A 72089-nucleotide genomic window follows, 5' to 3' on the forward strand; every position below is an offset into this window, starting at 1 on the left:
AACTATTGGGACTACATTAAAAAAGAAAGAAAAAGAAAAAGGAGAAGAAAAAGTAAAGAAGCTTCTATATAACAAGGGAAATAGTCAACAAAACTAAAAGGCAACTTTGGAATGGGAGAAAATATTTGCAAATGACATACCTGATAAAGGGTTAGTATCAAAGGGTTATCAAAGGGTTAGTATCAAAGGGTTAGTATCAAAGACTTATCAAAGGGTTATAAAGGGTTAGTATCAAAAATGTATAAAGAACTTATAAAACTCAAGATCCAAAAAACATAATGTAATTTAAATACGGGAAGAAGACATAAACAGATATTTCTCCAAAAAGATATCCAGATGGCCAAAAGACACATGAAGAGATGTTCATCATCACTTACCGTCAGGGAAATGCAAATCAAAAGTACAATGAGATATCACCTTACCCCTGTCACAATGGCTAAAATCAACAGCATAAGAAACAACAGCTGTTGTTGAGGATGTGGAGAAAAAGGAACCCCCTTGTACAGTTTGTGGGAATGCAAACTGGTGTAGCCACTGTGGAAAACAATATGGAGTTTCTTCAAAAAGTTAAAAATAGAACTTCCCTATGATCCAGCAATTGTACTACTGGGTATTTATTCCAAGAATACAAGAACATTAATTCAAGGGGATACATGCACCCCTATGTTTAGAGCAGCATTATTTACAACAGTCAGGATATGGAAGCCCTCCCTCACCCATCAATAGATGAATGGATAAAAAAACAGGTGGTATATAAATACAATAGAATATTACTCAGCCATAAAAAAGAATGAAATCTCAGGGTGCCTGGGTGACTCAGTCAGTTAAACATCTACCTTTGGCTTAGGTCATGATACCAGGGTCATGGGATCAAGTCCCAAGTATGGCTCCCTGCTCAGTAGGAAGCCTGCTTCTTCCTCCGCCATTCCCCCTAGTTGTGCTCTCTCTCTGACAAATAAATAAATAAAACCTTTTAAAAAAAGAGAATGAAAAATTAACAAAACAGGAAACAACAAATGTTGGTGAGGATGTAGAGAAAGAGGAACACTCTTACACTGTCGGAAGTGTCTATGAACTAGTGACTACCATGACCTTGCGGCAAAGAAATAGTTTTGATAGATTAGTCTTTACCTTCTTCTAATTCATATTAGTAAAATTATGTCCAGTTACACATACTTAGTGCTATCAACCTCATGTTTTGCTTCTTTTGTGACAATGGGTTTTGAGTTTTATCTTTTCTTCTATTTCCTTACCTAGTAATAGACTTTTTCATTTAATTTAGTTTTCATTTTATCTTTCTGTGTTTAAGTCACTCAGAATCAACTCAGTTATTGTGAGATTTATTTATTTATTTATTTATGTCAAGTTGGAGACGTGAAGAAGACTCAGCAAAGGGAATTTGTTACTTAAGCAACTGGGTTAGTTCCTTGTGCACCCTTTTCTTCTAATAATTTCCTACAAATCAACCTAAAGAAATTGATTCCAACTGCACCCTCCTTTTCAAAAAAAAGCAGAACAAAACAAAACAAAAAACCAACCCATTAGAAAAATTTTGCTAGTGAAACTCTATTTAGTCCACATATTTGTAACTTTTCACTTTTTTTTCAGATCTATCTTACATGTATTAATGGAGTATTTATCCTTAAACATAAATGTGAGTCTTCACACGTTCATGAACCTTTGAAGCCTCTTCACTGCTCAGGGGCCAAAGACCACGTCTTTTGATGTTCATTGATATAACTCATCCAATCTTTGTCTCTAGTCTCAACCCCAGAATAGGTCTCAAATTAAGAATTATTAGAAAAGGAAAAATTATCACATATTCCCTAATGATGTTTATGCTATTTTAACTTTGCTGCTTCTCTAATAATTGAATCCCTACCGATGTTTTAAACTTTGCATGTTTCTACCACTTCTTAGAATCATTTTCTTACTAGAAGGTCATAATTTCTTATTCTGTGTGGGTATCAGCATTTTATTTATAATGCTTTCCTGAACTAAGGTATGTTTGCCTTGTTTCTGGTGTTATGCATATGAATATATTTGTCTCCACTTCTAGATGACAATCACTCTAAAAAGGTAGGAATTATGTTTTTATAATTTCTGAATAACCCCTCTCCCCATCCCTAGCTCTTAATCTGCTTTCTTGCATACCACAAATGTTCAATAAGTAGAGTTGGATTTTAAATGACAAAAGTTTAAATAATTTTATAATATTCTGAGAGTAATTAGATTCTAAATTCTTATCAGTCATAGTCATTGAGTCATATATTGCAATTGAGTCAACCAAAGCTGCTTTTGACTAGGTGAGGAGAAGATAGCTAAGAACTTCTGGTAAATTAAGAAGATACTGAGCCTGGTAATGGGTATTAAGGAGGGCACGGATGGCATGGAGCACTGGATGTTATACACAAACAATGAATCATGGGACAACACATCAAAAACTAATTGTTGTACTGTATGGTCACTAACATGACACAATTAAAAAAAAATGAAAAGAAAATAGCCATGACTGGGGCAAGGAAGACACTGTGTATGCATGTGTATTGTCTTCACCAGAGGAAATGGCTACAACCATAGAAATGTTAGTACATCAGAACCAACCACCCCTCAGCTGGCATCAGTCATTTCTTTTAATGGATGGCAGAATATTAACCACATCCCTCTTTCCTTATTGAACATACCTATTATATGAAGTAGCTTACAGTAACAGTAAAGTCACATATGTGTTGTACCTGGGTATGATTCTTATTCCACAAATTTCATTGTGCAGAAAATATCAAATTTATTGTTTACTTTAAATCCAATCTAGGGGCACCTGGGTGGCCCAGTGGGTTAAGCCTCTGCCTTCGGCTCAGGTTGTGGTCTCAGGGTCCTGGGATTGAGCCACACATCAGGCTCTCTGCTCAGCAGAGAGCCTGCTTTCCCTTCTCTCTCTGCCTGCCTCTCTGCCTACTTGTGACCTCTCTCTCTCTCTCAATCTGTGTCAAATAAATAAATAAATAAATAAATAAAACCTTTAAAAAAATAAAAATAAATCCAGTCTACTTGACTCCAAGCTTTAAGCTTCCATAATTCCAGGGGAAGGGAAACTTGGAGTCAAGTTGATTTCCCAATCCATCACCCATGCAGGCAGTCCCTAATCCTCCTCTTCAACTGTCTTTATTCTTTTTCACTTCTTTCTCCAAACACTGGGCAAAAGGGCACTTTTCCCTCCTTCTACTCTTTTTAGAATGCTTAATATATTTCTCTCTGAAATTTGGCCAGAGATGATAGATTTGTGGCTTGCTGGCCAGGTTAGTTTATTACTAGTATTTCAAAGTGATGAGAAACTTTAAATTAATTGCCCAGGTAAAAATGGATACTCCTAGAAAACTGACAGACAGATCTGGCAAACCAGGGTATGCAGTTCCTCCTGATAACACTAGCTGGAGTGGAGCACTACTACTCCCTTCAGATGAGCCCTGCAGATCCGGACAACTAGCATCTCTCAGGACATGAACCTGATGGTCCTTGACACTTAACTATATTGGCACTGTTGTTTCCTTGTATAAGAGAAATATTTCCCTACAGCTATGTCACTGTTGACCAAGAAGGCTTTAACATTCCCCTCAGATTGATTAAATTTCATACAGGCTTCTTCCTGGCTATAGGTCTCTGACCTCCTTTTTTTTTTCTTCTTCTTCTTTTTTGAGCCTATTTAGAAAATTACAATTGTGAATTCTTTCTCTGTTCCTTTGAGATGTTTGAGATGTAAATCTTCTTCTCTTAAATTCTTGCCCATTTTTATAATCCCAAAGTCTTTCTTAAGCATCTGGGGGCCATCCCTTTGAAATGTAATCATCAAAGGAATTAGCACTCTTATATCCCAATCTCTGTGGGATGGCAGGAGCCTCAATTCAATAGCTGACAACACACAAATGGCTGAACCACATAGACCAGCCTTTTTTTTTTTTTTTTTTTTTGGCATTAGCTTGTCCCTGCATTTAAAAATCGTGCATCCTTATGTTTCAGCAAAGTTGACTTTAATTTCTTTTTCCTGTGGCAAGGATCTTGACCCCTATAGTTACAACCTTAAAGTTTTCCTTGCCTTTTGACTCTGGAGCAATTTTTCATTAGCACTATCAAAAGAAGAGAAGAAAAATGAACCAAAATTCTAAGTATGTTTTTAGAAAATGGAAGAAATATATTCCTTAGTGAAAGTAAAAACTATTTCTGCATAGATAAATATTGAACCAAATTGAGCCTATGTGGAAAAAATTAAACCAGTCTGCTTTGTTCATTTAGGTACCTGCCTGGCTCTGTTGGTGTCTGAATGTGTGACCCTTGGTTTGGACTTTCACAAAAAGCAGAAAGAGAGGTTATTTTCAAGCACCTTCTGCTTTAGGCCCTGCAAAGCCCCTGAGGCAAAGAAATACAAGGGCCTAGTCAGAACTGATAGAAAAATGTAGAGCACAAAATACAGTGAACTCTCATTCTTTCTGATTTTTCCTTAGCAGAGAAACTAAAACATTAATGAATTTTCTAGTAAATTATCCTGCCACACAGTATTAGTGAAGCACAGTGTTTTCTGCACATCCTCCTTGTATTGTGTCTGTTTGTGAATAATTTACCAAGAGGGATTCATTAGTAGTTTTCTTTCTGTTTTGTAGTTTTTAATAAAGATAGGGCACTTTGATTTTTATTTTGATCTGTTGGATTTAAATTACAATATGGGTGTTTTAGCATGTGAAAATCAATTTGAAATACATTTAAATGTAGTGAGATTCTTGGATGAAAGGGACTAGATAAATACTGATTCTTTCCAAGACCAATAGGCACTTGAGTATCTTCTGTGATTTTTAAAATGCCTCCTGTCCTCCTTATTAATCTCTCTGGAATTCTGTATGCTCTTTTCCACTAATCTGTTTTGTAGTGTCATCTTAATTTACATTTGCTATTGCTAAAGGTGTTCTCTAGGAAGGAGTGATAAATCACACGTATATTCTTTAATTTATCATCCTCATTATTCAACACGAGTTTACTCACTCGATTTCCGACAGATGGAATTTGTTCTAATGCTTCTAATTCAAAACTGGCCAAATAGGCCACAGCGTAATAACTGCATCGTTTCTGTGAAACCCACATCAGGCATATGTCTGATCCTTGTTTCACCAAAGGGAAGTCTTTTATGGTATGTGTCATCCTTATTTATAGAAGAGCTTCTTGGGAGGTCATGACATAACGGATAATCTCTTCTTCATCACTGAGGGATATTTTGAAACCTAAGCCATCCTTCCACACACTGATTCTTAAAGATGCATGCTTAAAAGGCAGTGCATCATGATTCTGAGAGACCTGCAAAGATCAGGCAGCCCATCTTGTCTAACTTCAACCTTTCATTATTAATAGGTGCTTGAGCATTCTGACTCTTTCATTAGGCATATAAGCTGGGATTCAGGTAAATATATAATGTGCTGCACGGAAGAACTCGGCTTTAAGTTGAGATCCCTTTGCTTTGTATTGTACAGAATTTAACGCCAAGAAGTAAATTCAACTCAACAGAGCCACATTGTCTGAAAAGACTGTATTTCCTCTAATCAAGTGAAGATAAATGCATGTGCTGATGTAAATGTTGATATATGTTTTTTTTTCTTTAATGTTTAATCTTGAGCAGCAAACTATATATAATTTTGTATTGTTGCATAAGATGTATTATGGAGAATTCATTATATTTCAGTTTTCTTTATCATTTATGTTAAACTCTAATTAGAGACAACAAATAAAATTGTTTTCAGCACTTTTAGCCTTTAGGTACAGTGGATAATAAAAAATGTTCTTTTTCTAAATTCCTTTAATTTAATCATCCAACACTATATATGGGTATGACTATTTAAATATGAAAAGCATTTAAAAAATTGTACTACTTAAAGTCTAAAACTATTTCAAGAAGGACTATTCATAGATAGTCCATCTACAAATACTACAAAATAGTACATTAAAAATATTTTAAAAGGGCATGAGTGTAAGTATCTGATAAACTTATCTATTTTGATGCTCTTTGGAACAGACTTATTTGTGTCAAAATTCAAATGGTAACAAGGGAGAATTCTTAGTCTTCCAGAATTCAAGGCTTCCCAAATAACAGCTACAAGAAATAGGAGATGTAAAGATTGAGAAGATAGGAAGAGAGGATTTTTGCTGATAACTTTAAATTCAGTGTTCTCCAACTATCAGAAGAGCATGTTACCAAATCCCAAGTTCAGCTACCTGTCACTCAAAAAGCCAATATCCAAGAGACGACTGTTGATCAGAAAGGAAGATGAGCTTTATTCAGAAGGCGAGATACTCTTTGTCCAAAAGCCAGCTCTGAGGTTCTGCCTAGCCAAGAGGGTTTTAAAGGAACCGTTGTGCGGGGGGCGGGGGCGGTCGTCGATCAGTGAGGAGGTGCAGTGACCTGAAACATTTCCAGATTCTGTGTAGATTTAATGGTGCCTATTTACAGCCTTCAGTCCTTGAAAGGATTGTGCAAGAGATCTAATTCCTCTTCTGTGATGTGTGAGGGCTTTCTATTCTCCTAAAAAGGAATGTAAGGTTTATAGATATACAAGGAAGGTAAGGAAATCAATCACATGAACTTAAGAGCACCTATTAAAGATCACAATGAATGTTATGAAGATCAAGGGGGCCTTAACTCCCCACTGTCAATTTTACCATTCTGTATCTATTAAGGATGAAGGTCCATCTTCTGTAGCTTCTTTGTGATGATATAGGGCATAGTCAGTACGTTGGGATGGAATATGTTAATGTGGATGTGAAGCATTCTTTATGCACAGCCAATGGGGGTTGCTTGCAGTTTTTTTACACATTGTAATGAGTTTAATTCCTATGTATACACATAGCATCACTAGTGTAAGGGTGTCCTAATTTTAGAATGCCTTGTAATGTGGACCTGAGTCCTGAGGGTATCTGGAAGAAGAGGTTTGTGAACCAAGCCTATCCTCCCTGGAATAGGGGGTGTGTGTGGCCATTGAGGGTTTGCTGCAGCCATGTGCCTTGCTGTCTGATTTTATCAACATTGGTTTCCACCTCTGATGAGGCACTGATGATAGATGTGCAGCAAGGCAAATTAACAACAACACAAACACCCCCTTGCTTGCTAGGATATAGTCTCAGGCCATATGGTTATCCAGGATGACTTTAACACGGGAATCTAATTATTTTTCTAAGGTAGCCAAGTATTTGGCAGTTTCATTAGCCCCAATGGTTAGAGTTTGAGACAAACTGAGAAGCGCATATTGGTGGGCAGCACGGCCCACCATGGAAAAGAAACATTCATTCCCATCAAGGACATTGTCTAGAAAGTCACAGGTCAGTCTGGGAAATAATTTTAGGGAGGCCAGTCCAATGTTTGGTTGTGTTAGTAGGTTGGAGGGAGAAGGAGATTGCCAGGATGACCAGAAGACCCTGTTTTGGGGTAAAAGATTTTATTATAAGTCTGTGGCCCAGACTAATTTGCAAATAAAGACAAACCCAGTTTAACCACAAAGACAAAAGGTAGAGTCCTCCTCGGATCTTCATGAGGATCAGTTCACCAACAGGGCAGCTCATTCCGTCTAATCTCTCTGCCCATCTGAACCTGGCGATGGACATTGTCCATAGCTGGAAGGAAAGAGACTGCCATTTACACATAGGGAGTTGCTCCCTTTTGAGAGGTGGTTTCATGTGATATCTAATCGGGGAATACATGTCTGTTTTCCCTCCTTTGAAGAAAACCTCCTTTAGTAAAGTAATTAGAGGAACTGTGATACATCAGGTTGCCTCATGATCATTTTGAGAGAATCTAGCTATTCTAACCAAATGCATTGTTGTCTGGCCTTTACTGATTAGAAACTGATTGCCTTTAGGGATTTCTGAGGTGTTAAAAACGGGGTGGACCATGCACCTATTGGATGACCAATCAGGCAATTAGCAAGCCCATGAAGTTGTAGTCAAATTCTGAATTACCTGTACTAGCACATTGTCTTTCCAACCTAGGGAGAAGACATGGTTAATATAGACCACAAAATGAACATAGCTGTCATGGATTTCATTTCCTAAAGAGGTGTTTTAAATCCTGAATAAGATAGCTTTCCCAGTGTGTATGTGGGGGGGTGGGTTTGGGAATTCAGTGACTTCTTTGTCATCAGTAAATGGAGCCCTCTTCACTCTGGTGTAGTGTATCCATACTTTATGCCTACAAGTTTTAAAGAGGTATGAGGGGTTAGTAAGGCATCATAAGGCCCCACCCATTTCTTAGCCACCTCTTGATTAGGTCTTTGATTTTTCTAGGGCTTTAATAGTACTCTATCTCCAGGCTTAAATGTTGTTGTGATTCATCTGAAGAATACGTAGATGTGGAGAGGGCAAACTTGTGCAAAATAGTTAATATTTGATTCAAATGTTGTAAGAACTGTTTAATCCTATTTTCATTTTCTAAGTCTAAAAGTGCCAAGGCCTGAAAGCATCTTGCAAGGCCTGCAAGGGTCTTGCATATATAATCTGAAAAGGGCTTAATTTTAGCCCACTTTTGTAGGCAACCCAAATGCAGAACAGGGAGATAGATACAACCTTATCCCATTTCAGATTAGTTTCTTGACAGATTTTGACCAAAGTCTTTTTCATTGTATGACTCATGTTTTCCCATTTTCCTGTTAATTGAGGTCTCCATGAAGCATGTAATTTCCATTTGATCTGTAAAGCAGCACTTACTTTCTGTACCACATCCCATAGAAAGGCAGATCCATTATCACTCTGAATAGTGTTGGCTAAACCAAACCTAGGAATAACTTCCTTTGGCAAGAATCTTAACATAGCTGAAGCTTTTTCTGTTTGGGTGGGGAAAACTTGAACCCCTCCAAAAAAGATACCTACAAATACTAGTAAATACTTAAAACTCCCAGTAGTCCCAGGCATTTGGGTAAAGTTTATCTGCCATTCCTCAATAAGGGATTCCAATTTATATTGTATCCTTTGGCCTGGTGGGTATCTTTCATTGTTTGGATTATTATTTGCACATATAGGGCATCTCTGGCTGACTGTATGGCCATTTTCTGTAGATAGGGCCCCATCAAATGAGGCCTAATAAAATCCAGTAAAGCATTCCTCCAGGAGTGTTATCCTTCATGCAGATGCTTTAAGACTAGATACACTATTCAGGTAATAGGTAATACTACCTATTCAGGTAATAGCATCATCCCATGAGAACTCATCTTTAATGAAGTTGTGGGATCTGCTGGAGTAAAGCCCCATTTTCTAATGCTCACTCTTCATCTCATTTCCTACACTAGAGTTTAAGGCAGAGAGATCCACTTGAGGAGTCAGGGCTGTTAGGAAATGTGAATGTTTGGCAACTTTTCTGGCTATTTCATTTGCCAACTGGTTACCTCTTACTGTTTGAGAATTCCCCTCCGGTGCCCTGGGCGATGCATAATTGCTACTTCAGCAGGCAGATAGCTTCTAATAATTGCAGGATTTCTTGCAAATTTTTAATATTATTGTTGTGAGAGGTCAGTAATCCCCTTTCCAAATTGCCCCATGTGCATGAGTTATCAAAAAGCATATTTGAATCTGCATACATATTCACCTTTTCCCCTTGTGAGAACTCAGAGGCCTGTGTGAGAACAATCATTTCTGCCTTTTGCGAGGAGGAGCCTGGAGGAAGAGCATGTGTTTTTATCGCCTGAAACAATGTGACCACCACATATCTGGATCACTGCTTGCCATTGTCCATGAAGATACTACCATCCATAAATAATCCATACTCTGGTGCAGGTCGTGGTTGGTTGAGGAGGTCTGGCTGGCTAGAATATACTGCATCAATTATCTTCACATATTCATGCCGCTTGAAGTGTTGTTTAAGTTATCAGGCAGCACAGTTGTCAGATTCAATGCTGCTGTTGTCTGTAAAGTCACAGTTCATTCTTCCTGCCATTAGCCAATATCCCCCTCTCTGTTCTAAAAGGGTTAATACTTGATGAGGCACATACACCATCATGTCTTGCCCAAGTGTTAACTTTTCTGCTTTTAATAGTATGTCACAGGCAATTGCAACAGCCATCAAATAGGGGAGCTATCCTTTGTCTATGGGTTCTAATTTCTGAGAGAAATAGGCCACCAGTTGTGGAGTATCCTCAAACATTTGTATTAGGATGACCTTGCTTTTCATATGTATAGCTTAAAGGGCTTTCTAGGGTTTGGTAATCCTAGAACTAGGGCTGTTGCTAATTTGTCCCGCATGGTCTCAAATGCCAATTAATATTCCATAGTCTAATTCAAAGGCTGTGAATCCAATTCTCTTAAGGCTTCATATAAAGGGTTGAATATCAAACTATAATTTGGAATCCACATCTAACAGAAACCAACCTTTCTCTAAATCTTAGGGTCGTAATTGTTTTCTGAGGGTTTTTAGAGATGTAACTGCTTATTTTCTATCAATGAGGATGCATTGTCCCTAACATGGCCAAAAGCCAAGATAAACAATCTCTTATTGACAAATTTGGCCCATATGAGGTGATATTTTATACCCACGGTCTGCTAAATGACTTAAAACCACAATAGTATTATCTAGACAAAGTTCATAAGTGGGGCTAACAATGAAAAAATCATCTACATATCATAACGAAACCCCATCAGTTAATTCTACCATTCTCAAATCCTTTGCCAAGAGTTCACCCAAACTCATGGGGGATTTTTAAATCCTTGTGGTAACATCACCCAATAGTTTTGGGAGGTGATTCTGGTTTCTGGGTCCTACCATTCAAAGACAAACAACAATTGGGTCTTCGATACTATGGGAATGCAGAAAAAGGACATCCTTTAGATCTAACACAGTGAACCATTCATAATCACCAGTTAGCAGCAGGTATATGTCTTATACAATCTCATTAATGGCCCACAAATCTTGTATAAAATGGTACTCATGAGTATGTTTTTGTTTTTGTTTTGTTTTGTTATTGGCGGAATTGTAGTATCATAGCCAGCAAATGGTCAAATAAGGTCCTTATTTGACCATAGCATGGTCAAATAAGGCCATCTTTCAAGAACTTCTACAAGACTGGCTTTAAACCTTCTAGGGCTTTCTTTAAAGGATACTGCCTTTTGCTAGGGATGACAACCTCTTCTTTCAGTTCTATTCATGTAGGTGTCACATATTTTGCCCTCCATGGCACTCCACTGCCCAAACCACTTTACTCACTTGCTTATTGATTTCAGGAGGGCATGGCTCTGCTTCTGGTATCTTAACCTGAGTAAGAACAGCTTATAACTGAAGCATCTTACCCGGACAGACCTGCCTTTGTAGGTGCAGCTTCTTTGAAGAGAAAGTTATCTGAGTATTTAGTTTACAAAGCAGGTCTTGTCCAAGCAGTGGGTTAGGGCATTCTGGCATAGAAGGAAAACTATGACTCAAAGAAAAATCACCATTCCAGTGGCTGTAGGAAAGGTCATTGTTTTGCTTGACCTGAGACCCCCAACTACAGAGACTGTCTTCTGGGCATTTTGTGTCAATTTAGTATTCAAGTCACTACGTGTGGCCCTTGTCTCCACTAAGAAGTTCATCAACTGATTCCCCTGGCATTTGTAGCTGGAGCTCCTGGGGGGGAAATGGTCATTGGATCAGCAAGATGGTAAGGAGCTTCTTCACTTACCATCTTCCTCTCTTTCTGTCATTTCTTTATGCCTTGTCTCTTCTCCCTGTTTTTGTTTTCCTTTCATATTCGGGCAGTTCCCTTTATAATTCCCTCCTTTTTTGCAGTGGTGGTACTGGTTCTTACCAATAGCTCCTTTCTTATTTCCTAGATCTCAGTTACTTTTCTTTTTCCCATCCCTGCCTTGCACAGTTTCCACAAAGACTATGGCCTGTTAAGCCCTTTCTCCTTCACGTGCAATAAATACTTCATAGGCTATGTTAATGAGCTATGATGGTTTCATTCCTACCACCCCTCTCTCCTTTTGGAGCTTTCTCCTTATATCAGGTACACTCTGCCCTATGAATGTCATGTTTACCATGTGGACATTTTCTGGAGCCTCTGGGTCTGTATCTGCACATTTCCAATAAGCTCAGTAAATCCTTTCTAATCAGGCTGGATTTTTAGTTGCATCTTATCTCAATTCTTGAATCTTATTCAAATTGCAGTGCTTGGGTACCCTTTACTTAAACCTGGCATTGGGCTTTCACATTTGCTTTAGCCAATACTAGCCATCTTTCATCTTTGGTTAACATGATATTCAATAAAGACTGTATATCCACCCAGGCAGACCCCGTGGGTTGTAAAAATTGTTCAAAAGAGTTCCACCATCATTTGGGAGTCTCTCAGGGAGGTTGGCATTTTTCTAATTCATTAAGTCTGAAGTTTAAAAAGGAATATATATCCAATAATATCTGGGACACTGACCTTGAGCATCAATGCCCTCTACTGGGTTTTGCCTTAATGATATTGCCTAGCCCTCACAGTGGGTGCTACCTGTCCAGACTGGGTGTCCTGTCAGGTCTTAGGGAGAGACCTAATCTTATGTTCTAGGATTCCTTCATTCTATTCCATAGGAAACCCCAATAGGAGGGTGAAGTAGAGCTAAGAGCTCTGGCAGAGGGGATGATAAACATATATTTCTCCTTCTTTCATTTGCATCATCAGGAAAAATTTGGGGGTTTTCTCCTTGTCTCTGCACCATTAACTTACATTGTGTTCCTGGACAGGATCTTCATTATGTAAAGATATGAAGGCCTGAACATAGGGTATCTCATCATCCTTTCCTGCCCTTTGACAAAACAACTCTAATTGTAAAATGGTGTTCAAAGATCCATTTAGGGGCCACCTCTCATCTGATTCTAAATAGTACATCAGTCAGGGAGTATTACAATAGAATATCACCTTTTCCTTAATCATGGATTCCTGACTATATTCTTTCCATTAATTCAGAATCCAACCCAGTATGCTGGTCAACAGGATAAAGATAGAACCTCCCATTACACCAAAGATGAAAAACATAGACACACACACACACACACACACACACACACACACAAAAGACAGATCTGCCCCAAGTCCCAAAGGAATTGACCGTTATTCAAGTTCTTAGTTTCTTCCAAATGTTGAGCCTCTTCCAAAATGGAAAACACAGACGACAAAAACAAAACTACCTACACTTCACAAAAGAGAAACTATGCTGGTATGCACTTGCAACAAACTTAACCAGGCTGGAAGCTTCTCTGCTCGCCCCAAATGCTCTTTTCCTTTCCATTTAACTCAAAAAGCAAGTGTTGGTCATCAACAGGGAATTTCCTCAAGAAAAAAGGAGCCTGGGCAGCTGCAGGGGCAGATTCCTCAGATACCCTCCCAATCCAACTAGCCCTGAGCAGCTAACCTCCTGTGGTCATCCAAGTTACTAACCGAGGAAATGAACAAGTAAGCCCAGGAGTCCTGTCCCAGACAACTGCTTTGCCTTCCCAGGGGAACTGGATGCCACAGGGGCATGGGCTCCTGGCTGACTTGTCAAATAATCTGTTACCAAATCCCAAATTTGGCTGCCCATTGCTCAAAAAGCCAATACTCAAGAGATGACTGTTGATTGGAAAGGAATATGAACTTTATTCAAGAGGTTGGCCACCTGCAGAGAATGCAGACTCTAGTCCAAAAGCCAGCTCTGTGGTTTCTGTCTAGCCAAAAGGGCTTTAAAGGAATGGGGGTGGTTGATCAGTGAGGGGGCGCAGTGGCCTGAAACATCTCCTGATTCCATGTAGATTCAGTGGTGCCTATTTACAGCTCTACATGCTTGAAAGGGATGTGCAACAGGTCTGATTCCTGTTCTGTGATGGGCCAGGGCTTTCTGTTCTCCTCCTAGAAAGGAATGTGAGATTTTCAAAAACACAGGGAGAGTTAGGAAATCAATCACATGAACTTAAGAACACTTATTAAAAATCACCATGGTAGGGGCGCCTGGGTGGCTCAGCGGGTTAAAGCCTCTGCCTTCGGCTCAGGTCATGATCCCAGGGTCCTGGGATCGAGCCCCGCATCGGGCTCTCTGCTCAGCAGGGAGCCTGCTTCCTCCTCTCTCTCTGCCTGCCTCTCTGCCTACTTGTGATTTCTGTCTGTCAAATAAATAAAAGAAAATAAAATCTTTAAAAAAAAAAAAAAAAAAAAGCCTTAAAAAAAAAAAAAAATCACCATGGTAGTTATGAAGATCAAAGCACCCTCAGGCAATGCAAAACATTTATTAAAAACCTGATGCTCATTTTTTGCCATATGGTCTTATAATTAAATATATCAGATATAATTTAGTAATGTAATTTTATATTATTTAAGATAAACAAATGAATTTTGATATACAAAGACATTTGATAAGTATGTATTATTCAAACTATATTTTCCCCTTTTGTTTTCCTCTTCTTTCTCAATTTTCCCCCCAAAAAGAGGGACTAAATTATGTGGAAGGACTACAATTGACAACAACAAATATACTACCAAACTTTTTTTAAAAAAGATTTTTATTTATTTATTTGACAGAGATCACAAGTAGGCAGAGAAGTGGGCAGAGAGTGGGAGCGGGAAGCAGGCTCCCTGCCGAGCAGAGAGCCTGATGCAGAACTCGATTCCAGGACCCTGAGATCATGACCTGAGCCCAAGGCAGAGGCTTAACCCACTGACCCACCCAGGCACCCCACACTATCATACTTTTATTTTCACATTGATTTCAAATAATCACAGATGGCAAGTTATCAAAAAGCAAATCTAAGCAAATAAAACCTTCGACCCACTAAGGCCAAAATAACACATGAGTAAAAGATAACCGGAAATACATATGTTTTACAAGATTCAATGGTTTTTGCATGTTGAAATGAACAAATAAAATTATGTGGGCAAGCAGAAGTACAGCCAAATAGAAAACATGAGACTGAAGGAAAATGACTAGTTATATTAAAGCTCTCATGATCTTTTTTAAAAATATCCCATGCTGAAAAAAATTATGATTTTGCATAGTCATAAGAATAAAGCTACATCTTTGTTTACAATTAATGTAAGTATCCTCTACCTCCTCTTCCTGCTTCACACATTTACCTATATTCAAAGTGTTCTGAAAGCTTGGGAGTTCTTAATTCTTTTTTTGCATTGATTTTTAGTTTGAGTTTAATCAAAGTGATAATCCTTCCTTAAGAGGAAGTATGAAATCTTCTGAGGTAAAGAAATGCTCATTCTCACATCTCTTGAATATTTATGCAAACTAGCTTTTTTAATGCAGTAGTCAAAGCACCAGATACATTGAGAAGAAATATTTGGATATAAGATGTTAAACCATGAACAATTTTGTTTAACATTTTGGTCTTAAGACTAATCTATTCATAGTGTAATTTTTTTTCAAATACTCTCAGATATACAAAAATCTAATGAGAATTACTTGAATGTATGGTATTTTTAAATAAGTATGTTTCAAAATATTTGGTTATGTTAACTGTAATAATGAAATCTCCTGAATTAAACTTAACAGGTAGGTTTCAAACTCTCTGCGCACAGAGATGATAATTTGTCACAATTTCCTATTGGTAAGAGTGAGTCAATTATAATTAGTCATCTGTTAATTAAGTTAAATCAGTACATAGTCACCCTCAGCAACAATCACATGTTAGTAATTAGTAAAATCTTTTCAAAATTGTATTTCTCATCCCTACTCAATTCTTCCTGCTAAACAGTTTGAGAATTTTTGGTGTTCCTTTCACTTTTATTCCTGTTTAAAAAGTACAAAGATTTAATTTATATAACTGTTTTCACTATGTATTAAGATATACTAAACTTACGTCTTGGGAAAATAAATGAGTTTTTAGATATTTTGAAGCAATTATGCCAGCGCAAGTTATAAGAAACAAATTATAGTTGGCACAACAAAGAAATAATTGTTTAAAAATATCATCAGAGACCATGTTCTGCCTCCATGATAAGACCTAGATAATTGGGTTCAATTTATTGTCCTCACCCTTGGTATTTAAATCCATAAGATGCTCATTCTTGAAAAGCCAAAGTTCAAATGATTTAAAAAGGTTCACATCTGAAGGAATTTCAAGATTATTAAACTGATATTTCCGATGTCTGTGTGCATTCAATGTCAAAACCACCGCCAACCTTCTAAGTGAAAAGCAAAACACACCTTCAGGATTTTATGTTACCCATTATGTCACCAGTGGCCTGTGAAACAATACATTTTACCTCCAAAGATGTCTTCAAATCTTATCGCTTAAAACTCTAGTATACATTGTTAATTTTTGGCTTGTTTTTATTAACTTTAGTAAGCTCTGGTATAAACAACTACTCTGCTCTCTTGTTAGGAACTGTTTTTACACCTGACTTGGAGAAAGTCATTTGTCCCAGGTACTTTGACATTCTGATTCCTGGGGCAAACTTTAATAGACATTTCAAGCAAGGCTTGATTATAAAACAATCTACAACCCATTAGTTGTAGCTATATTAAACCTGTAGCAATCAATCCCAACGCCTGGGTCAACCAAATGAAGTAGAAGGAGTGAATTGCCTGAAACTGTGGGTTATTGGAAATCTCACTGATAGGAAACATCAAGAAAATGAATGCCCATCTTCTTAACATTTACTAGGAGGAGAATCTCTCATCCTAATTTATTTTCCCCTGGCTTTATAAAGGTGAATCAGCTGATATTCTCTGATATGTATTAAACTGCTTCAGAAAAGTGACTGAAAAATGTTAGCTGGTGTGTGGTTTTTAAAAGGTTACTTAAATTATTTGATGTGGTTTGTAGCAATCTTAATTAAAAACATGTTTTGATCCTATTCTATTTTGTATCTTTTGCCAAAAATTTTTAATTCATTAAGCCCAGTTCTTACTATCTTCTATTTTCTATTCTTGTAATGGAATCGATTTTGTTTGCTGCTGTTTATCCCAGCAAGTATGAAACCAGTCCCTATAGTGAGTCTGCCACTGGAGTCAGAGGCATAGATCAGGGCAGGATGAGCTGTTCACAGCTGTAATCACTCTGGCCTGCCTCCCCAGAGCTGAAGACAGAGGGTTCCTTCCCACAAATCCCCATACTACCCACTCTGGTTGACATATATAACATATTTGTCAAGATTCTCATTACGGAAAAGATAAAACCCATTTTTGTCTTATTTTTACATTTTACATTAGAGAATTTGATAGGTATATGTGTAATTTTCAACAATATCCAACCAAATATACATATATAATTAGTAAACTGGCTCATTTTTCAATAGATATGAACATTTTTTAGTCCTTTTATGATGTTTGACACTTTAGATGACTAATCACAAGAAGGATCGTTCTGCATTTCCATGTGTCACTTGACAGCTCTCACAATCTCAAGGCAGTTACTATGAATCTCCTTCATAGGAGCAGTTGCCATGGCATTCAGTGAGAACACTCTTTAGTAATTATGATAAAGATAATAATAATAATGATTCCATCAGCATTCCAGTTGGAGAACAGATGGCATATCAAAAAGGGATGTTTGGGGCACTTGGGTGGCTCAGTCGGTTAAGAGTACAACTTTTGATTTCGGCTCAGGTCATGATCTTGGGATTGTGAGATTGAGCCCCATGTCAGTCTCTGCACTGGGCATAGGGCTTGAGATTCTAATCCTCTCCTTCTGAACCTCCCTCCCCCGAAAATGGGGCGGGGGGGCAGCATTATTGTAAATAAAAGTATTGTTTACAAAGATGTGAAATGGTTTGAAGGAAGTCAACAAGTAATGATGCACTCTGGAGAAAACCTTAGCAGGAAAATCACTATTACACTAAATTAAATGAGTTAGGGGTAGAAGGGTTTATCAAAACCCAGCAGAAGTAGAAATAGTGGGGTGGGACACCAGGGTCCTCCTTCAGTAGGGAAAGATGGTCCCCACTAACCTTACAGGAAGGGACCTGGGGGAAGAAATACCTACATCAATTTCTTCTCTCACTTTCCTTTCTCCTGTGGATAACTTTTATTGTCTGAATCCAAAATATACCAGAAGGGAGGCTAATTCAATAGAATTAATAAAGTGCAAGGTAGAGAAATAAGGTTGGATCTAGAGGGAACAAGAAGAGAATATTCAGTATATATTTAAGAAGCTTTATTTCATTTAAATATTACAACCCTTCATCCTTTCACTAGCTGAAACTTTGCACCTCAGCTTTCTGAGAACATGTGGCTAATCAGTGTAAAGCTGGGGTTAAGGCTCCTGATCATCTAATTCCAACTTCTGTTGCTTTTATTCTGCTATGCCCTTTATAAGCAATCATGTGCCTTACAAAATCCCAAATACCTCCTCTACAAACAGGTACATTTATAGCCTGAGACCTCAGCAATGACGATTTCACATTAAGAACACACTGGAACTTTCAACCATTATCCATAGCACTCCTTTTACACAGCCCATCCTTTTAATTTAAAAAAAAAAAAAAAATCAATTTACAAAAAAAAAAAAAAAAAAAATCTCAGCTCCCCTCACCCCAAATGCTACATTGTACATTTCAAGATTTGAGTTTGTTTTGCTTGCCCTGCTTCATTGTTAAAAAAAAGAAAAAAGAAAAAGAAAAAGAAAATTCTGTAGTATTATTCACATTTATTCTGTTTTCTTAGCTGTTGGATCTTCATTTTCAGTCACTGCCTATTCCTACATCTTCTGGGCATTTAACAAGGTACAGTTCAGCCCATTAGACTGAGGACTGTGTCTTCAACTTTGAGACCAAAGAAAGAAAATCCTTTTAACTGCTTGCATTTCTGTATTAGGACAGGGGCAAAGGAAAATAAATTAAAATAAGAATAAAGGACAAGCCATGACACTAGCATGATTAAATGAGAGAATTAGCATTCCAGTATCAACTACTTATTTGTTTCACAGAAAGAATACTGAACCAAAGTCAAGAAAACTATTCTCAAACTGAATATGCTACTAATTACTACTTTTCTTCTCCTTTATGTTTCTCATTGCCTTTGATCAGGTCTGTCCAAAGTGATTCAACATTTATGGAATAAACAAATTTGAGTTATGCTGCAGGCTTCTTTTTTTCTTTTTTTTTTTTTTTTTCTGTAATGGGTTTCTTTTCTGCAGGCTTCTCAGAGGCTGGTTTCTTCTTAGCTGCAGCCTTTTTTCTCACCAGAGGATTCTTCTGGTTCCTATGGCCAACAGCCTTCTTTCTTCCCTGCCACAGGAATTACTATTTCCTATATGAACTGGCCAATCACTTGACCTCAGAGGACTTTGATTTCCACTGGGGTCGAATTGTTAAAGGAGTATTATGGATCCTCAGGGTTTTACTAGTATAAAAGAAGATAAGAGATGTAAAAAATCAATAAAATTATAAGGAAGAGTTTTTAAGAATTATTGATTATATTCATTATTGCCCATTTTCCTTTTGGACTATTTATTTTTCTGTTTGCATGATACTTGTTTTACTTTCTTCAAAACCTTTTGGTTTCTGTGGAGTATTGTGTGTTAAAAAAAAGAGAGAGAGAGAGAAAGATATACAGAGAGAGATGAGAGAGAGAAATTTGGGGTAGGGTGAAGGAAAGAGGGAGGAAGAGGAGAGAGAGATATTTCTAGGTTCCAGCACATAACACAAATTTATGACCTAATTTATTTATTATTGAAAATGTATTATTGAATGAGCAGAGCACATACATGCTATTGCTGGAGGCAACCATAAGTCACATTCTGACAGGTTACATGTATTTAATGCAACTATTTATTTTTTATACATGAGAAATGAATAATTTCTTTAGTAATTGCCAAATTATACACTTCCTAAAATGCATGGAATCTTCTTAGACATTTACCAAAATGTCATGTGAATTTATGCATATTTCAAGGCAGATTCAGAGAAAATATGTAGAACAGCTTCCTAACTTCCTTTCCAAAGGGTGACATTAAAGGATAGCTTCCATTTTATTGTGTTATTTCTTGTATGTTTTAAAATTGTTTAAATAAAATATACTCAAATATAAAACAGAGGCTAGATATATAGTCATACAGCTATTATACAGTAATAAGGTAAAGATTTTTGTTTTCTTTTCCCACTATTTTGGGGGTGGAGTAGGATAAATCTATTCATTTGGTTTCACAATCACCTAAAGATATTTGATAAAGACAAGAGATCTTTGTAGCATTTTAACTGTGCCCTATGGGACTCATCAACTGACACTTAACCAGAAAAATTAGCATAACCCTTTTACCAAAAGTCAGTAATCTGAAACCAAAAGTGAAAAATTAATTTACTTTCTGTAATGCCAGTGCTTCTAGGGGTATAAAGTAATTTATACCTAAATTTGATGACCTGGTGTTTTTCAGTGTCATAATATGAATTAGGGGGATCGGGTAGTGTATAATACACCAAACCTTGAGAAAAAAAAAAAATTCTAGTAAAGTAACTCTATTTTATCTCTCATAATTTTAGTCCCTAATACAAACCCTCAACATCTACTACCTCAGGGAATAAATTACTATTTAGTCTTTGGCATTTAGGCAAGAGAGGAAACTATTCTTCAGGGTAATATATTAGCCATAAGATTGAAATATTCTAAGAAATGTATTTTTCCCAAATTTATGTTTCCAAAGAAGTATTAAAAGTTCTGGGCTATTTTTTTTTCCCCCAGAGTCATTTGGAATAGTTGGTTGAGCTTCGCTGAACCTCAGTCTCTCACTCATTTTAATGCCTATCCACAGTCTGAACATATCTCACACAATCACTCTGACAATGTATTTAAATGCATTTAAATACATAGCATGTCCTTCCTATCTCATGTTCCATCCTTGTCATAAAATCTTATAGTCCATTGTTAATTTTTTTTTATTTTTATAGGCTTTTAGGCATTAGAACTCCTTAACTATCTCTAAAACTTCTAGAAAGAATAATTAAAACAAATGCACAAGAGCTTACTTAGGTGGAATGTCAATGAGTCACAAAGAAATGATTGAATTTCTCTCCCTACTTTGTGTGTTTACCTGGTAACTGTGTAGAAAGGAAAATCTAAAAAATACCCATTGGTGTTCTGTAAATGTAAGATAGTTATATTTCAGGACTCATAGAGTGGTTCTATATCCGAGTCAGAGCAAATTTTTCTAGCAAGGTCATTTTACAGAGGCAAAAAGGACTCTGTCTTTATATAATCGGGCCAGAGCTGGCTTTCTTGATTATGTATTAATTTATTAATTTTGATAGCTGTAATTGAGCATCTAGTATATACACCTAGGTGCTGGGTAAGCAAAAAGAATCTAGCTTTGGACATATTATATATAAAAAAGAAATTACACTTCCATAAATATGAGAAAAACAAGGTGCATTTGACTGCTATGAGAGAGAAATTATAAATGCATTGTAGATAGTCATAGGTTGAAAACATTTCATCTAGACAGGCAAACAAGAAAAAGGAGTAGGATATAGGGGGAATAAAGGCAAAAGTTATAAAGTGAGGAAAGGCACAAAAAGTAAAAAGCATATATAAAGGAAAGGTGAAGGAAAATAGGGATATGAGTTTAAATTTTATGATTTAGCTGGACTATTAGTAGCTCTGAATATGATGTTAAGCAAGATATGGCTTGAATCTAGCCACCTGTGAAAAGCTATTTTCCTTCCTTCACAACTCTGAATGGCATGTTACTTTGTTTTGCATCACCAGAGGAGAAAATCAAGCACAATTTAATTTAACAAGTCTTTATTAGGAATTTACAATGGACAGCACTCTATTAAGGTTACAGAACACATAAGCAGAAGGAGTAAGACTAACATAGGACATAACGACCAGCAGGCTGAGTGAAAAAGAATCCACTGGGGATGCATACCCCAATTATGGCTGATGGAGTTTTCACCCTCATAGTCTAAATCATTGGTAGTTAACATCAGGGGGAAAAAAAGTATCAATGTATTATTTGAGTACTGTGCAAGGTTATATATTATTTGTATAGTAAACACAATTACTGTTACATTTTATTTCAGCTACTATGTTTGATGCTTTCCTAAAGCTAGGAATTAAAAGAAACTTAAGTATAACTAAAGAGAAGTAACTTCACCAGGTTGGCTCAGTCAGCATTAGCTGTTCAAGTGTAGGTACTCAGAAAGGTTATCCAGACCAGTGCTCCTTATTCTCGTGTATTTCAAACTTTGGTGTGTAATGGATTCATGCAAGGTGCTTGCTGAAAACACAGTTCCTCTGCTCCCCACCTTGGATGTCTTAGCAGAGGAATGCAGAGATTTTGGTGGAGGTGGTCTGCAGGCCATAATTTAAGAAATACAGCCTTAGGGTAAATACCCAGTAGTGTGATTGCTGGGTCATAGGGTAGTTCTATTTTCAAGTTTTTGAGGAGGTTCCATACTGTTTTCCAGAGTGGCTGCACCAGCTTGTATTCCCACCAACAGTGTAGAAGAATTTGCAACGATGTGGATGGAACTAGAAGGTATTATGCTGAGCGAAATAAGTCAATCAGAGAAAGACAATGATAATATGATCCCTCTGATATGAGGAATTTGATAGGAAGGGTGGGGGGGGTTGTGGAGGGTGGAGGTTAGGGAGGGAAAAAATAAAACAAGATGGGCTGGGGGGGAGACGAACCATAAGAGGCTCTTAATCTCACAAAACAATCTGAGAGTTGCTGGGGGTAGTGGAGGTAGGGAGAGGGTGGCTGGGTTATGGACATTGTGGAGGGTATGTGCTATGGTGTGCTGTGAAATGTGTAAGCCTGATGAATCATAGACCTGTACCCCTGAAGCAAATAATACATTATATGTTAATTTAAAAAAAAAAGGAAACACAGCCTTATAAATTCTGTGTGTGTAGACAATATCCCACCACTGTGCAAGCAATAAACTACCTATCTAGCAACAAAATAGTAAAATTTTTTATTTATGTGCTGGAAAGTAAAAATGATGACATTAGTGACTTCTGTCTAGAACTCCTCTTCAACTTTTATGTATTATTTCTAACATAGCAGATCGGTTTCATCTCCTCTGCTGGTAATGATGGATAAGGAGTTCCTGGAGTTCTGGCTTGTGAATGACTCTGGGGCTAATCAGGTTTTTCTGGAAGAAAAACATATTATAGTCAATTAGCCTTGTATGCAATGGATGGCACAAGTTACCAAGTGGGGTGAAATCCCTATGTCTTCACTTTTCTAAGAAGTGCTTTGTGTTCCTTTGTGTTTAGTCAACTTTTTTCTTATCTTCTGAGACTTGGTGATGATGTTTTTTTCTTCTTTTTTTCAGAGTCAATCTTCTCTTCCTCTTGACTTGTTCTTTACTCTTTGCCTAGAAACATGTTTTGTTTTGTTTTGTTTTGTTTTTAATTTATTTATTTATTTGGCAGAGAGAGATCACAAGTAGACAGAGAGAGAGAGGAGGAAGCAGGTTCCCTGCCGAGCAGAGAGCCGGATGCGGGGCTTGATCCCAGGACCTTGAGATCATGACCTGAGTCAAAGGCAGAGGTTTAACCCACTGAGCCACCCAGGTGTCCCAACATGTTTGTTCTTAATACAGTAACATAACCACCTCTCAGCCTGACTGGCTTCTTCCTGATGGGGGCACTGAATAAGTATGGAGAGTGTCCCCCACCTTGTCCAATACCTGTCTGCCAACCCCCTGCTCACAGCAGAGCTCTCTTCTCCCTGTCCCTTCTCTGCTTTTGAACATTCGTCCCCAGTCTTGGAGGCCCTTTCCCTTTATCTCTCTTCTCCCTGGAATAATTTTGTCTCAACGCCCAGATCAAGTAGTAGTTATCAACTCATTTCCTTTCAGCTGAGTGGTAAAATTATTTAAGTTCAAAACAACATAATGATGCACGTTTTTACATCTACTGTGCTGGTACAGTGGCAAATAAGCTGTATATAATTAGAAAACAAAGTCAAGTAAACAACTTTCTTTGTGATAATAGACTAAAATATGTAGATGCATTATGGCCACCTAGTTGAAAATAGTTCACGTCACAGATGAAATACAATTAGTTAAGCATCCAAAACTCAGCTTATAAACAATTCTAAATCTGCAACAGTATTTTGTGCAGACCATGATATACAATGACATATTACATGTGTCCATCTGTAGATATGTGCATTATAAACACATACACACACACACACATATTACAAAAGGGCATACTGGATGGGAATTCAATTTTAATAAATAGCAACAATTTCTTCAGTACTCTTGCTAAGTGTAATTATATCTTTCAAGAGGGAAAGAAAGAGACAATGAAAGAAAAAGAGGAAAAAAGAAGAAAGAACAATATCTTGAAAGTTTAGCTTAGGCCTAGACTTCCATGATTAGGTAATTGCTCCACTTAGACATTTAGCTTGGTATCTATAAAAATCTGTTTTCTCTTTATCCCTTTCTAGCACTTGCTAATAAATAACAAATATAAAGGGCTTACAAATATATGCACTGAAAACAATTATAGCACAGAGATACAAAGCAAGTCCTTTTTCCTCTGCCTACCCCTAACTTCAAGGATCCATTTAGTAAGGATTAACTAAACAAAACAAAACAAAACAAAACAAAACAAAACAAAAAAAAAAAGAAAGAAAGAAAGAGAGAAAGGAAAAAAAAGAAAAAAAAAAGGACTTTCCTATAAAATATGATCACCTTCCTTTTACCCAAGATTCACTTTGGAACTTCTGATTCATTATGACATTTTTTACAGAGTTCTTTCTTTTAATTGTGTGTGTTCACACTTGGGTTTTAGGTATCTCTGAACTTATCACTTAAAAGACCTTTGTAATAGTCTTTCAAAATTAATGAATCAAATGCTGTGAGCCCATGGATTTCTGAAGAACATTTTAAAAAGGCCAGGCTTTAAAAGTCAAGGATGATAAGAAAGAGGATCAACTAAGTGCTATAGCCAATAATCCAACTCACTCCTTAATGCTTCTGAATTTAAAATTAGAAGTGTTTCACTACACCTGAATTACTTGAATTACTTTGGTTCAGATAAGTAATTCCAATAGATCAACCTTAGAGATAATTTTCTAACTTTAAATTTAGACTCCCTGAAATGTCTGCTCTCCTCAAAATATCATTTTATAGGTTGAAAATGTTGTCCTAAGAAGATCTAAGGAGCTTTAAGATGAGAAAACAGATGAGACATGTTACATCGCATGCATAATACGTTTGACTCACTTCTCAAAGTTTTACATGTTGATATAGTTATACAGTTAAAATATAAATCACAGGACTCTTCCTTATACTTCTATCACTCTAAAGAGAAATGGTAGGAATAACAGTTATTGTATTATGATAGTGAAGAAAACTAATTAGCTTAGGTCAGAAGATAAAAGGCATAATGGTAAGCAGTTACTAAACATTAAAAGAAAGGAAGAGGTAGATTTCATGAAACAATAGATCAAAGGAATAAAACCCAGGCTGAAGTTAAGTTCATTGCTAACATAATTCCTCTTAATGCAGTAAAGCAAATGAAAAATCAATTAACTAGAAAGAATTTCACTTTATATCCAACATACTCACTGTTTCCACTCTCCAATGACTTATCAAATTTGCATTAGTAAAAGTCATAATTAATGTAGACATAGAGTACACAACCATAGTTTTCCTTAGGGATCATGCAATGTCAAAAACCGTTAGAGATGTTAGTTAATATTTCAAGACACCCCTGTAGTACCCACGGGTAAAATGCAAAAGGTGTAAAGCAATATACATAAACATATGGAAGCAAATCAGACAAAGATGGGTAAAATGGATATGTAGAACATTCTCCTACAATATTTGATGACCACTCTACTTAGAAGGCCAGGTGTATAATCTTTAAAGATTATATCTGAGAAATAAAATCCTATTGCCAAAATGGTAAAAAGCATGAAATTATTACATATTCTTATTTATACAGTTTAAAAAATAATAATTAATTTCAGACACTGTCTTAGGACACATACGTTAAAGAAGTTAATTCAAATGTTTTCAAAGGACATTTCAGGCGAGAGCAAAAACAGAACAGTGTGAAACAGAAGGGATACAAACATCCTTCCTCAAACTCTGAAAGGTAAAATGTGTTCAGGGGCGTACATCTGGGAAAATCCATAAAATCCAAGAACCTTTGGGGTGATGATAAAATCTGGTAATAGGTTTTCAGAAGACCTTGATTTACATAGATGTGGAGTAATTTCCAAGGAAGCCACTTCTGTAAATAACCATTCCATCCCTATAATTCACAAATCCTTAACTAAAATAATCTCAACTTTGAAAAATTTATGTTTAGGGTGCCTAGTTGGCTCAGTTGGTTAAGCATCTGCTTTAGGCTCACATCATGATCTCAGGGTCTGGGTTCAAGTCCCACATCGGGCTCCCTGTTCAACAGGGAGTCTGCTTCTCCCTCTCCCTCTGCAGCTTCCCCCTGCTTGTGCTCTCTCTCTCTCTCTCTCTCACTTGCTCTCTCTTTCTGTCAAATAAGTAAATAAATCTTTTTAAAAATTTATGTCTGCATCAGTGGGATTCAGGACAGTCAACACCTACTAATGCATGTGTTCAGAAATGAGAAACTTGAATATGAAGATATTTAAAATTATGTATTTATGTATTATTTAAATTCCAGCACAATTAACAAATAGCACTGTATTAATTCCACATATACAATATAGTGATTGAATAAATCTATAAATTATTCAGTGCTCATCAAGATAAGTGTACTTTTCTTTTTAATAGATATACTCTTTAATCCCCATCACCTGTTTCACCCATCCCACCCACTCACTTTCCCTCTGGTAGAACCATCAGTTTGTTCTCTATAGTTAAGAGTCTGTTTCTTCTTTTCTCTCTCTCTCTCTTTTATCCATCGCTCATTTTTTTAAATTCCATATATGAGTGAGATCATATGGCATTTGTCTTTTTCTAACATATTTCACTTAATATTATACTGTCTAGATCCATGTATACTGTTCTAAATAGGAAGATTTTATTCTGTTTTATGGCTGAATAATATTCTATTATATATATAAAATTACTTCTTTATCGATTCATCTATCAACAGACACTTGGACTATTTCCAGAGTTTGGCTATTATAAATAATGCTGCAATAAAAATAGTAGTGCACATATCCCTTTGAATTAGTGTTTCTGTATCTTTTAGGTAAATAAACTCCATAGTGCAATGATGGGATCATAGAGTAGTTCTATTTTTAATATTTAAAGGAAACTTCACATTGTTTTCCCCATGGCTGCACCAGTTTACATTCCCACCAACAGTGTAAGAGGGTTTTTTTTTCTCCACATCCTCTCCAACATTTGCTGTTTCTTGTGTTTTTGATTTTAGCCATTCTGACAGGTATGAGGTAATATCACAATGTGCTTTTAACTTGCATTTCCCTGATGATGAGTGATGTTGAGCATCTTTTCACAAGTGTGTTAACCATATGTATGTCTTCTTTGGAGAAATGTCTGTTCATGTCTTCAGACCATTTTTTCATTTGACTTTTTGTTTTTTGGTGTTAAGTTCTGTAAGTACTTTATATATTTTACACACTAATCCTTTATCAGATATGTCATTTGCAAATATCTTCTCCTACTCATAAGGGTGCCTTTTAGTTTTATTGTTTGTTTCCTTCACAGCTCAGAAACTTTTTATTTTGATGTAATCCCAATAGTTTATTTTTACATATATTTCCCTTGTCTCAGGAGACATATCTAGAGAAATGTTATGATGGTCCATGTCAGAGAGATTACTGCCTTTGCTCTCCTCTAGGATTTTCATGGTTTCAGGCCCCATTTGAGGTCTTTAATCCATTTTGAGTTTATTTTTGTGTATGGCCTAAGAAAGTGTCCAGTTTCATTCTTTTATGTGCGGCTATCTTATTTTCCCAACACCATTTATTGAAGAGACTGTCTTTTCCACATTGTATGTTCATTCCTCCTTTGTGAAATATTAATTAACCATATAATTGTGGGTTTATTTCTGGGTTTTCTGTTCCATTCCTTTGATCTATGTGTCTATTTTTGTGCCATAGTACCAACATAGTACCAACAGTACCATACTGTTTTGACCACTACAGCTTTGTAATATAACTTGCAGTATGGAATTGTGATGCTCCAACTTTGTTTTTCTTTTTCAAGACTCCTTTGCAAGTCCTACTGTGGTTCCATAAAAATTTTAGGATTGTTTGTTGTAGTTCTGTGAAAAATGTTGTTGGTATTTTGATGAGATTGTATTTAATCTGTAGATTGCTCTGTGTAGTATGGACATTTTAATAATATTTATACTGTCAATCAATGAACATGGAATGTCTTTCCATTTATTTGTGCAGTCTTCAATTTCTTTCATGAGTGTTTTATAGTTTTCAAGTACAAGTCTTTCAGAGTTTTGGTTAAACTTATTCCTAGTTATTTCACTAATTTTGGTACAAATTGCAAATGGGATTGTTCTCTGAATTTCACTTTTTTATAAAGATTTTTATTTTCAGAAGTCTTGTACCCAACTTGAAGCTCAAACTTACAACCTTGAGAGATCAAGAGTCACATGCTCTACCAATAAAACCATCCAGGTGCCCCTCTTAATTTCATGTTCTGATGCTTCATGATGAGTGTATAGGAATTCAACACATTTCTGTCCATTAATTTTGTATCCAGCAACTCTACTAAGTTAATTTATCAGTTTTAGTAGTTTCTTGGTGGAGTCTTAGGATTTTTTATATATAGTACCATATCACCTGCAAATATGGGAATTTTTCTTATTCTTTACCCAATTTGGATGCCTTGTATTTCTTTATGTTGTCTAACAGCTGTGGCCAGGACTTTCAGTACATTGTTGAATAAAAATATTGAGAGTAGACATCTTTGTCATTCCTTTTCCCCACTGACTATGATTTTTTGTAGGTTTTACATATAAAGGGTTGATATGCTGAGGTATGTTCTCTCTAGACCTACTTTCTCAAATGTTTCTTTTGCATCTATTGCAATGCCCATATGTATTTTATTCTTACTCTTGCTCATGTGATGTATCACATTAAATGATAGGGGAATACTGAACCACCCTTGATTCCACTTGATTGTGGTGAGTAATTTTTAAAATACAGGATTCAGTTTGCTAGTATTTTGTTAAGGATTGTGTATCTGTGTTTATTACAATACCGTCCTGTTCTCTTTTTTTTGTAGTGTCTTTATCTGGTTTTGGAATCAGAGTGATATTGGCCTCATAGGATGAATTTGGAGATTTTCCTTCCTCTTCTATTGTTTTTGGAATACTTTTGAGAAGACTAGATACTAACTTTTCTTTCAATATTTGAGAAAATTTGCCTGTGAAGTGGTATGTTCCTGAACTTTGGTTTGTTAGGAATTTTTTGATTACTGATTCACTTTCATTGCTGGTAATTAGTCTATTCAAATTTGCTACTTCTTTCTGATTCAGAAAGAGGTTACATATGTCTCAGATTATCCATTTCCTTGATATTGTCCAATTTGTTGGCATAATGTTTTCATAATATTCTCTCACTTTTGCTTGTATTTCTGTGGTGTTGGTTGTTATTTCTTCTATTTCATTTATAATTTTGCCTAATTTGGGTCCTTATTCCTTTTCCTCCTACCTCTCATGAGTCTGGCCAGAGGTTTATCAATTTCCTTGACTTTTTCAAAGAAACCACTCCAGGTTTCATTGATCTGTTCTATTGTTGTTTTTGTTTTTATTTTGTTTTTAGTTTGTTTTTTAGTTTTTAATTTTTTAGTTTTGTTTTTAGTTTGTTTCTAATATCATTTATTTCTTCTATAATCCTTATTATTTCCTTGCTTCTGCTGGTTTGGGTATTGTTTGCTCTTCTTTTTCTAGCTCCTTTAGGTGTAAGGTTAAGTTGTTTGTTTGATATTTTTGTTGCTTTTGGAGGCATGACCTGTTTTGCTATAAACTTCCCTCTCAGAACTGCTTTTACTGCTTCCCAAAGATTTTGTACCAGTGTGTTTTCTTTTTTTTTTTAAGATTTTATTTATTTATTTGACAGACACAGATCACAAGTAGGCAGAGAGGCAGGCAGAGAGAGAGGAAGGGAAGCAGGCTCCCCGCTGAGCAGCGAGTTCGATGTGGGGTTCGATCCCAGGACCCTGGGATCATGACCTGAGCCGAAGGCAGAGGCTTTAACCCACTGAGCCACCCAGGTGACCCTATACCAGTGTGTTTTCATTTTCATTTGTTTGCATGAAATATTTTATTTCTTCTTTGATTTCTTGCTTGACCCATTCATTGTTTAAGAGCATGTTATTTAGACTCTATGTATTTGTGTTCTTTCCAGATTTTTCCTTGTGGTAGATTTTTAGTTTCATAGCTTTGTGGTCAGAAAAGTTGCATGGTATGACTTTGACCCTTTGAATTTGTCAAGGCTTGTTTTGTGGCCTAATATGTGATATATTCTTGGAGAATGTTCCATGTGTACTTGAGAAGGATATGTATTCTGTTGTTTTATGATGGGATGTTCTGAATAGATCAGTGTTAGAGCCATGTGGTCCAGTGTGTCATTCAAAGCTACAAGTTCCTTTTTGATTTTTGATTTTCTGTTTGGATGATCTATCCACCAATGTTAAGTGGGATGTTAATGTCTCTACTGTTATTGTAATGCTATTGATTAGTAAATATATGTTTGTTATTAACTGTTTTATGTATTTGAATAAATACAAATGCATGAATGTATGCAATTGGTATATTTTCTTGCTGGATTGTCCCCTTTCTTACTGTATCTTATCCGTCTTTGCTCCTTTCAATCTTTGTGTTAAAATCTATTCTGTCCAATATAAATATTTCTTTGGCTCCCTTATGACATCCATATGCAGAACAATTGTTTCTTCAACCCCTCACTTTGAATCTATAGGTCTTTTGGTCTGAAATGAATCTCTTAAAGGGAACATACAGATAGCTCTTGTTTTTTTGTTTGTTTATTTTTATCCACTCTGTTTTCCTATGTCTTTTGATTGGAGCATTTAATTGATTTAAATTTCAAGTACTTATTTATACATATGTATTTATTGTCATTTTGTTACTTATTTTGTAGTTTTTTTCTCATTCTTTTTTCCATGGTGTTGACTTTCTTCAGTGATATACTTGGATTTCTTTCTCTTTATTCCGTACATATATATTACTGTTTTTGAACTTGCAGTTACAATTAAGCTTGTATATAACAACTTCTGCATATCGCTGTATTAAGTTGATGATCGCTTAAATTTGAACCCATTCATTTCCCTCTCCCCTACATTTTCAGTAAATGGTGTCATATTATACATCCTTTAATTTTATGAATCCCTTGATTAATTTTTATAGAAATACTTATTTTTACTGTGTTTGTGATTTACTTTTTATGCTATCACCAATGGTCTTCCCACTGAAAGAGTTCCTTTTAATATTTCTTAAAGGGCTGATTTAGTAGTCATGAACTCCTTTAACTTTTGTTTTGGGAAATTCTTTATCCCTTGTATTCTGAATGATAGCCTTGCTGGATAGAGTATTCGTGCGTGCAAATTTTTCCCATTCATCACTTTGAATATGTGACATTACTCCTTTCTAGTTTAGAAAGTTTCTGCTGAAAAATCTGCTATAGCCTTATGGGGCTTCCCTTGTATGTAACTATCACTTTTCTCCTGCTTCTTTGAAGTTTTTTCTTTATCATTTTTTGCCATTTTCATTCCTATGTGTCTTGGTGTGGACCTCCTTAGGTTGAATTTTTAGGGGATCTCTGTGCCTCCTGGATCTGGGTATCTGTTTCCTTCTCCAGATTAAGGAAATTTTCTGCTATTATTCTTCAAATATACTTTCTGCTCCCTTTTTTCTCTCCTCTTCCTTTGAGTCCCTATAATATGAATATTAGTCTTGATGGAGTCACTGAGTTCCCTAAGACTATTCTCAATATGCATATTTTTTCCTCTCATTTATTTACCTTGATTATTTTCTGTTACTTTTCCAGTTCATAAACTCATTTATCTGAATTCTCTGGTCTATTTATTCTATCTAATGTATTTTCAATTTCATTTATTGTGTTTTTCATTTCTGATTAGTTCATTTTTGTCTCTTTGTTAAGGGTCTTACTGATGTTCTTGAGTCTTAAGTCCAATGAATATCCTTATGATCATTACTCTAAATTAACCATCAAGTATATTGCTTATATCTGTTTCACTTAGGTCTTCTGCTGTGGTTTGGTACGATTCTTTCGTTTGGGAGATAATATTCTGGCTCCTCATTTTGTCTAACTCTGTCTGTTTCTGTGTGTTATGAAAGTCAGCTACATCTCTTGCTTTTGAAGGTAAGGGCCTTATGAAAAAAAGTCCTATAGTGCCCTACAATGAAGTGTCTCCTGTTCGGCAAGGCCTAGAATTCAGAGCATATCTCCTATGTGTGTTGCATGTACTCTGCTGTTGAACTGCCTCTTTTTCTTTCAGTCCAGGTGTCTGCCGAAACTCTCTTTGCTTATTGTAGGCTGTGTTTGGTCCCTGGATGAGTGGGGCACATTTTAATACGGGGGAGTGCTAGTCTGCTTGTGAAATGTGACCTCTAACCACTGTTTCCAGAACTGAGTCTAGCAAAATGCACATGTCAGGAGATGAAGTGTTGGTGAGGGTTTGTGCTGGTCTTCCAGGGAAGGAATTTAAGGTGCTAGGACTGAGCAAGTGTAGATGCCAGAGGTGGATCTTTGGTAGTGCCGGGCATGGTGTAAGTAAGCTAGATAGTGAGTGTCAGCCTTGTGCTGGTTTCTCCAGGTAGCCATGTGTTTATGTTGGTGGGTGAAAGGAGTGAGCAAGGGAAATGACACCTACTAGCTCTTTTGTTCCTGGAGCAGTCTCCTGGTGATTCTTGCCCCTCAGGGCCAGCTCTTCAATGAGTAAATAATCTCCCTCCCTTCTGCCCAGGCCTTTTTCAAATTGTTGCTTCCATTCTGTATCTCCACTGGCTGTTGGTCCTTCTCTCTCTTTAGGGGTGGGAACTTGACTTCCTAACATCCTCAAGCCTCTCCCAGAGCCTAGCCTGCTGATTTTTAAAATTCCAAGCTTTAAGTCATGCTTGTTTTAAAAACTCACAAAATTAATACCCTCTTGTTTTCAAAGCCAAATGTTATGGGAATTTGTCTACCCTGTGCAGGCTCCTCAGTATGATAGTCTCTCTCCCTTCCCTGCGCCACTGGGTCCCTCCCTACTCCAGATGGCTACGGTCCATTTCATTTCCAAACTGTGTCTCCACCTTCCTGCCTTCTTTGTTGTAGCCTCTTCTCTATGTTAAGTTGTAGAGTTTGTTTTGCCACTCTTTGGGTAATTTTTTGGGTTATTTACTCTAATGTGTCATCTAGTTATATCAGTGGGACCCAGTAAGCTTAGGGTCCTCCTCTTCTGCCATTTTCTCATCCTCCCCTGAAGAATTTTTTTTTTTTAAATTTCTCACCAGAAATATTTTTTCCACAATTAATCATTACTCTGATCTAAGACATGAGGCAAAACCAAGCATTACTTAGTAATCCAGGATTCAGAATTCACAGAGGTGGATATGGAACATGGGAGCAGAGGGAAACAAAATACATTAGGGAAATTTAAGAATAATGAAAAGAAAGCAAAGAAGAAAGTCAATGAAGTGATCTATTTCCACTATTGATGAAGATTATACAAATAATTGAAAACTTTATCAGCTAGTGAATATTTTATTCAATATATGTTTTAGAATTTATATAATGTATTTATAGACTACCTTTTGTAAGATTTCTAAAGCCAGGAAAAGAAGATATTAGGAAAACATTCTAAGCAAATACATATACAATAAGAATTCTTTGAGGAATTATAAGGAGGTTAGAAAGAAATATAAAATTAGATAAAATTTCAGAACGTTAGTCTGAAGGTAAAGGCCACACTGCCATGCTTAAATTAAGGATTTTAAGTTTTCTTTTATTGCAACTTTGTTATGGGTAACCATTTTTTTCACTGAAGCTATGTAGATTTTGGAAAAAATATTTTAAAAATAACATAATTCTCAAAATAATTTGATAACTATATATTTAAATTAAATAATTGAAAATACAATGCATTTTAAGATAAGTGGTACTTTATATAAATATAAATGTTTTTTTAATTTTAGCTAATTCATTCCACTGATTTTGTCTGTGGACAAAATCACCATTCAATAAAATGTGACTTTTTTTTTTTAAGATTTTATTTATTTATTTGACAGAGAGAGAGATCACAACTAGGCAGAGAGGCAGGCAGAGAGAGTGGGGGAAGCAGGCTCCCTGGTGAGCATAGAGCCCGATGTGGGGCTTGATCCCAGGGCCCTGAGATCATGACCTGAGCTGAAGGTAGAGGCTTAACCCACTGAGCCACCCAGGTGCCCCTAAAATGTGATCTTTGATTTAGAAAAATCCTATGAAAACAGATAACACCACTGAGCTTTGTTGGCATAGTATTTGCTTATGAGAAAAGAGCCCGACCCTTTTAAAGCTTGTAATAGTAGTAATCTTCTCTGCAGTGGTGGTCATTAAACTTATGAAAGTGCATACTATAAATATCACTAACTGGGAAAGACTGAATCTTGAAACTCTTAATGTTTAAATCAATAGTAGTAATATAAATGTTTTTATGATTGAAAAATTTAATTCAAACTATAACGCCTGTATGATTCATAGTGAAAAATAAGTGTATAGTTCAACATGAACTATACACTTCAACATGAAGTATCACATTGTGAACATTTTAAAAATATGTCTAGTGTTCAAATTAAAATTGTAATTATCATTTTCAGAGGCAGGCAGGAAGGAGAAGAGAATATTAGCCATTGCTTTCTTCACTTGTCATATAATAAGCATTATGCTTTTCGTAATTTCAATAGACCCAAGGAGAGTACAATAAAATATATTTTATTTAATTTTGAAGTGAAAATAAAACAGTCTCATTAAGAAAATCATTTTATAATGACTAGAGAACAACTGTGCCTACATAACTTTATTGGGAGCAAAGGCTATCCTTAATAGACACAAAGTAAGTACATTACTAAAATGATGGATTTTCTGTCATACATTTTTAATTAAAACCAATGTTGTCACTAAAAAAGATACTTCTTCAACTTATTCACTAACTATAAGTATCAAAAGTTCTTGGAATAAAGAATCATAGAAAAAAGGATATTCATGATTATATGAGCATTACTATAGAATTATATAGCTAAAAAAGATTTGAGAGATATTCTATTTTTATCACTTCTGCTGATGAAGAGATTCAAGGTTTGAGGATTTTTTTTGTTTAATTTGGTTTTTAGACAAAAACCTCTTGTTTTTTAAAAGTCATCTGCTATTTATTATACTGTCATTAAATCTTAGGGTAATTCCAAAGAAAATGCCCTGTTATTTACATGCGGAATTTATAAAAAGGAAGAGTCTTCAACCTGATCAAAATTTTCCTGTCAATGAGGAGAAAGATGAATCCAATTTACTTTTAGGCATTTATCACCTACCTCAGTATAAATATTTTCCCCCCTGATTCACTGAGGTATAATTGACAAATAAATTATAAGATATGTCAAATATACAAGTTGATAAATTGATGTACATATATATAGTTAAAGGATTTCCCCCAATGACTTAATTAACAGATCTATCACCTCATATGCTTATATTTCTTTATCTATTTATCAGAACATTTAACTTTTATTTGCAGCAATTTTTTGCTAGTAAATCCTCTAATACTTTTTTTATTTTTTATTTTAATTTCTTAAAGATTTTATTTTATTTATTTAACAGACAGAGAGAGAGAGAGAGCAGAAGTAGGCAGAGTGGCAGGCAGAGGGAGAGCGAAAAGAAGACTCCCTGCTGAGCAGGGAGCCCCATGCGAGGTTCAATCCCAGGACCCCGGGATCATGACCTGAGCTGAAGGCAGCTGCTTAACTGACTGAGCCACCCAGGTGCCCCTACTTTTTTATTTTTTAAGTTTTAATTCCAATGTGGTTAACATATAGTACTATATTAGTTTCAGGTATACAATATAGTGATTCAACACTAAAGATTTATCTATTTATTTTAGATAGCTTGCACAAAAGCAGGGAGGGGGCAGAGATAGAGAAATCCTCAAGCAGACTCCCCTCTGATCATGGAGCTTGACACAGGGCTCAACCCCAGGACCCCCATATCATGACCCAAGCTGAAATCAGGAGTCAATGTTCAATCCAACTAAGCTACCCAGGCACTTCTCACCACTTTCATATTACTCAGTGCTCATCAAGATAAGTGTACTTACCTTTCCTCCAGTACCCACCTGCTCCCTCTAGCCAAGAGTCTGGTTGTTTTGTTTGCTTGTTTTTTGGGATTTTGTTTTTGTTTTTTTATCCTTTATTTGTTTTGTTTCTTAAATTCCACACATGAGTGAGATCATATGGTATTTGTCTTTCTCTACCTCGTTTATTTTGCCTAGCATTATCCTCTCTAGATCCAACTATGTTGTTGCAAATGGCAAGATTTAATTCTTTTTTAAGTCTGAGTAACTCATTATATATACATATATGAATGAATATATATATACATATATATATACACACACATATATATATATACATATATATGTGTGTATATATATATATTCCCCACATCTTCTTTATCTACTCATCCATTTACGGATACTTGTGCTGCTTCCACGGTTTGGCTATTGTCAATAATGCTGCAATAAACAAATGGGTGCCTATATCCCTTTAAATTAGTGTTTTTGCATTTTTGGGGGTAAATATCCAGTAATGTGCTTATTGGATCATAAGATAGTTCTATTTTTAATTTTTTGAGGAAACTTCATACCGTCAACCACAGTAGCTCTAACACTTTCCATTCCTACCAACAATGCAAGAGGGTTGTTTTTTCTCCACAACCTCACCAACACTTGTTCCTTGAGTTTTGATTTAGCCTGGTGTGAGATGATAACTCATTGTGGTTTTGATTTACATTTCCCTAAGGATGAGTGCTGTTGACCATCTTTTCATGTGTGTGTTGGTCATCTGTATGTCTTCCTTGAGGAGATGTCTGCTCATGTCTTCTGCCCTTATTTTTTTAATTGGACTATTTGGGGGGTTTCAGTGTTGAGTTGTATATGTACTTTATATATGTTAAATACTAATTGCTATCAGATATATTACTTGAAAATATCTTCTCTGATTCAGTAGGTACTCTTTTAGTTTTGTTGGTTGTTTTCTTATCTGTGCAAAAACTTTATTTTCATGTAGTTGCAACAGTTTATTTTTCCTTTTCTTTTTCTTGCCTCAGGAGACATATCTAGAAAAATGTTGCTTGACTGACATCAGAGATTACTATGTGTGTTCTCTTTTAAGATTTTATGGTTTCAAGCCTCACACTGAAGTCTTTAATCCATTTTGAGTTTATTTTTGTATATGGCCTAAGAAAGTGATCCAGTTTCATTCTTTTGCATGTGGCTGTCTACTTTTCCCAACACCACTTGTTGAAGAGACCCTCTTTTCCATACTATATATATATTCATACTTCCTTTGTTGAATATTAATTGACTAGATACTTGTGAGTTTGCTTCTGGGCTTTCTATTCCGTTCCATTGATCCTGTGTCATTTTTATACCTATACGATACTGTTTTGATTACTATAGGTTTGTATTATGACTTGAAGTCTGTAATTGTTATGCCTCCAGTTTTTTTTTTTTTTTTTTCTTTTTCAAGATTCTTTTGGCTATGCAAGATCTTTTGGGGTTCCATAAAAGTTTTAGGATTGGTTGTTCTAGTTCTGTGAGGAATGTTGTTGGTATTTTGATAGATACTACATTCAATCTGTGGATTGCTTTGGGTAGTATGGACATTTTAATAACAATTATACTTCTAGTCAATGAGCATACAATGTCTTTCTATTCGTGTTGTCTTCAATTTCTTTCATCAGTGTTTTATAGTTTTCAGATTATAAGTCATTCACCACTTGGTTAAATTTATTCCTAGGCACTTTATCATTTTTGATGCAATTGTAAATGGAGTTTTTAAAGAATTTCATTTTCAGAGGCTTCATTTTTCATATACAGATATGCAACAGATATCTGTATATTGATTTTGTATCCTGTGAATGTATTAAGTTCATTTATTAGTTGTAGCAGCTTTTAGTGGAGTCTTTAGGGTTTTTCATATGGTATATCATGTCATCTGCAAAGAGTGAAAGTCTTACTTCTTCTTTACAGATATGGATGTATTTATTTCTTTTTGTAGTATGGTTACTATACCTAGGATTTCCAGTACTCTGTTGAAAGTATCGTTGGGGTGCCTGGATTGCTCAGCCAGTTAAACATCTGACTCTTGGTTTTGGTTCAGGTCATGATCTCAGGGTCCTGAGATTGAGTCCTGCATAAGGCTCTGCAGTCAGTGTGGAATCTGCTTGAGATTCATTCTCCCTTCCTCACCCTCTTCCTCTCCTCACCCTGCCATGTACAAGTTCTTACTCTCTTTGTCTAAATAGATAGATAGATAGATAGATAGATAAAATCTTAAAAAAAAAAAAAAGGTGTTGAGAGTGGACATCCTTGTCTTCTACCTGACCTTAGAGGAAAAGCTCTGTTTTCCCCATTGTGTATGATTTTTGCTGTGGGTTTTCCATATAAGGTTTTTATTATTTTAAGGTATGTTGCTTCTAAACCTACTTTGTTGAGGGATTCTATCATGAAAGGATCTCGTACTTAGTCAAATGTTTTTCTGCATCTATTAAAATGTTCATATAGTTTTTTTTTTAAACATTTATTTATTTGACAGATAGAGAGGATGAGAGAAAGCACACAAGTGTGGGGAGCAGCAGAGGGAGAGGGAGAAGCAGGCTCCCCACTGAGCAGGGAGCCCAATGCAGGGATCAATCCCAAGACCCTGGGATCGTGACCCGAGCTGAAGGCAGATGCTTAAACAACTGAGCCACCCAGGCACCCCTAAAATGTTCGTATAGTTTTTATCCTTTCTCTTGTTGATCTGATATATAGCATTGATTGATGGGTGAATACTGAAGCATCTTCCCTCTCAGGAATAAATCCCGTATGATCATGGTGAGTAATTTTTTTAATGTATTGTTAGATTCAGTTTGCTAGTATTTTGTTGAGGATTTTTACATCTATGCTAATCAGGGATATTGGTCTGTTCTGGTTTTTTGTAGTGTCTTTATCTGGTTTTGGAATCAGAGCGCTAATGGCCTCATAAATGAATTTGGAAGTTTTCCTTCCTCTTCTTTTTTTTTTTTTTTTTTTGGAATTGTTTTGAGAAGACTAGGTATTAACTCTTCTTTCAATGCTTGGGAAAAATTGCCTGTGAAGCCACCTGTTTCTGAACTTTTGTTTGTTAGGAGTTTTTTGATTACTGATTCACACTTCATTGCTGGTAATGGGCCTATTCAAATTTTCTTTCTTATTCAGATTTTTTTTTCTTCTTAAGTGTATTATTTGTTTCAGGGGTACAGGTCTGTGATTCATCAATCTTAAATAATACTCAGTGCTCACTGCAACACATACCCTCCCCAATGTCCATCACCCAGGTACCAAATCCCTCCACATCCCCCCACCCCCACTAACCCTCAGTTTGTTTCCTATGATTCTCTCCCTCTCTGGTTTCATCTCATTTCATTTTTTCCTCTCTTCCCCTATGATTCATTGCCTTGTTTCTTAAATTCAACATATCAGTGAGATCATATAATTGGATTTCTCTGATTATTTCACTTAGCATAATACCCTCTAGTTCTATCAACGTCATTGCAAACGGCAATATTTCATCTTTTTGATGGCTGCATAATATTCCATTATATATGCTTCTGTTCTGAGAGGTTACATATGTCTCAGAAATTATCCTCTTCCTTGAGGTTGTCCAATTTTTTAGAATATGTTTTCATAATCTCTTACATTTCATAATATTTCATTTATATTATAAATATTATTTCATAATATTCTCTTATATTTGCTTCTATTTCTGTTAGTTGTTACTCCTTCTATTTCATTTATGATTTTGCCTGTTTGGGACCTCATTTCTCCTCCTACTTCTGATGAGTCTGGCTAGAGGTTTATAAATTTTCTTGACTTTTTCAAAGAAATTGCTCCAGGTTTCATTGATCTGTTCTATTGTTTTTATTTTTGTTTTGTTTTTAGTTTCTAATATTATTTATTTCTTCTATTATCCTTATTATTTCCTTCCTTCTGCTGGTTTGGGGTTTTGTTTGCTCTTCTTTTTCTAGCTCCTTTAGGTTTAAGGTTAGGTTGTTTATTTGATATTTTTGTTGCTTTTGGAAGCATGACTGGTTTTGCTATAAACTTTCCTCTCAGAATTGCTTTTGCTACAACCCAAAGATTTTGTACCAGTGTGTTTTCATTTTCATTTGTTTCCATGAAATGTTTTATTTCTTCTTTGATTTCTTGCTTGACCCATTCATTGTTTAAGAGCATATTATTTAACCTCCATTTATTTGTGCTCTTTCCAGATTTTTCCTTGTGGTTGATTTTTAGTTTCATAGCCCTGTGGTCAGAAAAGTTGCATGGTATGACTTTAACCCTTTGAATTTGTCAAGGCTTATTTTGTGGCCTAATATGTGATCTATTCTTGGAGAATGCTCCATGTGTACTTGAAAAGAGTGTGTATTCTCTTGTTTTAGGATGGGATGTTCTGAATAGATCAGTGTTAGAGCCATGTGGTCCAGTGCGTCATTCAAAGCTAGAATTTCCTATTGATTTTGTTTAGATGATCTACCCATCAAAGTAAATGGGGTATTAATGTCCCCTACTATTACTGTGTTAACTCTTTTAAAAAAATTTTTTAAAGAATTTACTTATTATATATAGAGAGAGTGCAAGCAGGAGGAGTGGCAGGGAGAGGAAGAAGCTGGCACTCTGCTGAGCAGGAAGCCAGATGTGGGGCTCAATCCCCAAACCCTGGGACATAACCCAAGCCAAAGGCAGACACCCAACTGAGCCACACAGGCATCCCTATTAACTGTTTTATGTATTTGGATGCTCTTATGTTGGGTGTATGAATATTTGCAATCGGTATATTTTCTTGTTGGATTGTCCCCTTTCTTATTCTATCTGATCCTTCTTTGTCTCTTCTGATGGTTTTTGTGTTAACATCTACTTTGTCCTTTATAAAAATTGCTACCATGGCTTTCCTTTTACATCCATTTGCATTATAAAGATTTCCCCATCCCCTCACTTTTAATCTGTATGATGTGTCTTTAGGTCTGAAATGAGTCTCTTATAGGCTGTAAATTGATGGGTCTTTTTTTTTTTAAAAGATTTATTTATCTATTCATTTGACAGAGAGAGAGAGATCACAAATAAGCAGAGAGGCAGGCAGAGAGGCGGGGGAAGCAGGCTCCTTGCTGAGCAGAGAGCCCGATGCAGGGCTCCATCTCAGGACCATGAGATCATGACCTGAGCTGAAGGCAAAGTCTTAATCCACTGAGCTACCCAGGTGCCCCGATGCATCTTGATTTTTTATCCATTTCATCACCCTATGTCTTTGGATGGGACATTTAGTCCATTTAAATTCAAAGTAATTATTGATAGGTATTTATTTGTTACCATTCTGTTACTTGTTTTGTGATTGCTTTTGTGGCTCCTCTCTGATCCTTTCTTCTCTTGCTCTCTTCTCGCTCATGGTTTGATGGCTTTCTTTAGTGATATACTTAGGTTCCTTTCTCTTTATTGTTTTTGCCATTTTTTTTTTGCTACTATTAGATTTACATGTATCATCTTCTACATATAATTGTCTATATTAATTTGATTTAAGTTACATATAACTGTCTATATTACTTTGATTTAAGTTAAGTTTGAACTCATTTTAAAAGCACTACATTTCTACTTCCTCCACCTAACATTTTAGTTATATGTTGTCATACTTTACATCTTTTTATTTTGTGAATCCCTTGAATGATTTTTATAGATACACTTAATTTTATTGCTTTTGTCCATCCTACTATTTTTTTTTTTTAACTCCTATTTAGGATCTTTCCTTTCCACTCATAGAGTCTCCTTTAATAATTTCTTGTAGGGATGGCTTAGTGGTCATGAATTTCTTTACCTTTTATGTGGGAAACTCTTTATCAAACCTTTTATTCTGAATGATAGCCTTGCTGGATAGAGTATTACTGGCTGCAGGCTTTTTCCTTTCAGCAGGTTAAATATATCATGCCACTCACTTCTGGTTTGCAAAGTTCCTACTGAAATATAAGCTGATAGCCTCCTGGGATTTCCTTTTCATATAGCTGTTTTCTCTTGCTGCTTTTAAAATTTTCTCTTTATCACTATTCTTTGCCATTTTCATTACTATGTGTCTTGTGTGGACCTCCTTGCATTGATTTTGTTGTTGCCTCCTGGATCTGGATTTTTGTTTCCATCCCCAGATTGAGAAGCTTTCATCTATAATTTCTTCAAATAAATTTTCTTCTCCTTTTTCTCTCTCTTCATCTGGAATCCCTAAAATGCAAATGTGATTATAGTTGATGCTATCACTGATTTCCTTTAATCTATTCTCATGTTTTATTAGTCTTTTTTCTTTCTCCTATTTAGTGTGACTGCTTTCTATTACTCTCTCCTACTTGTCGCTGATTGGTTCTGCTACTACTTCTAGTCTACCCATTATTCCCTCTAGTGCATTTTTAATTTCAGTTACTGAATTCTTCATCTCTGACTGTTCTTTTTCATGTGTTCTATCTCTTTGTGTAGAGTCTCACTTAGATCCTCCACTCTTTTCTCAAGTCCAGTGAGTCTCTTTATAATCTTTTTTTAAAATTCTCTCTCAGGCATATTACTTATCTCTGTTTCCATTTAGATGTCTTGCTGTTATTTTCTCCTGTTCTTTCATTTGGGACATATTCCTGTCTTCTCATTTTATCCAAGTCTGTTTTTATGCATTAGGAAATTCAGCTGTATTCCCTGATATTGCAAGGAGTAGCTTTGTGAAGATGTCCTGAGGTGCCCTGTAATGTAATGTCTCTTGTTCACTGGGACCTGGCATTTCATGGGTGTCTGTTTTGTATCCTGCATTCGCTGTGTTGGGCTGAGCCACATTTGTCTTCAGTCCAGTCATCTGTAAATGACTCTCTTTGCCTGTTGTGGATAGGGTTAGGTTCACAGAGGAGTGCAGGGATGGGTGTACTTTAAGGAAGCTATGGAAAGTGAGTATGCTGTGTTCATTCCCACAAGTGTCTATTATCCATTCTGGAAAAGGGGCCTTCCAACTATTTTGTTCTTAAAAAAGTCTCCCAATGATCCTTGCCTCCCCAGAACAGGCTGAAATTAGTAAACACATCTCCTTTCCGTATGCTTCAGGCTTATTTTGAAGTGCTGCTTCTATACTGTATCTTAGCAGGCCTCTTTGTTGTGCTGTGCCTTTAAGGCTGGGACTCAGTTTCCTCTTGCCCTCCAGGCTCCTCCAGGGCCAAGCCCTCTGATTTTCAAAGTTCTAGGTTATAAGTCCCACTGATTATAGGAACTTGAGAAGCTAAGTCCCTCTGGATTGCACAGCCAGATGTTATGGGGATTCATCTCCCAGTGTGGGTCTCCTGTGCCTCATGAGGGATCTGCTTCTCTCCTTTCTCCATGCCTGCAGTGTTCTTCCCTCTTTAGGATGGTCCCCTCCTTAGGATAGTCTAACAGGTCTGATTTGGTTCTCATATGTCCACCCTTCCTATCATTTTCAATGTAGCCACTTTTCTACCTTTAGCTATTCTGTGACTTTTGTTCATTTTCTGCATTATTTACACTGATGTGGGTATTTTCTAGTTGTATCCATGGGATGATATGGGCTTATGTTGCTCCTACTCTACCAACTTTCTCAGAATCCAATAATTCTTATTTTAAAAATTATCACACAACCTCAACTATAAATTATCAGAATTTTTTTTTTGTCTATACTTAGTCTCAGCTGACAATTAGTGGTAGTACTTCATCTATAATTGAGGTAAAGTGGCTAAGGAAGCATATCAGTATTTTTAGAATGATTATTTCATTACTACTAGAGTTCTAGAGTAGCAGTAGTAACTGCTACTATTAGAATTACTAGATTTGATTGTAGCAAATAATTAGCTTGTCAGAAAGATAAAGTAGGAACTACATTTAAGGGTCCAGACCATCAAAGTTGAGAGTGTAGATCATGTGAATTTCCTTAGGAAACCCTGTGAGAGGGACACCTAGGTGGCTCAGTTGGTAGAGCGTCTGCTTTCAGCTCAGGTCATGATCAGAGGGTCCTGGGATTGGGTCCCACATTGGGCTCCCTGCTCAGTGGGGAGCCCACTCCTGCCTGCTGCTCCCCCTGCTTGTGTTCTTTCTCTCTCTCTCTCTGACAAATAAATAAAATATTAAAAAAAAAAGTCCTGTGAGAACATGGGTTAAAAAGTAATTAAATGAAAATTAGTTTATCTCAGTTCATTCAAAATGAGCAGAAAGTCACCATAATATGGTAAGTTATGTGAACATTTAGTGTTGTTACAAAAATATATATATATTGTCCAGTTACTTCTATAGAAGTATTGGCACTGCTCAACATCATCAGGGTGGTGGTCATCACACTGGCCATCAATAGATGGACACTTCACTAGACATCATCACACTGGCCATCTTCAAACTGCACACTTTCCCCTCCTGGGCCAACTCTAACAACAGGGCCTATTGCATGGTTATCCAGGCAAACACCACAACATCTAGCCCCTACACCAGGATATGGTCTGGACAAGACCAGAAAGACCTGTATGTCCATATTCCTCTGAGCCAAAAGGGGACACAAAGGCTCTAAGCCAAACATTGAGAGAAAGGCACATATATACAGAACCTCATGTGCATATCTGTAAGGAAGGGGTGTGTGTGCTCAATGCTGCGTTCCTGAAGAAAATTTGTGTGTGGATGGTATGTCACGTGCAGATGCCTGGGAGGGGCTTCTTGTGTGTGCACACAACCCTTGGTGTGTGTGCTTGGCAGTGCACATGTGTGGGTTCTCAGACCACACAACATGCCCTCTCTAGCACTCCAGGTCCTCATCTCCCCTGCTTGGTGGGTAACCAGACCCCTTTTCATTGTATTTATTGAAATTTGGAGTTGGGGTAGCCTGGGGAGTAGGAACTACCAGCAGTTACCATGGCAACAACCTCTGGAACAAGCCCAGCTACTGAGGTCTCCCTAGCTTCTCAGGTTTGGGGACAGGGATGTAATATTAGCCACATTAAAGTCTTTTTTCAGTAGGAAAAAAAAAAGTACTACACATTTTTAACCAGATTTTATTTTATTATTTTTTAAAGATTTTATTTATTTATTTGAGACAAATAGAATGAGAGAGAGAGAGCACGAGAGAGGGGAGGGTCAGAGGGAGAAGCAGACGCTGCACTGAGCAGGGAGCCCGATGTGGTACTCAATCCAGGACTCCACAATCATGACCTGAGCCAAAGACAGTTGCTTAACCAACAGAGCCAGGCACCCCTAACCGATTTTATTTTAAAAAGTAGCTGAAGTTTAAAAAAAAAAAAAAAAAGTGTTTTAAAACACCACCAGATCTCATAGTCTGCAAATAGGAAATGGCTATCAACAACAAATGGGTTGCCCAATGTAACAAAAATATAGACTGCCAGTTAGATTTTGATTTTATATTTCATTTCAGGGCATACTTACACTAACAACAACAACAAAAATCAATGATTAGCTGGATGTTCTGTATATTTTTTGGCAACCCAGAAAGCCTGTATGAAGGCCTTTTCTCATTCTAAAACAGAAACAACAAATACATGACTTTCTCCACCATTACAAATAATATTGAAAACAGCAACAATCACATAGAACAACCACATTTCTCAGCAACCAGGATGAATTAACCTATGTGTTTTAAGCTTTACTCACATATTCTACTGAAGAACCCAGATGACAGAGGAAGTTTCAATAACTAAATCTGTGAATTTATTGCTTTAGGTCACATACCTCAAATTACAAAATTCCTTGAAGTTTTGTTTCTTAAAATAAAGACACTGTAATTCATACATATATGAGTTTACATTACTATGAAAATAATGCTTTAAATTACTTATACCTGAATAAACCCTGTGGTCTAGCTAGAAGCATCCTTTTTAGCCTGAAGATTGAATTTTAAGTTCTGTCATGGTCAAAGTATAATTCCTTTAATCTTTTCTTCTTTTAGATCACATTTACCTGTCTTTCAACACATCTCTTCTGTATGAATCCTTCCTTGATCTCATCCTTTCATGAGAATGACATGTTTGCATTTTCTGTGACCTGTTTGAACCATGTATATAAACTGTCTTAGAGCTCTTCTTATTTGCTCTGTATTGCAATTATTCCTAAAATGTCAGTCACTCCTACTTGACCCAATGACGTTCAAAGCAGAATTTATCTTTTAAATCAATGTATAACTAGTATGGTGCTTGGGACATTGCAATCACTCAATAAATGTTTATGGGATGCCTATATGAATTAACAACCCATATACTAATTCTAGATCAAATGGTAACTGGCTATCATCTTGGGGAAAATATTCAACATACCTGCTTCTTTGTTTCTGAGACATAAGATGAAGGATGGAATCAAGCGTGGTCAGTAAAATCTTTTTTATTCCAGTATTCTCAACTATATTTAAGTTTAGTACTCCTATTTGTCTAACACATTGAATTTTTCTGAAATATGAATTTAATCAAGGGATGTATTTGTTGTACCTTTGCTACCCCCCTGGCACTTCCAAAAGTACAATGGGAAGACACAAATGACATATCACTGTTCAGGTAGCATAATGACCAGAGACAAGAATCATTTATCATGCTTCAACTAGGCCTTAAATTATGATGAAAATGCACTGAGACTTCCTTCTGCTGATTTCATTAAAATGTAGTCATATCCTCATGTGGCATGCATTTCAGTTCAGACTCCCCACTGGCAACTTTATAATATTAAAGGACAACAAAATGAGTCATGAATGATGAAAATAGAGTTACAAATAATTGAGTATCTAAAGATGAAATATGTTCATTATTTTGTTATTAAGTAAACAAAAACAGCTATAGATGTTGATTTGTTTTAATTAGGTGGTTATTATGCATTTATATTATTCAAACATTTACTATGACTAGGATTATGACCTAAATAATTTATGTCCCAGAATGGATGTAGCCACCAAAAAAAAAAAAAAAAAAAAAAAGACAAGGCAACACAATTAGGGTTTATATGTCATCCTACGCTTACTGAGTCAGGAACATTAAAGAGAAAAAGGAACTCATGTGCTCTACTCATTCAAATTTTCCACATATATGGAGAAACAATTATGTGATGTATATTATATAAAATACCAGATACACTATACAAATAGGATTCCATGTCAGACATTATCAGTTGACAATCTAAAGTAATCCACAGACCACTGATAAGGATAGACCTTATGAATGAGTTATGTAGTGGGTTCCATGAGAGGTAACTTTTTCTTTTTTGATTTAAGAAAAATATTTTAGGGGTGTCTAGGTGTCTCAGTTGGTTAAGTGTCCAAGTCTTGATTTCAGCCCAGGTCATGATCTCAGTATTGTGAGATCTAGCCCTGAACTGGGCTCCGTACAGGGCATGGGGCCTGCTTAAGATTTTCTCTCTTCCTCTTCCTCTGCCTCTTCTCCTCCCCTCCCTCCATGCTTTTTATATATATATATAAAATTTTGTAAAGCAATAGAAGTTACTTAAAATTATATATATCTATATATAATTTTAAGTAATATATATATATATATAATTTTAAGTAACTTCTATTCCTTATATATTTTTATAAAAATTATACATATACTTTATATAAAATATATAATGAAAAATATATTTATATATAATTTTTTAAGTAACTTCTACTGCTTTCATGAAAACATCTGACTACAGTCTTTTTAAGTTTGCCAAGAACCGGAAAATGTAAAAAGAATTGCAAGTGCTGTTAGCCTTTATCAGGTCTTGGTTCCTTTTGAGAGTTTAATGAAAGGTTACGAACTCTGATGAAAAATGCAAATTGCATAAGTGACCACATTCTTGCATCCAATTTGCACTCTGTACCAGAGATATAAATAAGCTCAGTGACATACTTTAACAGAATGAGCAGTAGTATAATGGAAGTAGGTCTCTACAGGGTTAAGTTTCTCAATGAAATGGAATAAAAAACAATTATGATTGATGCTGAATCCATAGAGGTAGGATGGGTGAGTTTGTAAATTGACTTTGGGTTAAACTAATTCATGGCAATTAATGGAAGAATATAATAGAGTTGTTTTTGATGATATTAAAAAAAACAAAAATTACATTTACTTTACTAATTTACTGAAGAGCCAATTATTTTTGTAAGCTGTATATTGACCACTGTAACTCTTATGTCACTTTATAAAAAAGACTAAAATAGAGAAATAGCTTCACCTGCAATCCCAATTATAAGGGAGTTACATTCACATAGCAACCCTCACTACTTACTAGGCATTGACACATTTTAGATGATATGGTGCTGTTCCTTAAATATTTAATGGATATTAAGGCTGGCTAATAATTCTGGAAAAAAAGCACTGAAGTGTCTCCCTGCCAGACTTGATTTATTCTGTCTTTCACTGAGAATGTCCTGGAGAGATCTTACTTAGCAAATCAGTTCCAGATTCAAGACCTAGATAACACATAACTTTCCCAGTTTTTTCCAAAGCTTCAAACAGATAACATTGTTCACTTCTCTGTGCTCCCACAGACTCAAGTCACACAATCACAGTATAATTCATTCTACTCGAGTTTTGTAGTCAATATCTTCTGCTAGATTATGACTCCATTACGGCAGCAACTGAGTCTCATTCATCTATGTTACTTCAGCCACAATGCTTGTCAAGGAGGTAAGCACTCACGTTGGTTTGCTGAATCAAAACACATTATTTAATTTAATAGCTTTCCTCTCCAAATGTAAGCGCATTATCAGTGGCTGTTAAAGATATGTACTCTTTCTTATTAAATTCTAAGAAGCTTTATCAGCAAAGGAGCCATGTTTATCTTCACCATTGAAAGCCCAACACTGGTCATGGTGCCTGCTACATTGCAGGGATCAATAAGTAAGTTCTGAATGAATATTGAACAAATTAATTCGAAGGAGCATGAAAGATACCTGAAGAATATATTACTGAAAGCAAACATTTTTTTAAAATGTTGTAAGAAAGAGTAGGGTTTTTCTTTCAATCCACAGAGCTCTACAGTCATTTATTTATCCTGTAGGCAGCATCTGGGGATGCTGAAGTCCGGCATACAGTCCTTAAATTACAGCCATTATAGAGCAATAAGGGAGGAAGCAAAGTTATTTTGGTAAAGAGTCCCCTGGGAGAGCTAGAAGGTTTCTTTAAGAACTATAAATGAAAAGTGCAGAGAACTCCGAAATGAAGTGGGTATCTGAAACCACTACTACCCACTGCTACCCACGGATGCTGGGCTCTTTGAAGTACAGTGTGTTTTAGTATTTCTTAGCTTAAAAATTAAATGAAATATAATTTAACCCTCTTTACCCCCAGCCATTTTTCACTCTTTCCTGCCAGTCTTTACCAAAGTGTCACTTTATCAGCAGGGCCTTTTTTAATCGCCCTGGCCCCCTGCACTTTCTACTCCTCTTTTCCCTGCTTCCATAGCATTTACTTCCATTCGAAAAGCTATATATTGTGCTCACTTGTTCAGTGTCTGTCTCCTTTTCCTGTACAAAGAAGGCTCTTTGAAGGCAGGGACTATTGTCTGAAGTGGACTGGACTGACTGGCTGAATAAATGAATGAATGAAGGCAGCAACTGTGCTGCGTTCATTCTTCATAGCCCTTTCAATCCACAAAGCAGCCTTCTAGTTGTTTTAAAAAATGCAAACCTTTTAGGTCATTCACTTATTTAAACCTCCCTATGTCCTTCCACTGCATGAAATATAAGGTATAAGCTTCAAAACTTAGACTACTAAAATATCTGCAATATATAACTTTAGGTTCCCATTCCGAGCTTTAACTCGGGACTTTCCACTCCGCTCTCTAGTATCAACAACCAACAACATGCTTTTTTTTTTTTTCTTCCCCCAGTTCCGGGGGGCAAAAAAAGCTTTCATTTTCCAGAACACTTCTCCCCACCTTCCTCCCTTTGAAAAGTTAATTCAGGTTTCAGATCTCCATTTAGGTACTTCGAAAAATGTGCTCAGACTTAGAGGACATGTGTGGACACATATATTGTCTGTTTCTCCAAGGACTTCTACATGTCTTATTAGATTTATTCCTTTCTACTTTGTATTTTCTGGAAGTATTGTAAATAATAGCTTCTTTCAAAACTATATTTTCTAATTGTGCATCTTTCTTCTTTTGTTGGAATATTTATTTTTGTTGATCATCACTGTATTTTTTCTCTTCTTAAAAATTCCATTTTTTTTTTCATCATAGTAAGTGTACTCTTTAATCCCCATCCCTTATTTCCCCTGTACGCCTACCCAACCTCCCATCCAGTAATCATCAGTTTGTTCTCTATGGTTAAGAGTTTGTTTCTTGGTTTGTCTCTGTCTCTCTCTTTCCTTTGCTCATTTGTTTCTTAAATTCTACACACAAGTGTGATCATATAGTATTTGTCTTTCTCTGACTGATTTATCTTACTTAGCATTACACTCTAGCTCCATCCATGTTGTTGCAAATGGCAAGATTTCCTTCTTTTTCATGACTGAAAAATGTTTGTGTGTGCATGTGTGTGTACCCTCTCTTCTTTACCCATTCATCAATTGATGGACATGTGGGTTGCTTTTATTGTTTGGCTATTGTAATAATGCTGCAGTAAACACAGGGGTACATGTATTCCTTTGAATTAGTTTTTGTATTTTTCAGGTAAATAACCAGTATTCCTGGATCATAGGGCAATTCTATTTTTAAATTTTTTTGAGGAAACTCCATACTGCTTTCCATAGTGGCTGTACTAGTTTGCATTCCCACCAACAAAGCAAGAGAACACCTGTTGTTTGTTATTTTTTATTATTATTATTTTAGCTATTCTGACAGCTGTTAGCTGATATCTTATTGTAGTTTTAATTTGCATTTCCCTGAGAATGAGTGATGCTGAGCCTGCTTTCATGTGTGTATTGGCCATCTGTAGATCTTTGGAGAAATGTCTGTGGATATCTTCTGTCCATTTTTTAATTGGAGTATTTTTGGGTATTGAGTTGTATCCATTCTTTATATATTTCGGATACTAACATTTTATCAGGAATGTCATTTGCTAGTATCTTCTCTGATTCAGTAGGTTGCCTTTTCTTTGCTGTATAGAAACTTTATTTTGATGTAGTCCCAATAATTTATTTTTGTTGTTATTTCCCTTGCCTCATAAGACGTATCTAGAAAAATGTTGCTCCAGCCTAGGTCAGAAAGACTACTGCTTCTTCTCTCTTCTGGGATTTCTATGGTTTCCAATCTCACATTGAGGTCTTTAATCCATTTGGAATTTATTTTTTGTGTATGGTCTAAGAAAGTGGTCCAGATTCATTCTTTTGCATGTGGCAGTCTACTTTTCCCAACACCATTTGTGGAAGAAACTGCCTTTTCCCTATTGTATACTCATGCCTCCTTTGTCAAATATTGATTGACCATAAAAGTATGGCTTTATCTCTAGGTTTTCTATTCTACTCCATTGATCCATGTGTCTTTGTGTGTGTGTGTGTGTGAGTACCATACTGTTTTAATTACTACAGCTTCGTAATATAACTTGAAATCTGTAATTGTGTTGCCTCCAGTTTTGTTTTTCTTTCTCAAGATTGCTTTGGCTATGGCAGTGCTTTTGTGGTTCCATACAAATTTTAGGATCATTTGCTCTAGTTCTGTGAAAAATGCTGTTGATATTTGGTAAGGATTGCATTCAATCTGTGGATGGCTTTGGGTAGTATACAAATGTTAACAACATTTGTTCTTCCATCCCAGGAGTTTCTCTCATCAGTTTTTTTGCAGTTTTTAGAGTACAGGTCTCTCTCACATCTTTGGTTGAGTTTTTGGTTTTTTATTTTCTTAGATGTCATTTTTGGTGCAATTATAAATGGAATTGGTTTCTGAATTTCACTGAATATACTAATCACTACATGATTAGTATATAGGAATCCAACAGATTTCTGTATTTTTATTTTTTATCCTGGAGCTTTACTGAATTAATTAGTAGTTTTTTGACAGAGTCTTTAGGTTTGCTGTATATATTCTCATGTCATCTGTAAAGGGTGAGAGTTTCTCTTCTTCTTACCAATTGGGGTCCCTTGTATTTATGTTGTGTAATTTCTGTGATTAGGACTTCCAGTACCATGTTGAATGAAAGTGGCTAGGATAGATATCCTTGTCTTATCCCTAACCTTAGAGGACAAGTTCTCAGTTTTTCCCCATTGATTACAGTGTTGGCTGTGGTTTTTCATATACAATCTTTATTAAATTGAGGTATCTTCTCTCTTGACTTACTCTGCAGTGGGTTTTTATCATGAATGGATGTTGTACTTTGTCAAATGCTTTTTCTGCATCTATTGATCATATGGCTTTTATTCTTTATCTTATTTTTTAAGGTTTTATTTATTTGACAGAGAGAGAGATCACAAGTAGGCAGAGAGGCAGGCAGAGAGAGAGGGAAGCAGGCTCCTTGCTGAGCAGAGCAGGACCCTGAGACAATGACCTGAGCTGAAGGCAGAGGCTTAACCCGCTGAGCCACCCAGATGCCCCTATTCTTTATCTTACTGATATGATGTATCATATTGATTGTTTTCTGAGTATTGAACCACACTTGCATTCCAGAAATAAATTCCAATGATTGTGGAATATGATTTTTTTTATTTATTTTCAGTGCAACAGTAATCATTGTTTTTGCACCACACCCAGTGCTCCATGCAATATGTGCCCTCATTAATACCCACCACCTGACTCCCCCAACCTCCCACCCCCCGCCCCTTCAAAACCCTCGGGTTGTTTTTCAGAGTCCATAGTCTCTCATGGTTCACCTCCCCTTCCAACTTCCCTCAACTCCTTTCTCCTCTCCATCTCCCCATGTCCTCCATGTTGTTTGTTATGCTCTGCAAATAAGTGAGACCATATGATAACTGACTCTCTCTACTTGACTTATTTCACTCAGCATTTATCTCTTCCAGTCCTGTCCATGTTGCTACAAAAGTTGGGTATTCATCCTTTCTGATGGAGGCATAATACTCCATAGCGTATATGGACCACATCTTCCTTATCCATCTGTCCGTTGAAGGGCATCATGGTTCTTTCCACAGTTTGGCAACTGTGGCCACTGCTGCTATGAACATTGGGGTACAGATGGCCCTTCTTTTCACTCCATCTGTATCTTTGGGGTAAATACCCAGTAGTGCAATCCCAGGGTCATAGGGAAGCTCTATTTTTAATTTCTTAAGGAATCTCTACACTGTTCTCCAAAGTGTCTACACCAACTTGCATTCCCACCAACAGTGTAAGAGGGTTCCCCTTTCTCCACATCCTCTCCAACACATGTTGTTTCCCGTCTTGCTAATTTTGGCCATTCTAACTTTAAAAATTTTTTCGGGGCACCTGGGTGGATCAGTGGGTTAAAGCCTCTGCCTTCGCATCAGGCCTTCTGCTCAGCAGGGAGCCTGCTTCCCTTCCTCTCTCTCTGCCTACTTGTGATCTCTGTCTGTCAAATAAATAAATAAGAATCTTAAAAATTTTTTTCAATGTTTCAAGTTTTTATTTAGTTAACATAAAGTGTATTACTAGTTTCAGGAGTAGAATTTAGTGATTCATCATTTACATATAACACCCAGTGCTCAATTCAAGTGCCCTCCTTAATACCCATCACCCATTTAGCCCATTGCCCTGCCCACCTCCCCTCCTGGTGTATGCTTTTTTAAAAAATATATTGTTCGCATTGTCTTGCTTATATTTTGTTGTGCATTTTTGCATCTACATTCACAAGAGATTTTGGCCTGTAATTCTTTTTGTGGTGTCTTTATCTGGCTTTGTTAGGATAATGCCACTTTCATAGAATGAATTTGGAAGCTTTCTTTCCTCTTCTAGTTTTTGGAAGAGCTTAAGAAGGATGCATATTAACTCTTCTTTAATCTTTCTTAGAATCTACCTGTGAAGCTGTCTGGTCCTGAACTTTGGGGGTTTTGGGGGACTTTTTTGATTATGGATTCAGTTTCATTACTGGTAATTGGTCGGTTCAAATCCTCCTTTTTCTCTTGCTCTAGTTTTGGTACTTTATATGTTTCTAGGAATTTATCCATTTCTTCTAATTTATCCAATTTGTTGACATATAGGCTTTCATAATATCATGTTGCAATTATATTTCAGTGGTGATGGTTGTTATTTTTCTTCTATCATTTAAGATTTTGAGTCTTTTTGTTTGTTTGTTTAGTTTTTGGTGAATCTGGCTAGAGGCTTATGAATTTTGTTGATCTTTTCAAAGAATCAGTTCCTGGTTTCATTGATCTGTTCTATTATTGTTTGTTTGTTTGTTTGTTTCAATATCATTTATTTCTATTTTAATACTTATTATTTCCTTTTTCTTGCTGGATTGGGGTTTCAATTGTTCTTTTTCTAGCTCCTTTTGATGTAAGGTTAGTTGTTTGAGATTTTTTTTTTTTTTTTTCATCTTGAGGTAGGCCTGTATTGATTGCTATAACCTTTCCTCTTAGAACCACTTTTGCTGTATCCAAAGATTTTGGATCATTTTGACATCTTCTTTGATTTCTTGGTTGGCCTACTCATTGTTTAGTAACATGTTATTTAGCCTCCATATTATTTCTTGTGGTTGACTTTTAGTTTTGTAGTGTTGTGAGAAAAGATTCATGGTATGACTTTGTCTGAATTTGTTGAGATTTATTTTGTGGGCTAATATGTGATCTATTCTGGAAAACATTCCACGTGAACTCAGAAAGAATGTATATTCTTCTGTTTTAGGATGGAATGTTCTGAATATGTATGTATTAAAGCCATCTTGGCCAGTGTGTCATTCAAAGCCATTATTCCTTGTTGATTTTCTGTTTGGATGATCTGTTCATTGATGTAAATGTATGTTAACATCTCCTCCTATTATTGTCTTTTATATATTTGTTCCTTTATGTTTAACTGCTGTAAACTGTTGTATGTACTTAGGTGCTCCCATGTTGGGTGAACAAATATTTATAATAATTATATCCTGTGTTAACCACAAATCAAAAACCAATAATAGATAAGGAAAGAATAAAGAGAAAGGAATCCAAATGTATCTATAAAGAAAGCCAACGAACCATGAAAGACAGCAAGAGAAGGATCAGGAAAAAAAAAGTCTATAGGAAAACCACAAAATAAATAACAAATAGTAATAAATACATATCTATCAATAATTACTTTGAATATAAATGGACTAAGTACTCAAAAAACACGGAGTAACAGAATGAATTAAAAAAACAAGACCCATTCATATAATGCCTACAAGAGACTCACTTCAGGCTGAAAGACACCTACAGATTAAAAATGAAGGGATAGAGAAACATGAATGTCAAAAGAAATCTGGGGCAGCAATACTTATAATGGACAAAACAGACTTTAAAACAGAGTCTGTAACAAGAGACAAAGACATTTGATAACAATAAAGGGCACAGTCCATGACCGTATTAGTTTTCTACTGATGCTATAACAAATTATCAAGAATTTAATAGCTTAAAACAGCACAATTCTATTATTTTGCAGTGCTGGAGGTCAGATATCCTAGATAGGTTTTGCTGGACTAAAAACAAAGTCTGAGCAGGACTACATTCCTTTTTGAAGGTTCTATATTTGATTGCCATTTCCAGTTTCCTGAAGCCAATTACATTCCTTGGCTCATGGTACCTTCCTCCATCGTAAAGGTTAAGGCCTCCTTATGCTGCTGTCTTGGTTTCTGTACCATCTGTTTGGGGGTCTGCTTTTAAGGAATCATTCAATTATTGTGGGTCTACCTGGATGATAAAGTTTTTAAAATTTATTACTTCTTCATCAGTCTTGAAAGCTACCCATTTTATTTTTTCTTTAGACAATTACACTTAAAGTTTTATTATCACTACTTAATTTTATACAGTCAAAATTTAATAAAATGATGCCCTCTTTATCTAATGTTAACTCAATAAAATATTTCTAACTTGTCTTATACTCCAAACATTTGCTATTATAATTACTATTTTATTTCTAGCCAAAACTTACTTAAATTTATCCAAGTCACTACTTTCGTCACTACTTCTTGCATTTCATTCCATTCTTCAAAGTTTAATTTTCTTCTATTTTATCTCCTACATTGAGGGCTTGTTAAAGATAAAGGTTCAACTCTTGGGGCACCTGGGTGGTTCAGTGGGTTGAGACCTTCAGCTCAGGTCATGATCCCAGGGTCCTGAGATCGAGCCCCACATTGGGCTCTCTGCTCAGCAGGGTTAGAAATCTTAAAAAAAAAAAAAAAAAAAAGTTCAACTCTTGTCTAAAATTATCTACATTTAACCTACACTATTTTTTTTTAAGATTTTATTTATTTATTTGACAGAGATCACAAGTAGGCAGAGAGGCAGGCAGAGAGAGAGAGGAGGAAGCAGGTTCCCTGCAAAGAAGAGAGCCTGAAGAGAGGCTCAATCCCAGGACCCTGAGATCACGACCTAAGCCAAAGGCAGAGGCTTTAACCTACTGAGCCACCCAGGTGCCCCTACACTATTAAATGTTTTAAAAGTTTTAGCTGACTGCTCTTATACTACATTATCACCTGGATTTTATTATTGCTTGACTAGCTAGATGTCAGAGTAATATAGTGGTTATTGACTAAGAAGGTAAGCTTTCGTTTATTCTTTATTTCTTTGAGGAATTTTTCTTAGTCTTGCTTAATTGTGTGTTATTTGGCCTTTTTAGTGCTCACTTTGTGTCCTGATTTTGATGATTAAAGTCTCTTTATAATTCTGGAAAATACTTTGCCAATTTCCCTTTTAATATTGTCTTTTCCCCATTTTTTTCTCATTATGGGTTATATAAACATTATGAAACATAACTTCAATTTTTCCTTTATTTCTCAACATATTTTCAACATCTTTATTTGGCAATTTTTGCAATTTCCCCCAAACTAATTCTATTTTCAATTGTTCCAAGTATGTTTATTTCATTTACTTAGTTTTAAAGGAATACATTTTTTTTTAAATTCTAGAAGTTATATATTTGTATGTTCTTTCTCATAGTGCCCTATTTAAGTATTGGAGTCTTTTTATTTTTTAAACATAGGAAAAAATGCTGCTATCTAGCTTTATCCTTCCTATAAAATTTGAATTAGCATGACCTGTAGTCATTTTCAGACCACAAATTTTAGTCATGTCTTGTAGATTTTTTGCATTTTGCTTTGATTTCATCACACCATGAGGACCAACTGATTACTATATTTAATGTAATTGAACTGTAACATGTAGTATAATCTGTATGGAAGCAACCAGCCTCAAATCAGGGGAAGTCAGATTGGCTTAATAAAAAAAAAAAAAAAAAAAAAACAAAAACAAAAAAAAAAACAAACACCTCAAAGCCTGTAAGTTTAAGGTTATAGTTCTCTGGAGACATACCTAATATACCTAATTTTTCATTTGAATACTGTTGATTCTACATATAATTCTCATAATTTTAATGGTCCCTAAGACTTTCATTTTGAGTAAAACAGAATAGAGCAATACAGAGAATAAAAATGGCTTGATGTAAAGAATATAGGAGGGATGATACAAACACAGGTCAGCCTGAAAATATATTCATGGCCACTAATGAAATGTGTAAGTATAATTAGGTAGTTATAAAACTATCCTATAGAAGAAGAAAATTATTGAAATATTTTTATTGTATGAATGCCATTATCAGATTTATGCTTTAGGAAGTAAACATAGTTTTCAATGAAAATGCAGACAGAATATTGAAATAGAATGCCACACGTATCTGTATTTTTCTGTCTATTGTGAACTTTGAAAGGTAGACTCAGTGACTCTCTCTCTCTATATATATATACACATATATATATATATACACATATATATATGCATACATACAAACATGGAGCAGTGGTTATAAATTCGGACTCAACGGCTGGAATACCATAGTGTTCTCTAAGTGGTAGCTGAATTAAACTAAAAAGAGTGTAAGATTCCAATTTATCACATGTGCTTCATGTATATCTTTTAATAGTACAACTTAAAACCTAATAAAATGGCTAACTATAGTAAATATTTCAACTAGATATGTATAATTTCTTCTATAAAACTTACAAGGTTTATATAGACATTGAGTTCTAATAGTAGAATATTAAACTATCAAGAATAAATAGTAACATATAACAGAAGTGACCTAGGACTACTGAGTACTGCTAACCCAACTGTGAGTCTAATTTAAAAAAAATGGTAGAAATACTTAATTGCAAAGAAAATGGACCATATTTACAATGTTCATGAACTCCTTGGGTACAGATATGTACCTGACTCGTGAAAGATTGTTGATGATCTAAAGAGCAGCCTAAATTCTAACAGGATGGGAGACTAATTTTTTTTTTTTCTTGGAGACCATATTTTGGATCTATGGCTTTTTAGACAGTAAAACCGTTAATTTTCTAAGATGATTCCCTTTAAGTGTAATGTCAGGCAATTTCTTACCTACCTAGAATATTTGGCATTTCTCAAAGATATTAAAGATCTTTAGAAGTGTTGGAAGTTTTGATTTTGTATAATATTGAATGGATCACCACGCTTTATTTATTAGACATGTTGAGTGTGAAGTTCCTTCCTGCCACTTTTGCTATCACTGCCACATAATTTGTAACCTGGTTGCACATTACTAAGTAATAAAATTTTAACTAATTAAAAAAAAAGAATAAATAGTAACATGTTATGTATCCGGATTATATTGTTATAAGTACACTGAACTATTTTTCTACTAATAACATGTAAGATAATTATGTTCATTAAAATATGGTCTAAATGGTGTAGCATTTCCATCAAGATAAATACATCCATGGAACAGAATTAATATCCTAGAAGTAGACGAGCAAATACAGAGTCATTTGATTTCTAGCGAAGGTTAACAAGTGATAGTCTTTTTAACAAATAGTGATGAACCATTAGAAATCCGTATACAAAGATATGAACCTTGAACCATATTCTTCACTGAAAGTAAATGCAAAGTGGATTATGAACCTAAGTTTTGAATCTAAAACTATACCTGAAGAAAACAAATCAAGACATATTTGTGACACTGGAAAATTTTAAATAGAACACAAACCATAAAATATTGATAAATTAGGCTTCATAAAAAGAACATCTGATTTATATAGATCACTGTTAATAGAGATGAAAATTCAATTTAAAAGACAAGTCACTGACAGATAATATTTACAGATCAATATCTGATAAATGGCTTATACCCTGAATATACGAAGAACTCTCAAGACTCAATAATAAGAGAACACAAACCACAATTTCAAAAGGCCAAATATTTGACTCTACACTCTATCAAAGAAGATGTTCAGATAAAAAATAAGTACATGAAAAGATACTCAACAATACTTTTCATTAGAAAAATACAAATTAAGTCACAATGAGATAACATTTACACATGTATGAAAATGTTTAAAATGAAAAATGACAACATACCAAGTGTTGGTGAGACTATGGATCAGCTGGAACTTTCACACACTGCTCCTAGGAACTTAAAATGGTATCACCACACCACTCTGAAAATCCAGTATGTCAGTTTCTCAAAAGTTAAACACATATACAAAGCAGTCATTCCCTTCTCACATATTTTCCCAAGAGAAATGAAAGCATAGGTACACAAATATTTAATACAGCTCTACTGGTAAAAACCAAAATCTGGAAACAACTCTATTGTCCATCAAAAGATAAATGGGGGAAAATGTGAATATTAAATATACTCATATTCATTGGACCCCTATTTGGCAATAAAAGGGAATTTATTTTACAACCAACACATGGATGAAAAAAAAATTACACCAAGTGAGATAAGGGATTGAAAAAATATATATAACTAAAAAAAAATTTTAGATAATTCATCACTATTCATAGTGACAGAAAATGCAATGATATTTGAAGAAGGAGAAGGGGAGAAGAGGTGAGAACAAAGATTACAAAGGAGCTTTAGAGAACTATATTCAATAAATCTGTCTTTTAAAAGGTCTACAGTAAAACATGCAGCAACATTAAAAGTCAACTGATGAGGCATCAGATATACAAAATGAGCCTGAAGCATTTGAAGTACTTAGAAAACACTGTGCTGAAAGTATTGTATGGTGACTAACATAATAATAATAATAAAATATGTCAAAAGAACACTCGAGTCAATAGAAAAAGTACAGTGACAATTCTTCCAAAGAGTACATTATGGAAGAGGAGGGTAGGGAAGAATAACATTACAGTGGAGAAACCTGAGAAACACTACCTCAAGAACAAGAACAACCTCAACAATTGTTAAATCATGTTGATTATATAAGCACCTCTCAATACAAGGTGATGAAAATGGCACTTTACTCTGTGGTCTTATTCCCAAAAACCCATAACCCTAGTCCAGTTGTAAGTAAAACACAAGACAAACCCAACAGATGGATTTTTACAAAATACCTAGCCAGTGTTATCAAAATTATCAATATCATCAAAACAAGGAAAATCTGATGAGCCTAAAACTACATGAAAACTAAATGTAATGTGATATGATAGGTGGGATACTGGAACAGAAAAAGAACTTCAGGTATGGGGTCTAAATAAGGAATATACTTTATAATACATCAATGTCAATTAATTAATTAACTATGTAACAAATGTACCATGCTGACATAAGATATTAATAATAGGGGAAGCTATGGGGTATGTGGAAACTTTCTGTTCTCTCTTCACAAATTTTGTATAAATCTAAAACTATCCTAAAATTCAAAAGTTTATTTCAAAAAACAATTAACTGAAGCATACTACAGGAAGAAAAAGCACCAACTTTGTTCTATATAACTTTTACACTGTGCTTCTCTTCATTTTTCCATTTTCCTGTGGACTCCACCCAGTGAGTGAATAAAACAGCTCTACATGGAGCACTCATTCCAAGTGTTTTTTTGTTTTGTTTTATTTTCAGTTTTTACAAGTATTTTTAATATAATGTTTTCATTGTTTTTTAAGAAGAAACACAGAGGGCGCCTGGGTGGCTCAGTGGGTTAAGCCTCTGCCTTCGGCTCAGGTCATGATCTCAGGGTCCTGGAATCGAGTCCCGCATGGCGCTCTCTGCTCGGCGGGGAGCCTACTTCCTCCTCTCTCTCTCTGCCTGCCTCTCTGCCTACTTGTGATCTCTCTCTGTCAAATAAACAAATAAATTTAAAAAAAGAAAGAAAGAAAGAAACACAGACACTAAACATGAATGAAAAAGTTGTCCAGGTGGTGGGTATTGGGGAGGGCACGGATTGCATGGAGCTCTGGGTGTGGTGAAAAAACAATGAATACTGTTACGCTGAAAAGAAATAAAAAATTTTAAAAAAAAAGGAAATACAAACAAAATATTCCAGATGTAAACTTGTATGTTGTAGATATATTTGCCAAAATAAACCATGTCTTTCTGGGGAAAAAAAAAAAAAAAGTTGTCCAGTAATAAAAAGTGAAAGATAACTATGTGTCTTAAAAGATCAATAGCAGTTACAAATTAAAACTCTATAGGTTTCACTCCCAGCTGTAGTACACTTAAGGGCATGACTTAATCAGTTGCTTAACCCTTTGTGGGGAAAAGTAGAGTAGGCACTTCATAGACGGTGAGCATTAAAATGTTTAATTTATGCAAAATATTTGCAATTCCATAAGGTCACTATTACTGTTTCTGCCTCTCTACTATATTTTATGTGCAATAAACTCCTAATGCAGCACAAACTCTTGTTCTTTTTTTCTTTAACATTTTTAATTTTAACCCTCTTTATACACTTACATACCAATTATTTTTGCTTGGAAACAGTAGGATGTGTCTGGAGACTGAATTCAAGCCTCATGTTAATTATCTGAAATCCAATTTGTTGTCTACATCTCTTTAGAAATGTGAGCTATGTAGTATGCAATATTCATAATATGGCTAGATACCTCATATGAGAGTAATTTAATTGTCAGTGCTGCTCAACCATTGTTTAATGAATTCCTAACAATTTGAAAGGCAATCTGTTGGAAGGCCATTATTAAATTTCATATTTGCTCTGCAGTTTTCTTCACCATTGCTTCATCTATTTAGGATTATGATAACATTAACTTTTGAATTCCTATAAAAAACAGGACTTTAAAAAAAATAGGACTTTTTTGCGTGGTACAAAATTTGAACTTCTTATCTACCTGGAAGATAAACTAAATATATTTTTAAGGTAGGGCTTTAAGCCAAAAGGGGGATGATAACACTAGTCTGCATATCGTTCATCAATTGATACAGTATCAACAAAAGGATATTATGGTAGACACTGGAGGAAAAATCAGGTAATTACAGCAGAACTTAATCTTACTTATAAATAGCTTAATAAATTGTAATCACTAACATCTCAAAAAGCGAATTACATCAAGACACATTTTATTTATACTATTGATCATGCCACAAAACATAATAGATTATATATTACTGTATTAGTTTGTTGTAATATCTCAGAGGCACCTGGGAAATAAGCATGTATACCCACTCAGACCAAATAACCCAGTTAAATTTGAAGAAAAAACTTCATTAAATCAATAACTTTAGGGTCAAATTAAAAATAATAAAGATACAGAATGGATATTTTCACAGACTCTTCAGCACTCTTCAGTGAATTAAAGAATTCTATGTTGTATATATTGAACACTTTCAGGATTTCCAAAACCATGCAAAAAACAACCTGTACTTGTTATTTAAGTATGGACAAGAATGCTGAGATGGCAGATAATCATGATTGAACTATGGTATGTATATGCACATACACCCTTTCAGGGGATCAATGAGATCTTCTAAAAAAATACATAAAATGTAAACATTCTCCACATTTGGGAGAGGCATTACTAATGGGAAGATCTGCTCAGCATGTTGTAACTGTTTAAGATGGATAAAAAGAATTATAAATAACAACTGGGATATTGCTGAATGAATATAATCTAGAACATTTAAGAAAACACATCAGTTCAGGGTGGATTTGATGAAGCTTTATTTTTGAAGCACTGAGTGAAGGTTTTCAAATTATCAAGAGAATTGGGATTACTTAGTACTTATATTTCAGAATCCCATATGGATTCCCTGGCCTGATATTTAATACCCACTACTTGAACTCATTATACAAATGCTATCCATGAAACAATGATAGCTATATGCCACAGTGGATGATGTGTTTACAGTGAAAAAGATGCCAATTTGAATTCTCACCATAACTGTAAGGGTTTAAAATTACTCTGTCTCAGAACCCTAATTTTCTACCTATAAATAAGAACTTGTGATTACATGCTGTAATTTTTACCATTCTTGGTGCCTAGAAATCCTTCCTGCATTCCTGAAATTACAGATCCCATCTTCCTGGACACAAGGTAGTCATGTCACATAGGCTATGCTAAGTCAACCCCAACTCTATTTCCAACCTCCAAGACTGGCTGTTGCCAAGAGATGGGAATATTACTAAGGCTGAGCCAAACTCCTTTTCTCCAATATTTTACTCATCATGGTGATAAGGGAGACTGGGTGCCTTATTCTTTTGTTCTGATAGCTGCAAGGCATTAAGTCAGAGTTGACTACAGACATGCTTCTGATGAAAAGAAATGTATCTGTAACAGCAAAGAACAGGGTAGACAGAATCAAGAGACATTCTGAGGTCAGTTCCAACCCTGATAATCCCATGGTTTCCAGTATACATCATACTATTCCCCTTTCAAAATGAAGCCCAGTACAGATGTGTTAGCCACTTATAACTATTTCACTAATATTCCTTCCTTGAAATATTTTTGGACATAAAAGAAAGTACATGTAAAATATCAGTCATAGGTTAAAAAGAGTGTAAGTCAAGGCCATTATAATTATGATTTATTTTCCTCATTTCACATATAAAGATTCTCAATTATTAGTTAATGCAGCCGGGGGTTCAAGAATAAAAGTTTAAAAATATATAAATAGATATATATTTGATAAATTTGCTATGACAACTGCTATAACCAGTATTCTCACTGTAAGTACTAGTAGTAATAGCACAACTATTATTATTACTATGACTACTATATCACCTAACATTTGCCAAATGACTGTTTCTGGCACTATGCTAAAGATGTTCTATGCATCATCTCATTTAATTTACATAGAAATTATCATTACATCAGTTTTATTATTATCACAGCTTATAATGGAATAAAACATTAATGAGGTTAAGTGGCATAAACTGAACTCATGGTCATGCTTATTGGCAAAGGTATAACTCAGGTGAAAATTGGGTATTTGCATGAAACATCCAGATAGTTCTCTAATTTCTCTGCATGTGGCATAAGCCCAAGTGGCAGGACCACTGAACATTTCAAAATGAAACAAAGAAAAAAATTTCGCAAGCTATAATATGAATGTCATCCCTGTTTGATCACAAATCTGTTAAGAGGAAAAGTATATCATACTTCATTTTATTGATTCACCTTTAATATATTTTATAAAATATACAACAAATTTGGTAGATAGCATTTACATATTTAGGATTTATAAAATGAGGATTGAAGAACGGCTCAAAGTGAATTTTGGTGTTGCTATAGTTTCTACAGTAAAAATCTTGAGAGAATTTGTCATAAGCAATATATCTAATAAATGCCTCTGCTAAGAAAAAATAGAATTTGTCATAAACCCAGATATGCTGGAAAAAAGAAGATTATACTTAAACTAAATGGAAGGGCAGAATATTGCTAGAGGGAGATTTAGTTTCCAGAGGAGTCAGAAAATGCCAATTTAGGGAGTTGTTCCCTTCATCTATTTTGCATCCAATTTTTAAATGTTCTTTATTTGGATTTAGTCATATGTTGGTCACATCTTCTGCAACCAAATCTCTTAGTCATTTCTGGTTCAGCTTCAGTGTCCTTTTCTTTATATTACATTACTTATTTTTTTTTTAAACTACCTTCTGGGAAAAAAACTATATTCTTCTTCCTTTCTCTGCTGTCAAAATGATTTAAAGTGTGACCTCTCAATCAATGGACAGTAGCCACTTCATCTTTAAACGATTTTTTCATTCTGATTCTCTTTTGTCTTTTGTTCTCTAAATGTGCCATCTAAAGCAGTACTTTTGAGTTGCTCAAATTGGTCCATTTCTTGAATTGTTTTCCCCTTTCAATGTTTCATTTAATGTTTCTCTAATGGTTAGTTACTGTCAGAAGTCCTGCAAAAAGGTATGTCTTTGAGTTTATGTCCTCACTAATGCACATGATCTTGAATATTTAATAATACAATTCTTTGAAAAGGATGCAGTTTTATCTAATTGCAGGCTCATTTTCTTGTCCTTCTTGTAGGATGTGTACTGTGAAATTTCTGTTGGCATTTTTTATCTTAATTTTGCCTTCATAATAGAAAAAACTTCAGAGGAAACATCTTTTCTGGATGTCAAGCATAATTTTATTTTCAATAAATAAATACTGAATACGAATGAAAAAGGGAAGAAAACAAGAAACTAACATTTGTTGACTTTTTTTTTCCAGTTATTTTGCACTATTCTAGATATTACCTCATTTAATGTTCACCACCACTCTATGCCATTTGGGAAATGTTCATCAAAAGTAGATGAATGTGTGTAATTTTTTTACTAAGTTTTGCTTCACTGTAAAGCTATAAACCAAGCCTTTGCTAATTTCTATATATTAAATGAAATACAGGAAACACTTATTAAAGTTCTAAATATAAAAATTGATTTGTCAAAATATTGCTTAAAATGAAAAACATTTCCTCATGCCAATTTTTGTTGTTGTTGTTGTTAAATCATTCATTTGTGTGAATACCTCCTGTCCCCCTCAAATAGGCGAGACAGATGATAGGCTCTGAACAGTATATCTTATTTTTGGCTCACTGTAAAGGTAGATATTCACCACAAGCTTACCTGGAAAGGATATTTGTCCCTACCAGGCCCTGCGCAACTCACCCATCCTTGGCCAATTTTTTTTTTTCTTTTTTGCAAAGATCTCCATTTTCCAGTCCTTTTTCTACCTTTACTTTCTCTTCACCACTGGTTTAGATTATTTTTCTGTATAGGTCTGAATCTTAAGTACAGTGTCTTAAAATCTAATTTTGGCAAACTTTCCAAAGATACCTTCTGATCCTAACAAGAACACTGTACTCTTTCCACTTCCCCCACTAATTATCAAATAGCCATTTTATAAAGATGTATGACTTCTGAAAAGGAAATTAAGAAAAACAATTTCATTCAGAATAACATCAAAGAGAATAAAATATTTGAGAATGAATTTATCAGAAAGAGTTTAAGACCTCTGAAAATAACAAAGTGTTGCTAAAAATTTTAAAAGATCTAAGATAAATGGAGAAACACTCCATATTCATGCATAGGAAAGATCAATATCACTAAGATGACAATTCTCCACAGTTTTATCTATAGGTTCAACACAACCCCTATCAAAACCCAGATTTTTTTTTTTCCAAAAAGGCCAAAGGTTCTTTGATATGATACCAAGATATGATACCAAAATAACGATATAACGGTACATAACAGAAGAAACTAAATATAAATTGGACTTTATTTAAAAAATAAACTTGTTGCTTCAAAAGACACACCTAAGAAAATGAAATGTCACAGATTAGCAACAAAAATGTGTGAAGCATATGTATATGATATATGTACATATCTTTATATATGATATGTCTTCAATTACATATCTTTTTTTTCTTGACCTAAAATGAGTTCACAAAGATTTTCTTCTAGAAGTTTTATAGTTTTAACCTTTGCACTTTGGCACATGATCCATTTTTCATTAATTATTTGTGTATGATAAAAGGGAAGTGTCTAAATAATTTTCATAAGAAAATCCAATTTTCTCACTATAATTTGTATCCAAAATAAAGAACTCTTACAAAGTAAAAAAAAAAAAAAAAAAAAAAAAACCAGTACAATTAAAAATGAGCAAATAAACTGAATAGACATGTCACTAAAAAGGGTATATGGATGGCTAGCAAGCACATGAAAAGATGCTCAGCAGCAAAAGCCATCAAGAAATGCAAATTAAAATCATACAAAATAATTTAAACCCTTAGGAATAGCTATAGTTAAAAAGAAGATAACTGATAGTGTAGGCAAGGGGATATGGAGAAACCAGAATCTTCATATATTGCAAATGAGAATGTAAAAGCAGTAAAACCACTCTGAATTGTTTCTTAAAAAGTTAACATAAGGGGCATCTGGGTAGCTCAATCAGTTAGCTGTCTGCCTCCAGCTCGGGTCGTGATCTCAGGGTCCTGGAATCAAGCCCCATATCGGGCTCCCAGTTCAGCAGAGAGTCTACTTCTCCCTCTCTCTCTGACTCTCTCCCCCACCTTGTTCATTCTCTCTCTCTCTCTCTCAAAAAAACATATAAAAAAAAGTTAACATAAGCTTATCTTATGACCTGACAGTTACACTCCTGAGTGTCTGCATGGAATAAAACGTAGGTCCACACAAAGACTTGTGTTCATAGGTTTATTCGTAAGAGTGAGAATCTGAACAGCCCACATCTCCAAGAAGGTGTAAAGGGATAAACTGTGGTGTAGCCACACAACAGACTACTACTCAGTCATAAAAAGGAACAAAATATTGATATATGCTACAACATGAAGGAGCCTCAAAAACATTGTGCTAAATGAAAGAAGTTGGAAAGGACATAATTCATATGAAATGTCCAGTAAAACCAAATTTATATATATAGAAAGCAGATAGTGGCTGCCTGGGGCTAGAGTCAGCACTGAGAATGACTGAAAATAGTACATGGGATCTACCTGGGATGGATTTTGGTTACATAACTATAAATTTACCGACTGTCAAAAAAGTATAAATTTAATGTGGGTAAACGTTATGGTATATGTATTAATTTTCTCTTCTTGTTGTAACAAATCACCAAAAGATTAGTGGCATAAAATAATACAAATTATTTTGTGTTTCTATAGATCTAACATCTGGTCAGGGTCTCACTAAGCTAAAACCAAGGTATTGGCATGCTTCATTCCTTTCTGGAGGCTCTATAGGAGAAAACATTTCTTTATTAACACAGATTTCAGAATTCAGTTCCATGTGTAAAACTGCTATGAGACTAAGATTTCTGTTTCCTTGCTGAATGTTAATTATGTGGGCTACCCTTAGCTCTGAGAAGCCTCTTGTCCATAGCCCTCCATATCTTGGAATCAGTGGTGGGTATCAGATCCTTTTCATGATGCCATAACCTCCTCCCATCAGTGATCCCTCTTTGATCCAGCCAGAAAATGTTCCCAGATTTTAAAGACTCAAATGATCGAGCCCACCAGGATTATCTCATCATCTCAATGTCCTTAACTTTAATCAAATCTTCAAAGTCTTTTGCCATGTAAGGTAACATATTCAAAGGAGGTATTAAGATGTAGACATATTTGGGGATCCATTGTTCTGCCTACAGGAAACATTATTATTTCTTCATGTAGATTTTTTTTTCTACATCATTTCTTAAAATCTAACACTCTATGGTAGAGTCTCTGAATAATCCCTTGTGGAACATTATATCGTCTGTGAACAAAGACACTTTAATGTCTTCCACTCTGATCTATTTTTGTTTCTTTCAATTTTCTGATTTCATATAACCCCATGCCTTAACTACCTAAGAGCTTTCCTAGATTCTCAGGCTGAAAATGTCAGAGCCATCCTTGATTCCTTTCTTCAAGCCCCATAAAAGATTCCTCAACAAGTCCTAAAAGCTATACCTAGAAACACATAATGAAAATGACTACTTCACTACCTCAACCTGTACCACTCTATTCCAGATTTCTGTAAGATTTCACTTAAGTTTCCACTAACTGATGCTTTAAAGATCTCTCCACTTCCATCCTTGTCATGCTCTCCTTTGTCCAGTCTGTTCCATTTAGTAGTCAGAGTGATTACATAAAATTATTATTAACCAGAGTACTTAATAAAAGTACTCACTAAGGACAAATACTCATTGAGTCCTTACTTTATACCCTCACTCTTGTATATAGTTTAGAGGGATTAATCCACCTACATTTTTAAATAACTGTGTAAGGTCAGTATAATTATTTTCTCCATATTTAAAAGTTAGAATTTAAAGTACTGAAAATTTAGCTTATATCAGAGTAGACATCTAGCAAATCCAGCAGCCAAGATCTGAACATGGGCCAATTATTTCAAAACCCATAATATTCCTAACTGCTATGCTATAGTCAATCTATTATTTTTCAAGTGTAATTGAGTATTACTAAACTTTATTGGTTTGAGTTTTGTCAGAGCCACAAAATGCAAAAACAGCCACCACTTTCCCATTTGCTCCCCAATGTATATACTTAGAAGGCTAAGGAAAGCAAAATGGTTGCCAATATCATTGGCCTTATAGACAGTGCTCTGCTTGCTGGGAGAGGCATCCACCTCCCCAAAGAGATGACAGAGACACTGCAAGATAATCACTGATGTTGCTGCCACAAACAGGCACTGGCATTCTGTTTCCCAGGTGGATTTCTGTTTAGGCAGTGAACTTGCTGACCTTCCTCTATGCCTTTCTCAGTAGAGAAAGTAACCAGAGTGAGGCTGGCTGGCAGTCTAGGAGCCTACATGCCTATCTTCTGGGAGCTAGACTGCCAGTGTGGGTGGTAAAAGGCAACTGAGCAGGAGTCCTGAAGGGCCTCCAAAGAATTGTCACACATGCTGTGCAGGAGCCAGCGGATGAGTGCCTGCCACCCAGAAGCTGATGGCCAGCCCTGTAGGTCAGAGACAGAGTGAGAGTTGGCAGGAAGAGGCCTAAAAACCAAATGCAGCAATAAAGTAAGGACCATTTGTCCTTATTCCTCTATCTCCCTACTCTCAACATTGAGAAGGACTTACACCCTACCATCGGGAGAAAGAAGGGCTAGAACTTTGAAACACGTGGTTCAAATATACAACTGAAAAATATTATTTTTTTAAGTTTCTATTTACATTCCAGTTAGTTAACATGTAGTGTAATATTAGTTTCAGGTGTACAATACAGTGATTCAACACTTCCATATATCACTGTACTCATGGCAACTGCACTTCCTTAATCTCCATCACCTATGTCACCCATCTCTCACCCACCTCCTATTTCTTGGTTTGACTCTCTCCTGCTCCCCTTTGCTCATTTGTTTTATTTCTTAAATTCCACATTTGAGTGAAATCATATGGTTTTTGTCTGTGACTGATTTCACTTAACATTATACTCTCTAGCTGCATCCATGTCCTTGCAAAGAGCAAGATTTCATTCTTTTCTATGGCTGAGTCATATTCCATTGTGTGTATGTGTGTGAGACCTCTTTTTTATCCATTCATCAGTTGATGGACACTTGGGCTGTTTCCATAGTTTGGCTATTGTAGATAATGCTGTTACAAACACTGGGTGCATGTATCCCTTTGGGATAGTATTTTTGTATTCTTTGGATAAATACCTGTATTGCAATTGCTAAGACATAAGGTAGTTCTATTTTTCAATTTTTGAGGAACCTCAATACTGTTTTCCACAGGGGCTGTACCAGTTTGCATTCCTACTAACAGTGCATGAGAATTCCCATTTTTCCATATCCTAGGCCACACCTGTTGTTTCTTGTGTTGTTGATTTTAGCCATTCTGACAGGTGTGAGGTGATATCTCATTATCATTTTGATTTGCATTTCCCTAATGATTAGTGATGTTGAACATATTTTCATGTATCATCTGGATGTCTTCTTAGGAAAAATGTCTATTCATGTCTTCTGCCCATTTTTTAAATTGGATTATTCATTTTTTGAATGTGGAGTTTTATAAGTTTTTATATATCTTGGATACTAACCCTTTATCAGATATGTCATTTGCAAATATCTTCTCTGATTCAGTAGGTTGCCTTTTAGATTTGTTGATTATTTCCTTTGGTGTGCAGAAGTTTGTTTTGTTTTTGTTTTGTTTTGTTTGCTTGTTTTATTTTATCATGTTTTGTTAATTAAGATACAGTACTTCATTAGTTTTTGATGTTGTGTTCCATGATTCATTATTTGCTTATAACACTAAAAGCTTTTAATTCTGATGTAGTCCAGATAGTTTATTTTTGCTTTTATTTCTCTTGCCTCAGGAGACATATCTAGAAAGAAGTTGCTATGGCCAGTGTCAAAGAAGTTACTACCTGTGTTCTCTTTTAGGGTTTTTATGGTTTCAGGTCTCACATTTAGGTCTTCAATCCATTTTAAGTTTGTTTTTGTATGATCTATGAAGGTGGTCCAGTTTCTTTCATTTGCATTTGGCTGTTCTGTTTTCCCAACACCATTTGTTGAAGAGAACAGCTCTTTTCCATTGGATATTCTTTCCTGCTTCATTGAAGATTAATTGACCATATAACTGTGGGTTCATTTCTGGATTCTCTATTCTCTTCTATTGATCTATGGGCCTATTTTTGTGCCAGTACCATACTGTTTTGATTACTACAACTTTATGATGTAACTTGAAGTCCACAGTAGTGTTGTCTCCAGCTTTGTTTTTCTTTTTCAAGATTGGTTTGGCTATTCAGGGTCTTTTGTGGTTTCATACAAATTTTAGGATTATTTGCTTCAGCTCTTTGAAAAAATGCTGTTGGTATTTTGGTAGAGATTGCATTATATATGTAGATTGCTTTGGGCAGTATAGACATTTTAACAATAGTTACTCTTCCAGTCCATGAGCACAGAACGTCTTTCCACTTCTTTGTATGACTGAAAGTTTTAATGTAGATTGGGCATTTTTTAATAAAATATGACCAGAAAGATAACTCTTAGGAATAAAAGAAATGGATTTTCCAGAACATGGTCTAATCTAGTGACAGATTTAAATAAAAGTTTTATGTTTATTCATTATGCTTTCAGAATTCTTAATTAACTGGTTATAATAGCTTTAAAGCCCTAGAGATCAGGCTTCTACCTCATCACTTCTGTCCTTCCTCTCACTATATTCCAAATCCAGAGCAAATTATTTGTACCTTCAGGACCTTTACACAGCCTATCTAT

The sequence above is a fragment of the Martes martes genome (assembly GCF_963455335.1).
Source record: "Martes martes genome assembly, chromosome: 3".
Taxonomy (NCBI): domain Eukaryota; kingdom Metazoa; phylum Chordata; class Mammalia; order Carnivora; family Mustelidae; genus Martes; species Martes martes.